The 72,089-nt window shown below is 44.8% G+C and overlaps 2 protein-coding genes and 1 long non-coding RNA gene across 3 annotated transcripts in view; all 3 read left to right on the top strand.

The window, feature by feature from the left end:
• The first annotated feature begins 627 nt into the window (after positions 1–627).
• On the top strand, positions 628–2,274 carry LOC139302459 (uncharacterized). The gene is made up of 3 exons (XR_011598906.1): positions 628–808; positions 1,622–1,724; positions 1,837–2,274. It is a non-coding gene; the product is annotated as an uncharacterized lncRNA (long non-coding RNA).
• A 4,815-nt stretch (positions 2,275–7,089) lies between these two features.
• Positions 7,090–58,341, top strand: kif26aa (kinesin family member 26Aa). Its single transcript, XM_070926122.1, has 16 exons — positions 7,090–7,149; positions 9,114–9,383; positions 16,250–16,696; positions 19,016–19,140; positions 32,316–32,508; positions 38,730–38,909; positions 40,470–40,563; positions 40,657–40,925; positions 42,613–42,796; positions 45,247–45,403; positions 46,484–46,646; positions 47,580–50,784; positions 52,631–52,821; positions 53,868–53,891; positions 54,489–54,639; positions 58,154–58,341. Exons 1-16 carry the CDS (start codon positions 7,090–7,092, stop codon positions 58,339–58,341), a joined length of 5,901 nt encoding a protein of 1,966 aa, XP_070782223.1.
• Positions 58,342–71,281: 12,940 nt separating this feature from the next.
• Positions 71,282–72,089, top strand: part of LOC139302576 (kelch repeat and BTB domain-containing protein 11-like) — a 1,479-nt gene continuing 671 nt past the window's right edge. The window contains exon 1 of the mRNA XM_070926281.1: positions 71,282–72,089. This exon is cut by the window's right edge and continues 671 nt beyond it. Coding sequence (XP_070782382.1) covers positions 71,282–72,089 — 808 coding nt within the window.

The following is a 72,089-nucleotide window of genomic DNA, read 5'->3' on the forward strand; positions in this document are numbered from 1 at the left end:
CTTTGTCAAAATAAACCGGACATTTTAGTTTTCATTTATTCGGTTACTCAAGTACATTTCTTTGAGTTTGATTGTCCTCACAAACACTGTCCGCACACGGTGTCCTCACAAACACTGTCCACACAGAACACACACAAGCTAAACTACAACCGGACCCTGACCTCTGACCTCTCAGCTGTTGTTATTTTACTTGTATTACCAGAAGCAGTATTTGTAGTAGTATCACTATTAGAAGTGATAATAATGAACTTTATCTGTATAACACATTTTAAAACAAAGGTACAAAGTCTTTACAGGGACAAATGAGTAAAAAGGCTTTTAAAGAAAAGTGTTTTGGAAGCTAAAGTCTATTTGAAGAAGAGGTTTAAAAGCAGACACCATCTGTGGCAGCCTGAGGTTCTGGAGGTTCTGGTCCCCTCTGTTAGGAACTGAGGACTGAGGAACAGACTGAAGGGCCCCGCCCGGGATCTCAGGCTGCATTCTGCCTCATAAGAAACCAACATGTCCAAAACATAGTCGTGTACCACTGTGATCAACACTGCAGCTTCATCACATCTCTCAGTGCTGAGCTGGTCATCAGTTCATTAGATGGTCAGTAAGCACCATCTGGTGGACAGACAGTAGAACTACACCATCTTATCACTGACTGGGTTTCTGACAGCTGTTGGACTGGTTCTGACGTCACTCTGATGTTTTTATAGACTTGGTCTCTGAAGTTATGAGGGTGTAACTGCATCCTCAGATCAACAGACTCCAGGACTGAAGAGGAAGAAACCAGCAGCGCCTTCTGTTTCCTGGACACATGAAGGTGAACAGTGTCTGTAAATTGACCTGAAGTCAGTTCAGCAAGTGAGAATCCCACCAGAGGAATCTGTAAATGTCTGATAATCAGGATCACTTTGATCACATTGTGTTGTCTCACTGTTTGACTGTACAGTAGAAATGTTTCTTGATGCTGATCGGCTGTTTCATAATATCTGTTTGAAATATGCTGTAAAACTTGATGTACAATGATTTTAGAAAGATTTACATGTAATATTGTTGACGTTTCTCAAGTAGAATCAACAGCAGTTTGATTGTAATCTGAGCTCACGTCATCGGTGACAAAAATGTGTCTGAACTGGTCTGACAGCTTGGATCAACTCGGCTTTAACTGTTAATAATCTGAAGATTAGTGTTAACTGTTAAAATACAGCCTCCTTCCAACACTGAGACTGACTTGGTCATCACAGTCCAGGTCTCAACTGTCCCAGAGGCTTCAAAATCCTTTCTAGATGGACCAGAGCCGTCAGGGGCCCCCACAAGAAAACAAAATGTGAACTATCCAGTGTCTCTCTAATTTAAATACTTTAAAGATAAATATTAAGACTTTTTGGGTGCACTGTATCAAATTTTTACAATCTAACAAAAAAATAATTTAGTGGACAACATACTGTATTTATGGGTGAATCTGGGGGCTGGGTAACACATTTTGGGGTTGTCAGATCCTGTTCAGGGCTCCAGCAAGGTTTCTGTCAGCCCTCAGTATTTGTGTCGTGTTAGTGACAGTAATGAGAAGAAATGTGTCCTGTGATGTAAAGCTTGTTGTAATGAATGAGCGTGTCGCTGTGTTTGTGTGAAGGTGGGGGCTCTGCTATGAATCAGTGTGAGGAGACGGAGGAGGGAGTCCCTCCCTCTAAAACCGCTCTGTATGGAGACCAGGACAGCCAGACCAGAGCTCAGAGGTGACGTGAGGATCTCTAACTGTCCATGACTCTTCTCCATGTCAGAGCTCAGCTCTCAAATCACTCTAACATCATTATTCCCACTCAAAGCTCTGTGTGTGTTGTGTTGAAGGCCAGAGCAGCAGAGACCAGACTCTGCTGGACTTGGAGCTGGAGCTGGACCTGGACCCAGCTGTATGTCCATCAAGAGTGACCGCTCTATGAAGAAACTTATTCACTTCAAAGTTGGACACCACTCAGCTGATCAATGGTCAGACTGTGAGACGTTAGTGTCTGTTACTGTCCATCTCTCCTGATGAGGTTTGATGTCTTTATATAAATCACTTCCTACAGTTTTCAAAATCATGTCACACATTAATCAGTCTCAGTACAGAAAATAAAATCTGAGCAGTAAAAGCTGCTGCTGCCTTCAAGGAGCTTTAATTCCCAGGAATGACACAACTTCATTCATTCACTGTCGTCTTACACATTGTACACCTCGTTGGACTGTAACTATTAGTTACTTTTAGGGTTAAACCTGTTGATGACGTTCCCATAACAAAACTGTTGATAAAGTGTTTTCCTGACTTCACCATTACTGTCAGTCAAAGCTCTGTGTGTGTCGTGTAGAAGCAAGAAGCAGCAGCAGAGACCAGCAGAAGCGTGTTTAAGAGTACATCACTGAAGACCTGATTAAATACATGTATACTAAATGTATTTGTGGGTAGTCGTTGGCGACAAAAATAATACTTTAAAAACAACAGACAGGAAGCTCAAGTTTCCTACCAGAAATATAATGACATCTCTGAGGCCTGTTGTGGTCCTACTTTCAGAAGATCAGGTGATCATGTTTAAGCTGACTGTGCCGTGGGAAGATTGGATCAGAGGTCCACGAGAGGAAGAAGGCCAAATATCAGGTGCTGGTAGAGCAGAGTCAGGGGCAGGGATGGAGAACTTGTGTACCGATAGAAGGGGGATGTACAGGCTTCGCTTGCTGCTCACTCGCCAGAACATTCACTCTGCTGGGCGTCATGGGGGTGACAAGGAAGAGAGCATTCAGGACCATATCTGAGGCTGCAGATGGCTCTCGATCAGAAGGAGCGATCCATAGAGCTACTGGGATGTTTGGCTTAGCCAGTGATGCCCCAGTAACAGACTGGACAGACTGGACAGGTGGGAGGGATACTTCCTGGTTGTCACTCAACTATCATCAATTGAATCGATGTCTTCTGAGCCAGCTGAGCCATGGTAACAATGCCAGTTTGTTTTAGCCGTGTGCCAGGAGAACGTTACCTGCCTGACTGCATTATGCCAACTGTAAAGTTTGGGGGAGGAGGGATAATGCTATGGGGTTGTTTTTCTGCGGTTGGCCTAGGCCCCTTACTTCCAGTGAAGGGAAATCTTAATGCTTCATCTTACCAAGTCATTTTGGACAATTCTATGCTTCCAACTTTGTGGAAACAGTTTGGGGAAGGCCCTTATCTGTTCCAGCATGACTGTGCCCCAGTGCACAAAGCAAGGTCCATAAAGACATGGTTGGATGAGTTTGGTGTGGAAGAACTTGACTGGCCCGCACAGAGCCCTGACCTCAACCCCATTGAACACCTTTAGGATGAACTAGAACGGAGATTGCGAGCCAGGCCCTCTCGTCCAACATCAGTGTCTGACCTCACAAATGCTCTTCTGGATGATTGGGCAAAACTTCCCACAGACACGCTCCAAAATCTTGTAGAAAGCCTTCCCAGAAGAGTGGAAGCTGTTATAGCTGCAAAGGGGGGACCGACTTCATATTAATGCCTATGAATTTGGAATGGGATGTCGTAAAAGCTCCTGAAGGTGTAATGTGTAGGTGGCCCAATACTTTTGTCCATATAGTCTATGTGTATGAATGGAGGACCCAGGTCCAACACAATGTCCAGCAGGATCACATGTAGTCGCAACAACAACAGGATGGCTTTTCCCTGGCAGATGGAAGTTTAGGGAGAGCCACAAAATGGACAGTTTTAGAGAAACAGTCAACAATGGTGAGAATGATTGTGTTACTTTTGGAGGGCTGGGGACCCGTCACAAAGTCCAGAGCAACGTGGGACCAGGGACAACCCGGGACAGGTAGGGGTTGGAGCAGCCCAGATGGAGGATGGTGAAAGGATTTTCCTCGGGCACATACCGTGCAGGCGGAGACAAAGGTGTGAGTGTCAGCTTCCATAGACTGGAGGACCTGGGAGTAGAATGAATCAGGTACGTATAAATGGTTCTGTGGGGTTAGGGTTAGGGTTGTGTGGGGGTCTGGAGAGAAACTGAGTGCAGGGAAGAAGTGGAGCCTGGAGACGACCAGCCTTCTCTCTGCGCCGCTCACGCAGCCAATTATCTACCTTGATGACCAGGGCAACAGGACTCAAAACTGTTCATTGCAAGAAGTCAGTTCATCCTTTAACTGATCATTTAAACCACTCCAGAAAACCCAACATAACGCCTTGTCCTTCCACCTGCTGTCTGCTGCTAGCGGGCGAAACTCCACGGAAAAGTCTGCCACACTCCTACAGCCCTGATGGAGCTTTAGCAGACGTTTAGCAGCGTTACCGTGATGGCCAGGGTGGTCAAAAACACTTCACTTTATTTACAAATTCCACAAAGGGCAGTGCAGTTACTGTGTGATTGCTGTTTTCAGCCTCTGCCCAAGCCAACACTCTCCCTCTTAACAATCCCACCACATAATGTACTTTGGACTGGTCCAAGGGAAAAGTCAACGACTGCTGACTGAAAACCAAGGAGCACTGCAGAAAAAAACCTCAACGCTTGTCCAGGTCTCCAGTGAAGGGTTCCGTGTCCAAAGCGTGGGATTCCCGTTGTGGAGGGTATACGGAGGATGGCTGAGCTTGAGGCAGCGGGGCGACAGGAGCTGGCGGAGCGAGTTGAGGTTAGTTAAGTCACTTGATTAGCCAAATGATTGAGCTCGTTTACCAGTGTTTGGTTGCTGTCAGCAAGGCCCCGGAGAATCTGGTCGTGCTGTCCCAGTAGTGCTCCCTGACTGGAGATTGCCTGTTGAAAGGGAGTGACTTCCAGGTTGGCGTCCGCTGGGTCCATGCTTGGCCAGATCATTCTGTTATGTTCTAGCTTAGAGAGGGACCCAAAAGCAGAGTTGAGAGAAGGCTGGTTGAATGTTCTAAAAAGGTTTGAATTGTAAGATGAGGTGATAGATGAAGCAGTGGACCTGAGGCACAGGCAGACAAAAGTTAGTCAGGAACTCCAAACAAAAACTCACGACACACACGATCAACTTCAGAGGAACAAAGTTTGGCCTTAACGCTGTTACCACGTGAGAAACTGAAAGATCTGGTGAAGACTAGAGTGAAGAGCCAGGGTTTAAGTATTGCAGGTCTGGATTAGTGGATGGTGAACAGGTGTGAAGGATGAAAGACAGCCGGAGATGATCGAAGCCACGCCCAGACACACAGAGAGAGACTGACAGGGAACTGATGAGACACTCCTGGGGAAAAACAGTGGAGCACAAGGGGATCAGGAGGAGAGCCCAGTTGACTACTTTACATTTGATAAAATGAAATAAATACATTTAACATATTAGAGTATTTGATACTGTTTATTGTTTACTTTAAGTTAAATATTTATCTGTAAATCAGAGCACCTGTTGGCTTTTACTCCGACTGATTGAAAACAAGCCTATATCATTTAACTCCATGTTGATATAATGTAATATAATATACACCTAAAATTATTAAAACTGATAACCATTGGTGTACATATCTGTATGTTATATCGGGGGCTGGGAGGCTTGGAGTGCTGTGTTCTAAAAAGTCTGTCACTTTTAGCCTAATAAAATGACAAAAATCACCCAAAAAACAAGCAAAGATGGACTCGCCAGTCGTCGATATGTTCGTCCAATCGGCCTACATTTACATAATTCATTGTTGGATAAAATCAACGTTTGTCATAATATGATGGATCACATTAGCTGGTGAAGTCATTTGGCAAGCTAGTCAACTAACAGATCCACTCAGGTAGGATTTTGCTAGCAATAACGTTAGCGAGCAAACAAGCTAAGGTAAGCCAGCTAGCTGTAAGCTACACTGCATGGATCAGGTGTTGGTTGGTTCGTATCGTTAGCTGATAAGGTGATTTGCAAACAGCAAGCTAGCCAATGTACCAGCCAGATCAGCCCCGGGAGTTTGGATGACATTATCCACTCAAGACAGTATTTTGCTACCTTAGCTGGTTAGCAATTCGGCTGCATTAGCAAGCAAGCTACGTGGAGTACTCTGTGTTTTGGTGGGTTAGCTAGTGTTGCACTCTTGGGACTGTAGGGGAGCTGAACATGAAGCTGTTGGAGAGGCTAAGCACGCGAGAGCGCATAACCTCACGTCTCACGTCGGTTTGATAAATAATAATACATCATAATTTAGTAGTTGATTATATTTTGTATTATTAATCTGAATTACTAAAGTTATCAGATGAATACAAAATGCTAATTCAATAAATACAAACTCAAACTAGTACAGTATTTGAGTAAATGTAGTTACTTACTTTCCACCACTGCTCCTCAGCTCCTCCCTCTGAGTGTCAGACACTCAGAAGAAACAGACTGATTCTGGACCTGCTTCACCTGCCATATACTACCTCACTATTTATTCTTTAAATACATACATACATAGACATTGCTATTGTATATATTTTTTACTTTTATTTTTCCCTTAAATATTGTAAATGTGTATATTTTTTATTCTCTATTTCTTATTTTTTATATTTTGTGCATACTTTTATTTCTAAATTTATGCTACTCTTGAATGGGAGCACCGGTAATGTATAATTTCCCCCCAGGATCAATAAAGTATTTCAGATTCTGATTCTGATTCTGCTCTTTATCTCGTTCCACTTGTCTCACTAATATTCACTATTTGGTCATTTTTAATCATGTGATCTAACATCTACACACAGCAGTTATGTAACTCAGTGTCACAGCTGAGGATCTCATCTCAGCTCCACTTCCAGTCCTGCAGTCTGCAGTTCATGCTTCAGCGACATCATTCTCCTCCCACATACACACACACACACGCACACGCACGCACATGCACGCACACACACACGCACGCACACACACACACACACACACACACACACACACACACACGCACGCACATACACACACACACACGCACACACACGCACACGCACGCACATACACACACACACACGCGCACACACACACACACACACACACACACACACACACACCTCTCTTCATTTTCACTGTATTGAAAGCAGGGATTTCATCACCAGCTGACAGAGACTGAAGCTGCTCCTCTGAAACCTGAAAGTCACTGAAGAGTCATAGTTGAATAATAATAGTGTTTATTAGAGTTTATTTACAGAGATGTACTCACAGTACTGGAACACAGCTCGGGGACTCAGACCGGACTACAGGAGATACACAGTGAGTATCAGACACTTTATTATCTTCATGTGAAATCTTCCCTGCAGTCGAGACAAACAAGACTTTCAAATTAAAACCCTCGTTATGAAAGTAAGTTATGAAAAGATTTAACTCTGGATTGTGGCATTTCAGTGGTTTTTGGTTGAATTTGGCTTCATTTTACCAAGTATATAGTAAATACATTATTTTTCCAACATGCATTTCTAAGCTGTTGCTTTGAATGTCAAGCCTGGTGACCTCAGGTGATTTCCTGTCTGGCTTGACGCAGGTGAAGCTGACTCACCTGAATGTACTTTTACATCAAATGCTCAGAATCAGAATCAGAATCAGAATTACTTTATTGATCCCCGGGGGTGAAATTGTACAGTACTGGTGCTCCCATTCAAGAGTAGAAATTAGCAAAAATTTAGAACTAAAAGTATGTGCAAAATATAAAAATAAGAAATAGAAAATAAAAAATATACACATTTACAATATTTAAGTGAAAAATAAAAGTACAAAAATATATACAATAACAATGTATATGTATGTATATATATATATACGTATTGCACTGGTGAACTCGATGTGAGTTAACAGTTAGGGAGATATATTTAGACATTTATCACAGAAAGAGTTATTCCCAGAAGGTGATCACATGAACTGTAAAACATATTGACCCTTTTGTTTCTTTGTTCCACTTCCTGTTTTGTCTCTTGGCTTCTGGTTTCTGTTGCTGGCTGCAGTAAACTCAAGTCCAAAGTCTTGGACCTGATTGGTTCACACAGCCTGCTTTGTGAGGAGGTCACGTGACCTGACATCACCACAGATATCAGATTAAAAAGATCATCTTCGGCACAAAGTTACGTTAGCTAACAGCTAGCTGAACTACATGTAGTTTGCTTTGTGTTGCTGCAGCTGTTTCTGTGGTGAAACATGTGACTCCTCAGTAGCCGCAAACAGGATGAAGAGCTCAGTTTGGTTATAAATGTTGCCTGCTGGTCTGGAGCCTTCATACACTCTGAAATGGTTCTCAAATGAACCCTTCTATGTGCTACAAGCCTGAAGAACTATTTATTTAGTCTTACATAGACTATTGTTGTTATTAAACTCAACACTTGTAAACACAATAAGCGAAAAAAAGATCTGTTTATTGTGATTATGAGGAAGCGGAAGGCGTGAGGAGTCACAGGTGGATTTTCAAAAAGACGCTTTTATTCACCCAGAAACAATTCTCGAATAGGCACAACAAAAGACCTGGGCTCATAAAAGAGGTCTAAACAGAACTGGACTCTGGCCTAAACTGAACCTAAACTGAACAGAAACTGAACAGAAACTGAACTTAAACTGAACTTAAACTGAACATAAACTGAACTTAAACTGAACCTAAACTGAACTTAAACTGAACTTTAACTGAACAGTGATCTACGGTGGCCCTGACAGCTCAACACCACAACATGTTTGTTTTCTCACGTTTCTTCTAAAAGCTGCTCATGTGCTGTTGAACTGGTGAAGATGTTTTGTTCATTTGCTTGTGTTTTCTTAAATTGCAGTGTGTTGAGCTCTCAGGGCCACCGTACAGGTCAGACCACTGTAGAAACCAGAGGGGTAACACAAAGACAAACTAACTGAACTACAGATAAAACAACACAGGACAATTTGCCCATCAGTTTAAATATTTTAAGAATCAACCAAAGTATCAAATAACTAATGCACTCAGTCAAACCAAATCTGTAAAGTAGAAGTCCCACTCACCCCCTATGATGTGGCAGCACTTGGTACAGTCTGATTGGCCACTTCCTGTATTTAACAGCTGGGCTTTAAGAGGCTCTTCATGCCCCCAGCAGCAGCAGCAGCAGGTAACTGAAAGAACGACTCAAGACAAAGTGACGTTAGGCTAAAAGTGTGAAGCTACAGCTGCGTCATCATTCACCTGTAAATGTGCAGAAGGTGAACAAACTACAGGAAGTGTTTATAACCTGCAGGTGGTGGAGGGCGAGACTCTTCTTCCTCTGGCCTCAGCGTGTCGCAGGAAACGTCTTCGCTCTGCAGGAGAGGATGGCGAGGAGGCGAGAAGCTGCGCGTCGCGGCCGAACCCCGAAGGCTCGCTGTCGGCCACCCAATTGAGCCACTACGGCGAGCCGGAGGAGGGGGGGGAGGAGGAGAAGCTGCAGAGGCTGTGTCAGCGCTGCCACATCATGGCGTCTCAGCTGAACAGACAAGCAGCCGCTCTGGCCGACACCGCGGCTCTGAAGGTCAGAACAACGACACACCGTACTCCTGTTTACAGGCAGGAAGACGCAGCACATTCAAACATGTCCACCAATGGGATAGAAGTTAGGCACAGTTTGATTGGATGTGAGGAGCAGAGGGGTGGGACAACGAGGAAAGAATCAACACGAGCGTGATTCAGTGATTTGAGTTTAAATTTCATGCAGGTGGAACATGAGGTCATCTTCATCTCTCCTTCAGAAGAGGAACACGAGGAAATATTAGAGTCACTGTTAACGTTCAGCTTGCAGACAGCTGGTAGAGATGTGATGGTCTGGTTTTAGATTCTCTTCCACAACTATGTAATAGAATATAAAATATAAACTTGTTCAACCAATAATCATCTGTATATATCCATGTTGTATTGGGGGGCGGGGCGTTGTGGTCTAAAACAGTTTGGGGACCGCTGGTCTGGTAGCTTTTAGCCTCTTTCAGCTCCTAGTTTTGGTTTTACTGTGTGTGTGTGTGTGTGTGTGTGTGTGTGTAGGACGAAGGTCAGCAAGTTAACACGAACATGATTCCAGCTTGTTTGTATTGATTTATAGATCGCTGACGTGTATTTCTGGATGAATGTTCGGACTCCTCAGAGTCAGTGAAGTGTGGAGGCCTCGTCCTCTGACGCTGAGCTCCTCTGTCAGGTTTTCAAATCACAGCTCTGTTGGGGCGAGAGAGCTTCACTCTCTATGGTGTTGACTCTCTCTCTCTCTCTCTCTCTCTGGAACACAGCGCTCTCTGATTCGATGATCAGACTTCACTGCCTCTCTCTCTTTATCTGACTCTTTCTCTTGCTCGCTCGCCCACTCAGTCTCTAACCCAGTAGTTTTTCTCTCTGCTGCACACACACACACACATACACACACACACATACACACACACACACACACACACACACACACACACACACACGGTCAGGCTCTCTGCTGTAGTTTGCAGGTCTGAACTGTGTGTGTTTCCATCCTCCTGGTTTCATGAGATATGTGTAAACAGTGTTTCCTGTCTGAGTGTAAAAGTTCTTTAAACAGACTCGATGAATAAATGAAGCTGAGACTGAAAGTGAAGATCTGGAAACAGCGATGACGAGGCTGTGACCTTCCTCACATCACAGATGGCATGTTTCCATCATGTTCTCCACATGGTTCTCCATCATGTTCTCCACATGGTTCTCCATCATGTTCTCCACATGGTTCTCTGTTGTCTGAGCTTCCACTGGAGCTCTTTAATGACGTCATCTCGTCGCATCCTCTTCTTCTTCTTCTGTGGTGGTTTAACAGCAGCGACTGGAGGATTAGCTCCACCAGCTGTTTATTAGCTCCGCCAGCTGTTTATCTCCTTCAACCAGTGAACTCATGTTCACACAGCAGCAGTGCATGATGGTTACAGGTTGTGGAGTTTCTTTTGGGGGTTTTGGGATTAAAGTCATAATATTTGGAGGACAAATGTCATGTGATGTGAAAGTAAAGTGGAGATAAACGTCATTTTCTGATATTGTTTATTGTATAACTTTATTCTCTTCTCTACAGTTATTACCTCATCTTCATCATTATAATCATCATCATCACCATCATCACATCTTTTGTCTCAAAATATTAAGATTTTATTGTTGTTATTATGTTTTGATCCTGATTCTCTGTCACAGTTTTCTCATTCACTTCAATCCAGTCAGTTTGATCCCAGCAGCATCTGGTGGACGTTGGAGGAACTGCAGCGACACGCTGATCTGAGACGATCGGAGCAGGAAGTGAATGTCCCGCTGCAGTAAAAGCCCAGAGGACCTGCACAGTCAGTCAGCAGGATCTTTATGAGCTCGTCATCATGACGTATGACTGGACCTCCGTCAGCCAGACAGGAAGTGTGTCAGATCTGGAGTCAGTCGGGCCACTTACTATTCTGGTTATTATCACGGCTCATATGATGTTGATGGAGCTCTGTCCGCTGGAGTTCAGCTTTGTCCAAACTTTCCCTTTTCAGCATGCAGGCTGCTAGCTCGGAGGCTGGGGAAAACTTGTCCCAGCAGCCTGCATCCGGTGAGTCAGACTAAAACTCGAGCACACAGAGGTTTAACTGAGCTACATGCAGCAGAACTAGAGACAAGAACTAGAGACTAGAACTAGAGAGAAACCAGGGACGTCCTGCTGAAGATAAATGACTCCTCCTCCCCTGTTTGAGACAACTAATCGAGTCCAAGCGGCGCAGCCAGCGGCTGACTGAGACTAATCCTCTGCTCACTGTGGGACCCGAAGACCAGGACCTAAAGACAAGGACCATCCTTCAACCTGCTGTGGCCACTCTTTAAAGAGTTTATATTCAGGCCGTGACGCACCAATCACATTTCAAAGATGTGGAGCAGCTGATGTGTGGCTTCATCACGATCGATCTGTATCAATCATCAAGTATTGATCCTCCTAGAAGGAGGGCTGGAGTCCTGAACGTTGTGACGTGAACTCAGTCATGTGAGACGTCCTCTGATTAATTAATCTGTCAGCTGGTTTTACTTAACCGTGTGTGTGTGTGTGTGTGTGCGCGCGCAGCTCGAATATCATTTCTGGATGAACTTTACTTCTTAACGTCTCTCTGTAACTGAACATGTGATGATATTTATTTGAGTACTTGTACACTGTGGTATTAGTACTTTTACTGTAGTACTTCTTGCACCAACAGAGAAGACTGTTTTTTTTTTGTTTTACTGTTTGAAACCAGTTCAAGTCAAGACGAGGACACGATCAGACATCAGTCCTCCACTGAGCTCCTTCCTCTCCTCCCTCTGTCACCACACATCACTTCAACATGGCCGCCGAGTCCAGAGTCCAGAGTCAGTCCTCGCTACGCTAACGAGCTTCAGAGGAGTCCGGTTTCTCTCAGAGCCCGGAGGGTTCACACAGAGCTCAACATGGGGGACAGAAAGACACATCATTCAGTCACAATAAGGGGAGGACAGAGTACACCAGATTAGAGAATTAGACTTCTAATCAACTGGATTAAGAGAGCCGGACTGACTCCTTTACGTTCATGGGATCTCACTTTCAATTAGAACATAGAAGAAGCGGCTGCTCTGGGTTCAGTTTCACACGTGGCTTTAATTAGTCTGTAATCTGACTACATGTTGAAGATGACCCCCCCCCCCCCCCAGGCTGTGGCTGAGTGTCAAAGTAAAAGCCTACTGTTTTTGTGTCGTCAGATTTAACAAATCATTCCCTACTTGTTTCAGAGCTGATGTAGCTGGATGAGAGTTAACCAGATTAGATTAGCCTGGATTAACTGAGCAACACACACAGAATGGGAAGTGGATCTTGGTTGAAACTTGTTCACTTTTTGTTTGTAAAATAAGAGCATGTAGTTGAAGCTGAATCAGCTTCTAATTTTTTAAGGCATTTGTAAATGATACAAATTATACATATTTGTTGGCATGATATAATGTTGATGAATGGAGGGCCCATCTGTCTCTGTCCCAGCAATCTGGTTAAACAGATGGCAATCCATCCAATAGTTGCCACTGCAACGGCATTCTTTATGGCAGTGGTTCCCGACCTGGGGTTCCTAACCCCCATCAGGGGTCGTCTCTTGCCCTCTTGATTGTAAGGGTGTAAGAAAAAAAAATATATATAAGATATATATCCCTTGTATTATATTTGTTTCTCCCCCCTTATTTTGGTGTTCCCGGTCAAATTTGACCGGTCTGGTTTAACTGCTCTTACATTAACACAAAAAACATAATGCTGTAAATAATTTCTCCAACTAATGGTGAACATGAATAACTGCAGTGAATATACAAAGAATAGACACTGAAAATTATAATAATAATCAAAGCAGAGACCAAATTCACAGAACATCATAAAATCAACATGAATAGTCATTTTTGTGTGTGTGTGTGTGTGTGTGCGTGTGTGTGTGTGTGTGTGTGTGTGTGTGTGTGTTCACACACAGGAGTGGCATTGTACAATCAGGTTGGAGTGTGCCTTGCAAACGCAGGCATCACATTTGTAGCATTAGGTTGTGGATGTGTGAGTGTGCATGGGGATGTTTTCCATCTAATGGATGAACATAATCTAGTATTACCCATTCATTTCCTATGCCGGTCATTTTTGACCGGGAACACCACAGGTGTTACAAAGTTGATTAGACCACTCAAAATTCAATGAAAGTGGTGATCAGCAATTTTATATGTTCAAATGCCTAGTGTGGAGGATATCATAAGGCCTTGAGGCAATCAGAGGAAAAATAAAAATTTTATGATTTTATGAAGTTGTAAATCGGTCAGATTTGACCCAAACACCACAGAAGGGATATATATACATATATATACATATATATATGTATATATATATATATATTTATAAAATCTGGGATTAAATTTGAATAATATAAGCAGCTGAGGAGTTTGTCTTTGGCTGAAACACTGAGTTTATAATTCTCTAATCATTAGTAATGAATGTAGAGTGACTTGCACTTTGTTAGATTTCTCTGTCTCTGCTGTAACCGAGATGAAAGAACCCATTGAGTCCAACATGTCAGTTCTGCTGCCTGCAGGTTCTCACCGTCTAATAAAGAAAACCAGTAACGAGATGTTTTCCTGCAGCACTCGTGATGAATGAGATAATTAGAGCTGAGGGAGACGACGCAGCCAGTTCAGCTTTTACCTTCAGCAACACCAAACACACTTCCAAACTCTCTCATATCCAGAGACGCAATCCGTGTGTTGATTGATTCATTCATTAATGTGAGTTTGTATGAACAAGTCCCAGAGCAGCCGAAAGACAAATACACTCTCTTCGTTCTGTTAGTCATCAGGACAAACACCAAGTCGACCAATGAGGAACCAAATCTGCTGTTTCTGGAACATTCAGTCAAATTTCCGCCTGTTGAAAACCAGATAAATGATGTTCACATATTTTATTCCAATTTCAGTTGAGTTTCAGTGACTCAATAATTCCAAAAGTGTGCAGATAGTCTGGTCCACATTCTTTAGTATACTGGACCTGCAGCACACATTCGACCGAAGAAAGTCTGAGTTAAATAATAAATAGATGCTGAACATGTTGACTGGAGTCTTCAGGCAGACCAATGAAACAGGAGATAACTAATATTTCTTTCAAGGTGAATGAATGAAAGTGAATGTGAGTGTTAGACTGCCATCAGTGATGAAGGCAATAATAACTAATAATCACTTCATGTGTTCTCAGCTTCAAACGATGACGCTGTAGGTCGTCTGTAATCCTCTTATTGTCCTGATTGTGTTCACGTCTCCTCCTCTAGCTCGCTTCCCATCCTTCCTTCCTTCTTCCCTTCCTTCCTTCCTTCCGTCCTTCTTCCCTTCCTTCCTTCCTTCCTTCCTTCCTTCCTTCCTTCTTCCCTTCCTTCCTTCCTTCCTTCCTTCCCTTTTCCCTTCCTTCCTTCCTTCCTTCCTTCCTTCCTTCTTCCCTTCCTTCCTTCCTTCCTTCCTTCCTTGTATGTAAAGTTCATCTCAGCATTTTTATTGTGATTTACATGAAATCCCAAAGCAGGAAGCGGTCTGGCCTTCAGTTCAGGTCCTAACATAATCTAATCCAGTATCAAGGTTGTGTCTGGTGATGGGGTTGACGCACTGGAGCATGCTGGGTAATAATTATATCCTGGTTGATTCTGTGCTGTCTCCTCCTCCATCAAAGCTGGACGTTGTTGAAGAGTTCATTCAGACCGACGAGCGGACAGACGGTTCGTTACAGTTTCTGTCCGTCGGTGGAGGTCAGACTGTCAGCCGACAGCAGACTCGCTCCTGAACCTGGACCTCCACCTGCGTTCACGCACTCAAGACCGTCACAGTTATATTATGGATCAGGTCTCAGCTGACAGCTCTTATAAGTCTGAGTCATTGTTCGCCAGCAGAGGTCACCGACATGTTAACTTTGAAATGACTGCTTATGTTGAGTGTCTGGTGAAGAGGATCTCTGATCTTCATCCTGTGAAAGAAAGGGGCACAGTTTCAGCTGATTGGATCAGAGTTCAGACTGAAGGAGGAGAAGTTGCTGTTGCCTCCAGCTGCCGTGACGCCCTGCTGTCTCCACCATGAATAGACCGAGATTTACAAACCTGACGTCTGAAGGCAGAAAGAACCAGAATGCTGGTCTGGAGTCAGGTGGTCGAGAGTTGGAGCAGCTTCAGGATTATAAAACTAGAGGATCAACGAGACTCTGAGCCGTTTGGAGCTCACAGGTTAGTTTTTACACGTCTTCATCGATGGATGAAATCTTCATTTTATTACTTTTTATTCCTCAAACGTTTGTGTTCTGCGACTCTGAGGATGTTTCCACTTTCTTTACATTCAGTTTATGAATGTGACCATAAATCCGACACATACAACATCAGAACCAAGAAGAAAAGTGGTGAATGAAGAGTTCATCCTTCAAGGTCCTTCAGGATCCTTCAGGTCAGCAGCAGCCTAAAACCCTTTTGACTGCAGGCATGATCCTGGTCTCTTCTGTGGATCAAAAGGTCGAACAACACATGAAAGTGTTTATATGTGTTTGGAGCTGCTGGACTCCAGAACACACTGGTTTCTAACTGGTCTGTGTATCTGTAGGAAACACTGACGCCAGAGTGGACGTCTCTTTAACAGCGTCAGAAATATTCAGAATGTTTCTGCAGGATGTCTCGGAAACTGACCTCAGTGCAGTTTAACTCTGTTTCCACTGACTAGTGTGTACTGCTGTGTACTGTTCAGCAGATCTCTCCGTCCAACGCAAACATCAAATAATACTAATTGATGCAAGTTTTGGATGTTCTTTCACTTGACTGTTTCTGTTGTTATTGTGTCAGCTTCAACTTCTGACGTTGAAAATGTTTAATGGTCTTTAAACTGTCCTCCCGCCCCCTTCAGGACCCGGCCTACGCCTCCTTCCTCTTGGATAAGCTCCAGCGCCTCCAGTGGCCTCCTCGTGGCCGCCATGCTTTAGGGGACACTCGCTGTGACGTCTGCAGCGCCTCCTTCCACCAGCTGAGACGTCTCGCTCTGCGTCGTGCTCTGGGCATCAGCAGGGACATGACGCCTCGCCCCAGTGTACCACCGCCCACCACTAACTCCCGCCCGGCCTCAAACAGCAGCTGGGGGGGCGACAAGCTGCCGCTGAAGCAGCAGAGATGGTCGTATGAGGAGCAGCAGGGGGGCGGGACTCCGTGGAGATGGGGCGGAGTTCAGAGCACCTACCTGGGTGGGGGCGGGGCCAAAGGGCTGGCCACAGTCACACCCCTCCCCCTGAACGCACAACACTACCTGGAGGGAGTGTGGAGAGTCTCCTGCTGCAGACCTGAACCCCAACACAGAACGGTAAGCAGGGAGGGACAAACTGCATGTAAAGGGTCTCAGGTAGGAGGAGGGAGGGAAGGAAACAAGGAAGGAAGGAAGGAAGGGAGGTCTCTGTCTCTCTCTGTCTGTCTTTCTGTCTCTGTCTGTCTGTCTGTCTGTCTCTGTCTGTCTGTCTCTCTGTCTTTCTGTCTCTGTCTGTCTCTCTCTGTCTCTGTCTGTCTCTGTCTGTCCCTCTGTGTCTCTGTCTGTCTCTGTCTGTCTGTCTTTCTGTCTCTGTCTGTCTGTCTCTGTCTGTCTGTCTGTCTCTCTGTCTGTCTGTCTGTCTCTGTCTGTCTCTCTGTGTCTCTCTCTCTGTCTGTCTCTGTCTGTCCCTCTGTGTCTCTGTCTGTCTCTGTCTGTCTCTCTGTTGTCCCATTCAGTACATTTCTTGGTTGTAATTGTTAAAAAAACAAATGTACCGTCGTGTTTCAGTCGTTTCTTCCTTTAGAGAAGCTTTAAATGAGCTGCAGGTTTTCACTTCAGAGATGAAACTGTGTCTGCAGAGACCAGAACCAGGACCAGGAACAGAACCAGGACCAGGAACAGGTGGCACTAAGCTGATTATTCTGCCTGCAGCCAAGAGGGAGATGACACAATCTGCAGTTTGGCAAAAGCCTAAAGAGCTGATTCACAATCTACCAAACAAGCCAAAATTTATCAAACTAAATTGAAAACAAACCAAGCTAAGCTAAGCGAAACCAGAACAAACACCACACACCACAGAACCAGAACAGACACTTTCTCTTCCTAAAGACCAAACCAGACCAAACGTGTCCATGTTCCATGTCTCTCGGCTCTGGTTTGTGTCTTAGTGGTTTTGCTCTGGTGGTGGACTTGTCCTGCCGGCAGCACTCTGTGTAATCCTGTTAGCTGGCAGAGCGTGTCCCAGTCAAACAGCTGAATAATGGACTCCCCGTTTACCGCTTCCTGTTAACACGGTAATCCACTGTAACCAGGCCGCGGATCTCAGCCCAGAGATGCAGAAAAGAGGAAAAGAAGAGGGAGGGTAGGAAGCAGCTTGTGTCCTGACAGAACAAGGACAGACTCAACAACAAAAATCATATGATTCATAACCTCATGAATACGATTAATAAACTAATACATTGATGTGAATTTGAATTGTAATGCTCTAAAACTGATGTACAGCCTTGTTTTTACAATTAAACTCATCATAAAAACACCAGTCAAATATAATTCAGTAACACACACACACACACACAAATTATAATACTGTGTGATGAAATATTACAAAATATTTGAAACTCACTGTCAGTTAAATTCTGACAGAGCAACGAGCCCTCTGTGTTCTCTGGTCATTAGCGTGGCCCAGCAGGATTAGCCATTAGCCACAGTGAGCCGGAAACCTTCAGTTCTTGACTCAGCAGCCATATTGTGACAGAGCAGAACAGGAAGTTTGGATGCCAGCGATCCGGTTAATGACCAGAGCTAATTACTTAATGACCTCCTCATCCAGAGCTTCCTCCTCCTGCAGCTAATGGAGCGTCAAGCTAACCATGTTTTCCTGCTGCAGCTTCTCCTCTGGGATCTGATCTGGCCTCGTCCCCGTTAGAGGATGTTAATCTACAGTTTTTAACAAAGCAACGAGACTTCAGGAGAGAGAAATCCTGTTCAAAATAAACTATTTATTCAAGGGCATAAATAATGTACCTGACGATGAAGTAAGACATCAACAGAGACGGAAATCCACTGAATAAAAAAGGTGTACAGAAGTGTGAGGAGTTTCTCTAAAGGTGGAATCAGGACAGACTGTAATCATTGAGCTTTAAAGTTGTAAAAGGTGGATTTGTTCTCTTTTGGTGGAGCTAGGCTAGCAGTTTCCCCCTGCTTCCAGTCTTTGTGCTAAGCTAGGCTAAACACACCCTGGAGCTGTCTCTGCCCTGGACACAGAGATCTGGCCTGTTCCTTCAAAACCACATTTCAAAATATTCAGCAGACCGAAATATATTACAATCTGCAGCTTCACTTAATTCAGTTTCTGATCCTGGATCAGTTTTGGATGAATTCAGTAACCATGGTGACGTGTTCAGAATCAAAGTGAAGATAATCTAACTGGAGGTCAGAACATGAACCTGAGTGATCCAGGAGAGACATGAGTGTCTGTGCTGATGATGTCTTTATTTTTATTTTTTCCTACTTCACAACTTTATCTTCCAGCTCGAACCTTTATTAATCCCCGGTATCGATCCTAACGACAGCATTGTCAGCACTGCTCCCGTCGCATGTCTTAATGCACAGCAAAGAGTTTTTAGTTGGGTTTGACCCCTGCGTCTTGTCTGTCAGGGTTTGACTTCAGATGGTGTCTATGTGACCATGAAGAGTTCGACTCAGGACGTCAAACCAGCAGCTCACAGCATCGCCACCCAAACCAGCCAACCACCGTCTGCTGCAGCTGCCTTCTTCATCAGGTCAGTGAACGCAACCCTCCTCAAACCTTTAACCAAGGTCTTCATCCTCAAGCCATTATAATAATAATACTAATAATAATAATACTTGTCTTTATTTTAAATTACAGTTTGTAAAGATCCCAAACCCGTCAGGTAGCATTTTGGGGGAAATGTGTCTCAAATGCTGCAGCAGACTATATTCGATATGTATAATATTTATAATATTTATAATATTTCTGTAGAACAATGACGACATAAACATGAAGTCTTCCATTTGAATATTTCAAGCATCATATTCGTCTCTACTTTAGAGATATTTTAAGGAAACTTCAAAAGGTTAAAGTTTGGATGTGAAGGTACTTTCACTGTGAGGGAACTTGTCTGCTCTCAGAAAGAGACTGAATCTCATGAATTCCCCCTCAGGGATCAATAAAAGGTTTCATGTAAGTTCATCCCATCCGTCCTGCTCCAGATCCAGTTGTGAGAACACGGTTCAAAAGTCAAGTGCAGAATGTAATTGGCAGGTTTCCTATTTGTATCTGGTTTGAGTGGTTGGAGCTGTCAGAGAGCAGCGGAGCAGCAAGGTCTCCGGGGTTCAGGAGGGTTTTCGGCTCCGTTTGTCTGCTGGTTTATTGGTGCTGAATAACTGATAGTGTGTCACGTGTTGTCTGATGATGATCCACTTCACATTTCTGTTCAGCTGTGAGACGCAGGCAGGTCCAGTGAAACAGTATGTCAGACGAGTCCACAGTCTGTCTGACAGTCGGGAAGGGCAGACGGCATCGAGGGAAGTTCAGCCCAAAAACTAAACTGAGAACAGAAACCAGACGCTCTGCTCTGTTTCCGTCACAGTTCGTACAGTTTCAGACCTCCAGGTTGTTTTCCTGCACTGCTCTCTGTATGACGACGCAGCAAAGAAGAAAAAATAACAATAAAAAGTGCAGTGATTCGACTCTGGGGCTTCCCAACATTCTTATGCACCTGTCTGTGTGCAGGTGAGTACATATTCATTTTCATGAGGACTCGGGTCTGGATTAAAATCATTTGCCAGCAAATGGGATATTAAAATGACTCAACATCCCACACAGATATTAATCCTGTCTGAGGAATCATAAAGGGGTAAGTTGTCTCGTCCCAACAGTATGCAGCCCTGATGAGGGTCTGAACAGGTGAGATGAGTGACAGAGCACCTGTGGGAGGCACCTGGTGCTGCAGTAGCTTTAAAAACCTACTGTATAAATTCATCTCTGACATAAAGCAGTAAGTAAAGCATTTCTTCGACTCCTCCAGAAGCTCCAGCCCATTCAAACACCTTCAGACGAGTCTCAGGGTTGGTATTACCCAGCATTCACTTCAATGACTTCCCAGCATGCATCTGTCAGAGGATGGTGAGGGCTGAGGGGAGGCAGCAGAGTCACTCGGCTTTTATCTGAAGATATTTGAAGGCTCGATGAGCCTGCAGCTCCATGCAGAGCACGCACACACAGTAACACACACACAGTAACACACACACACACACACACACACACACAGTAACACTAACACACACACACACACACACACACAGTAACACACACACACACACACACACACACACAGTAACACACACACACACACACACACACACACAGTAACACACACACACACACACACACACAGTAACACACACACACACACACACAGTAACACTAACACACAGTAACACACACACACACAGTCACACAGTAACACACACACAGGTTGCAGTGTGAGGTTGTAGTGTTCAGCAGTGAGGTTGCAGTGTGACGCTGCAGTGTGTAACAGTGGTTGCAGTATTGAGCAGTGTGAGGTTGTAGTGTTTAGCAGTGTGACACTACAGTGTGGGTTTGCAGTGTTTAGCGAGGTGAGGTTACAGTGTGTAACAGTGGTTGCAGTATTTTGCAGTTTGATGCTGCAGTGTGAGGTTGCAGTGTGAGGTTGCAGTGTTCAGCAGTGAGGTTGCAATGTGACGCTGCAGTGTGTAACAGTGGTTGCAGTATTGAGCAGTGTGAGGTTGCAGTGTGAGGTTGTAATGTTTAGTAGTGTGACACTACAGTGTGGGTTTGCAGTGTTTAGCGAGGTGAGGTTACAGTGTGTAACAGTGGTTGCAGTGTTTTGCAGTTTGATGTTGCAGTGTGTAACAGTGTGAGGTTGAAGTGTGAGGTTGCAGTGTTCAGCAGTGAGGTTGCAGTGTGACGCTGCAGTGTGTAACAGTGGTTGCAGTATTGAGCAGTGTGAGGTTGCAGTGTGCAGTCAGAATGTGAAGATCCGAGTTTTATTTCATTTCCTCTTGAAGTCAGAAATGATTGCACTGCATCCTGCAGTTTGTTCTCTTTGTTCAAAGAGCCAAACAACTTTAAAAGCCACTTCACACATAAACCTTTCAATGAAATTCATGATACTGACGTCACATGGAAACGTGTACTTTCCACCACTGATTATGAATGTTTGCACGCACAGACTCTTTCAACATACAAAGATACTGTACATTTGTAATGTACAGTCTGTTGTTGGCGGAAGTTTGGTTTTAGTTTGTAATAATCTTCAGCCAGCAGTCAGCAGGACTGTGAGCTCAGCCAGCAGTCAGCAGCTTCAGGATGTTTTACTGCAGCTGTCATCTCTGTTTTAGAAGAGGTCAAATTAAAAAAGTTGGATGTGGAGACAAACTTCTGTGGAGGTTTTACTCTGAACTTTAAGTGTTTTGCTGATTCACTGGTGGTTCAGTTCTGAGACTGAAGTAGAACTAAATCCTCAACAAATTGAATGAAACAGATCCACAGTAACTGCTACGCTTTCTGTTTATTTAAGTCTACTTACCTCTTTATAAACTGTAACTATGTGGTAGCGACTGTAGCTGTGTTCACTGTGTGTACTTTGACTGAAGTCTGTCACTGAGTCACTGAGATGCTTCTGTGGATTTGAACAGTATTTGCATAAACATGAGGTGTTAATGTAAAGATGGAGGTGGATACAGTAGAGATACTTTATCTTCCTTTTGCTCCATCATCTGCTGGTGGGGCCCTTCCAGGCTCCTGTAGCTGAAATTAGAACAATCACACCGCTGTTTAAACTTAGTCAAACGTGATTTGTCTCTTGTCTCTGCGAGTCTGAACTCCAACAGGCTGCAGGAGGACAGTCAGTCTGACAAAATGAAGGTTAAGATAATGAAAAGCTTTTCCTACAGAAGACCAACAACTACAAAGTGAGCTTTGATTCTATAATGTTCCAGATTATACCATCCCGTCAGTTTTCAGATCAGTCTCTGTTCAAACCTGCATGTTTACGTGATGCTAACATCAAAATAACCTCAGGAATAAGAAGCAAACTGGAAAACCAGCAGGACGCTTCTTTAAAACAAGATGTAAACATCATAATCCAGTGAGTTAATGATGGAAAATAAGTGAAAAGATAAATGTCAGTCTTTATGCAGCAGCAGAAGAAACTGAGTCAAAAAAAGGAAACGCTGAATATGGAAAGATGCCAGAGACTGAAACAGTTCAGGCTTCCTGCCAACAAACAGTAAGAAGGCGACAGTTGGAGATTCAACAGGGGACGACCGCATTAACAGAAATATGAAAACGCTACCAGGCGACTGGGGGTTATTACAATATGACAGCCAGCGATGATTTCACTCCATCTGTTAGTCAGTTTGCAGAGAAATCCCACAATCCCCTCTGAGAACTGAAACAGAAACAGTTTAGTGGAGCTGCAGACGATGAGACGATCAGAAAAAAGCTTTTTATTGACCCTTTTCTGCCCCATAACTTCACTTTGAACACGAAGTATGTTCTGAAGATGTTTGGATGATTCTTTTGGGTTCATTAGTTGTAGAAATATCACAACACAAACAAATGAACAGATTCTACTTGTGCGACTCTGAATATGGCCCCCCGCCTGTACGATACGTCTGCTGCTGTCACATTCTGTTTTTTAAACTGTCCATCGTGAGTCTGATAATGTTAAGGAAGTGAAGTACTCTTTTAAAATGTATGGCCCCCCTCACAGCCAACCCAGGCATGGAGCCTCACTGGGGGGCAGCTCCTGATGGATCCATGCGTCGCTGCAACAAAACATCCGCTCGCCATCCGGCTGCTGCAGCTAACATTCATTTGCAGTGAAACAACATGAAAACAGCTGTCACAGCTCGTCAGTATGGGGGGGGTCAGGGGTTACTGGGGGTGTTGGGAGGTGTCAGCTGACATCTCACCACGTCTCTGTGTGGAAGCTGCTGGGCTTCGGTTGTAATTATAAGTGACAAACCCCCACAGAGGCAAAGTCACCCCCCCCCCCATCTGATAGGGTATGCATTAGCTGCTGCATGCTGTTCATGGTACAGAGAGCACAGGGGACGAAGAGGAGGGTGGAGTGCCTTTGAACAAAAGGAAAACCCTCACAGGCCTTCATCTGGTCTTAACTCAGGAGAGGAAGAGCTCTCTCTGTCTGAGACCTTCAACATATTAAAGTGTCTTCTCACATGAAACAGAGACCCCCCCCACCAAGCTCATCTCACATTCAGCTTCAAGGAGGGAAGAGAAGAAGAAGTTGTCCATAATTCAGAGGATGGAGTGAGCTCCGTCAGGATGGTTGTGACAGAGGTCTGGAGGTCTGAAGGTCTGGGGGTCTGGAGGTGTCAGTCAGGTCAGAGTTCAGAGACATTATATGTAGTCTGACAGGTGTTACAGGAGCCTGGCAGATAATACTGAGGGCTCAGCTTTTACTTTGAAGTTCACTTTGTCCGTCTGTGTGTTTTGGTGTAAACTGAGTCTTTAGCCCCCTTCAGACGGGGGTTCTGTCTGTGTGTGTGTGTGTGGGGGGGGGGGTTACAGCCCTTTTGAGCTTGTTGTTGGTTAAAATGAGAATGAATAGTTCTGGTTTCAAACTTCCACCAGTAAAAAACCCCAAAATGAACTGAACATTGAATCCATCTCCCCACTGAGGAGGGTCGAGTTCCCCAAAGTGGATTCCTGGCTTCCGGCCGAGCTTTTCTATCGACTTCCTGGACTGAAGAGCGTCTCTCCTGAATCTGTGAGACCAAACAGATTCTCTGCATCAGTCTGTGGTTTCCTCCCTGAATGTACTGCAGCAATGCACCAAAATATGACCTGGAAATGGCTCCTAACAGCAACACGGAGGCTTGTTAACCATGCAGGGTCTGATGTCAGTGAAACACAAGTCAGAGCTGCTGCTGACTTTGAGAAGTTACAAGAATGTAAATCAGACTGAACTCAGAGCAGCAGAGAGGTAGAGACACATGAAGTGTAAATCATTCTGGTTTCACCCGCTTTGTTCTAAAAGAAGTCGTCTGTGTCTTTAATCACTGAATCAGTCCCAGTCAACAGAGTTCAGATCATCGTTGGATTGAATCCACTTGGACACGTGGATATACTTCATGCTTCTCCACAAGGCAGACAGGAGTTTGACTGTTGTCAAAATATTGGATGGACAGATGGACACACTGCAGGACTGAAAATCAAACCTGTTCATGTTGGAAGATTTTAAAAAAACACAGATTATGTTCTTCACCAGCATGTTTTTTTACGTAGAATTCTAACATTTTTTAAATTCTCTCTTTCTAAAACATCTCCACCTGACAAGGTTTCAGGTTAGGGGACAATTGTGGTCATAAAAGTCAGATGTTTCTGGTCTGTTGCATTAAGAGTCCAACGTGGACCAAAACCGTCCAATATGAACCTGATTCAAAGGACACCGGCCTGTGAAAATTAATCTGTCTTTACACTGAAACACAGGTCCACGTCTTCAGGTGGACATCTTCAGGTGGACGTCTTCAGGCGGACATCTTCAGGCGGTAGTCTTCAGTTGGACGTCTTCAGTTGGTAGTCCTCAGGCGGACATCTTCAGTTGGTAGTCTTCAGGAGGACATCTTCAGGCGGACATCTTCAGGTGGATGTCTTCCAGTCAGCAGTGAATTAGAGAAGCAGCAGCTTCAGTTTCCTGCTTTCTGTCTGGAAATAAAACGTCCAGGTTTCCGTCTCAGCAGGACGCTGGACTCTCGGAGTCTGTTTCTAGACGTGGGTCACGTTGTTGCTCAGCTGTCCCTGGGCAGCCTGCTGCCCTCCTCTCACTGCTGTGGGGATGTATTAGGATAAGATAAGATAATCCTTTATTAATCCCTCAGCGAGGACATTTGCATTGTTCCAGCAGCGTACAGGACAGTGCAATAGACACATAAGAAGGTAAAGGGACTGTACTGCACATAGAGTCTGCTCTATCCAGTCCAGTTTATTGTTCAGGTGAACACCCAGGTACTCGTAAGATTTCACCATCTTGATGTCCATTCCCGGGATGTTCACTGGTGTGGGAGGGGTGCGTTTGCACCGGCGGAAGTCCACCACCATCTATTTGGTTTTCCCCACATTGATGTGGAGGCGGTTCCGCAAAGTCCTGGGTCAGTTCTCTGTATGCAGAGTCATCAGAGAAGTTCTGCAGGTAGCAGCTAGCAGAGTTGTGTGTGAAGTCTGCAGTGTAGAGGGTGAAGAGGAAGGGAGCCAGGACCATGCAGACAACCATGCCAGACTCACAGTCCCATATCCTCACGTACTGTGGTCGGTTGGTGAGGTGGTCCAGAGTCCATGCTGTGAGGTGCTGGTCCACCCCTTTGCGCTCCAACCTGTCCCTCAGAAGCGTGGGCTGTATGGTGTTGATTCTCATAGTACTTCCAGCCTTTTCCAGGTGAGTTAGTGATGGTCGAGGGTTCGATTCCCAACAGAGGTCTTCAGGCTGAAAGAGGAACGCCGCAGTGGTCTGTCTGTCGGTCTGTTATGTGGCAGATCAACTTTCCAACAAGAAATGTTAACGGTCACTTCATAGAGAGGTTCTGGGGGCCAATCAGATTTCAGGGGGGACTCCTGGCCCCGCCCCTGAACTACAAATCAAAAAAAGATAAGATACCTTGAACAAAAATGATCTGTTCTCATGTTCTCAATAATAAATTGTGATTTTTCACATTAATCAATATTCTTCTTATTATATTATTAATATTAAGACTTAATTCTCGTGACATTTTATATATATCATGTTGTTGGCTTTATTCTTGAAATCTCCAACAGTGGCCTTGAGTCTGAGATGGTGACTCAAACTGCAGCTTGTTATTTTAAAGATTCTCAGTTCAGAATCTGAAAAATGACTTTAATAAGTAAAAGATAAACTGATCTGGAATCAGTTTCCTTTCATCCAAACTGCAGGCTAACTCTGACAGATCCCCGCAGGCTGCTCACCTCGTATTGATCGGTGTCTGGTTCAGGGTATTGATCAGGACTGGACTGGATATGGATCTGTGGGTCCTCACTGATTGGCTCTCTGCAGATATGATACAGTATTGATGTGCTCCTCTGATCACTCATAATCTGTCCAATCACACTGATTTATTGATTTTCTTTTTTAACCCCCAACCTGCCTCATGTGGACAAGAAGTTTCCACAGTCTGAATCTGGTGATGTGGCGTCTCTGTGACGGGAACATACGGTACCAGATGGATATCGGTGTCCTCTGTGTGTCTTAGTACAGGGATGAAGAGTCCCAGAGTGTTTAGCCTAGCTTAGCACATATCCTGGTTAGTGATGGGGGGGTCTGCTAACACACGCTAACACACACACTAACACACACGCTAACACACACGCTAACACACGCACTAACATACACACTAACACACACACTAACATACACACTAACACACACGCTAACACACATGCTAACACACACTAACACACATGCTAACACACACACTAACACACACACTAACACACATTAACACACACACTAACATACACACTAACACACACACTAACATACACACTAACATACACACTAACACACACGCTAACACACACGCTAACATACACACTAACACACACGCTAACACACATGCTAACACACACTAACACACACACTAACACACACTAACACACATGCTAACACACACACTAACACACACACTAACACACATTAACACACACACTAACATACACACTAACACACACACTAACATACACACTAACACACACGCTAACACACATGCTAACACACACTAACACACATGCTAACACACACACTAACACACACACTAACACACATTAACACACACACTAACATACACACTAACACACACACTAACATACACACTAACACACACGCTAACACACACGCTAACACACACACTAACACACACGCTAACACACACACTAACACACACACTAACATACACACTAACACACACGCTAACACACATGCTAACACACACTAACACACACACTAACACACATGCTAACACACACACTAACACACACACTAACACACATTAACACACACACTAACATACACACTAACACACACACACTAACATACACATTAACACACACACTAACACACACACTAACACACATTAACACACGTTAGTGCGTGTGAGTGTGTGTTAGCATGTGTGTTAGTGTGTGTTAGCATGTGTGGGGAGCAGTGGGGGTGTCTGTCATCTCATGAAGTATTCATGTAGCATGTCAAGTGTGTGTGTGTGTGGTTTTTCACGGCTGCTGTGTGTCGACACGACAAGGAGGCGGGGCTGTGAAGGGGGGGGGGGGGGTGAGGCAGACGGACGGAGGGACGGAGGTACGGGGGGGGGGGTTGGAGCATCGCCAGTGTTTCCCGGCAACAACATCAGCGAGAGGCAGGAATCCACCCGCTCTTCATTCACTCGTTTATTTCTGCTTCTTGTTTCTAATCCTTTATTCCTCCTCTGCTGCTGCTTCCCTTCATCCCGCTCTCTCTCCCCCAGAGTTGGAGGAGGAGGAAGAGGAGGAGGAGGAGGCAGGAGGGAGGGAGGGGTGGGGAGGAAAGGCATTGCGATACTGCAGGGACAGACTGAGGAGCTACAGGAGAGCAGGGAGGGAGGGAGAGGTGGAAGAGGAGGAGAAAATCTGAAAGAAAAACAGGTGGAAGAAAAGAAATGGACAAAAGGAGGTACATTTAAAGGAAATAATAGAGGACAGAGGACACGGAGAGGACAGAGGGACAGATAAAGATAAAGAAAAGAGACAGAAAGAGCAAGTGGAAAAGACAGAAGAAAGAGGAGACGTAGGTGGAAGAGGAAAAGGGATCAAATGGCAGGAAAACAGCAGAGGGAGAAAGAACAAGTGGGAAAAAGGAGGTTCAGTTATGAGAAAATGTAGCAGAGAGAAAACGAGGAAAGTGAAGGATAACGACGGAAAGAGGAGGCGAAGAGGAGGCGAACGGGAGCTACAGGAGCTACAGGAGCGTCTGGCTCCAGGATGCAGTCGCATGGATGGATATTGTGTTTTTCTAGGTTGACAAACTAAACTAAATCTCTGCCGGACTCTCCCACTCTCTTATCTTATTTTGTGGGTCATGTTTCAACACCAACTTATTTTTCCCTGAAAACTTGCAGCCTCTCGGACCGACTGATCCACCAGACTTCATGTCAGAGATGAAACACAAGGACGCAGACGGACAGACGGAGGGAGAGTGTCCTGATGTGTGAAGGATGAAGTGATACGGTCATCGTTTTGATTGACGAATGGACTGAAACCTGTTGGAATAGCATGAACAAATTCCCTGTGGAGTTTGGTGGGAAGGACTCTCACTAATCACACAGAGGATTAAAGGAGTTCATGATGGGCGGACGACCAGTTTACTGATATTTTAAGGATGTATTTGGACTGTTGGATGATTTGTGATTAACGGATGAAGTGAAATCCTGGAAAAACTCTCATAGTACTTAAGGTATTTGGCAAGAATTACTCTGAAAAGAGGACAGCTGGACAAAAACCGTTAACTGATATGTAAAAGTTTAAGTGATAGCAGTAGTTTTGATTGATAGACTAAGACGGTCTTGAAAAACCCTCAAATGTCCCAAGACATCACTGCTAAGGTTTACAGAGGTTACCTGTGGATGGATGCAGAGTTGACTTATCTCTTGAGGATGAATTGATACCGCTGTGCGTACAAATAGATTTGATTGACGAGCCGAGCTAAATGTTGGAAAACTCCCATACGTCCTCAGGGCTTTGGTAGAGAATTACTTTCGTCTCCCAGACATCATTTTACAGATGATAACAGAAGGTAGTACAGAAAGATGAGACGTCAGTTTACAGATATTTTAAGAATATATTTATTAATTATACTTATTCTTCATTGAGTAACCAGATCCTCTCAGGCATATAGTGAGAATGAAGCTGGAAAGAGGACACAGCCGGACAAACAGATCATTTGCTGACACGGAAAAAGTGATACGAGTAGTTTTGATTGACGGACCAAAAAAGTCTTGGAGTATGACTCGAATCACCCAGATGTCCCTTTACAGATGATAACCGAAGTTATTGATAGATTGTTCAGTTTACTGGTATTTTAGGAGTTAATTGATTTTGTTGGACGTTCCCTGAGGAGTTTGGTGAGAACTGTCACTTAGACTTTATCACTGGATGGACGGACCGTTGGACGTTTGTTGGCAGAAGTAGAAGTAGATTTGATTGACGAACCAAGAAAAAAAAACTCCCACATTTCCTGAGGAGTCTGGTGAGAATGCCTCTAATGATTGACGATGGTGAAAAGAAGTTATTTGGACAAAAAGAAATGGATCACTATCTCTCCTGGAACAACTAATTCTATATCTGATATTGATGGATTCTGACTGGATACCTTTGGATACTTGTCGCTAGAACACATTTGTTTTGGACTTTTGATGGGACAGGTGGTCTAAACCTCTATGTAAACTCTTCTTGAACCTCTGTCAGGCTGTCTGAGGGTCTGTTTACTGTTTACTTCAACTGTGACTCACGTTGTCCTGAAAACATTTTCGGAATCACTTCTGGCTCCGCGTGCTGATTTTCTCGCTGCCATGTTTCACAACTTTCACTGCTGTCACCGCTCAGCCTCAGTGATATTATTCAGATTTCCCTCCTTTAGAGTTGTGATTCCCTTCTTGTTGGATTAAATCTGGTCCTTTACGATGGTGAATGAGGATGAGAACAAGTTTGGATTTGGTTCCTCTTCAAGGCAAAGACCTCTGAGCAGATAATGGATTGGAAGGAACTGTGAGTATCACTGTTTCCTCCACAAAATCCTCATTTTAATTATTTTCATGTCTTTTTTGACTGATACAAAATACAGTTATATGATTCCTTTCATTTAGTTTATCAGGGTCTCAAACAAGCTTCAGATTTAAGGGTTAACGTGTGCAGAGGAACAGAAAAGACGACTAAATGATGAAAGAAATAAAGCAGAGAAAGATTTAACTATAAAGTGAGTTCATTCATGGAGCAAAGGGAACGTTAACTTTAACGTTGGGTTATAAAGTAAGTAATTCTAAATCTTAAACTTGAATTGTAGCTTCATACACTTGTGAAGGAAGTCGCTGCCCTTTTCATTAGTCTCTGCGGTCTCTTTCTATTCGAGGACGTTAAATATATTACAGTCACATTATTAACCATCTGAGTCTCGCTGCCTCACATGAAACAGGAGTTTAACAAGAGCTTGACAAAAGCTTTCTGTCTTTCTCTTTGAGTCTGCATCTTTCCCCCTGAAGACTCTTCATCAGCTCATTGATCACAAAATATCATCTGCTTATTGTGAACTGTCAGTCAGAGAGGGAAAGTCCAGCTTGCACTTCATGAACAGTGTAGAAGACGAAGTGATGAACAGTCATCACACTATGAATTCACAGCAGGGTGTGCCGGTTTATTAGGTACGGCTCAGACCAGGTCAGTCTAGTCCAACAGTCCTGTGATGACAGTTATTCATCCTTCACTCAGCTGTTAGATCATTGTGGAGGATGTAGTTTGTGCTGCTGTGAGTTGCGTGACACTGACAGCGTTTCTGTTTTCTGATATTAACGGGTGGGACAGTATATTACAGACACCTCCCAGTATGATGCGAGTCTCACGACATGCAGCCTGTTGGACAGGAAGCCATCAGCTTTGGCTCGCAGACCTGAAGGTCTCTAGATGTGAGGGCTGCAGTTGGACCCTCTGCTTTAGGAGCCTCAATGATGTTAATGATCCGGTCTGCAGGTCTGACTTGTGCTGGAGGGGGTTGAGGTCTCTGACACTGACATCTGTCTACATTAACAAATGTAAAAACAATGTTTTCTCATCTGTTAATGGTTAAAGTTTTTATATTCATTGGCCTTTTATTTATGTTGCTCGGGATCCTGAGCCACTTCATGTGTTGGACTATTTGTGAGTGTGTTCTTGTCTTGTGGACAGCCCTGTCCACATACTTTTGGCCAGATAGTTCAGTTTAATAATGTGGTAAAAATCATTGTGATGATCAAGAAGAGAAGAGATGAAGTATAAAGAGGAGGCAGGAGCTAAAATCAACACACTCCCAGCTGCCATGAATGAAGTGTAAATGTCAGCATTTTACCAACACACACACACACACACACACACACACACACACACACCTACACATTCACCTTGCAGCGCTGCAGTTTTTGTTTCTAGAGTTTGTTGGTGATGAATGTTACACACACACACTCGCTCACTCGGTGTATTCCCAGGCTGCGCTCTCCTGTCCTTCATGGAAGCTGTAATTACACGCTCTGTCCTCTGATTGGACTCAGTGAGGAGGATGGGGGGATGAAGAGGAGGAGGAGTGCAGGGAGACTTCCTCATCTTCTCTAATGATGTCAGATCTGAGTTTGAGCCTCCTCGACCCCCCATTGATCCAACACTCTTTCTGCTGTCCCTGGTTCCGGAAGTGAAAGTCAGTTTATGATGTTAGACTCCATGTTGGAGCTCTTCTACAGTCCGGATCAGCAGGAAACTCTCCTAGTTGAATCCTCAGTACTACAGATTAAGGACTGCATTAGAAATGTCTGGTTCTGTGATAAAAGTCAAAAGCACAAGAAGCCTGCAGACATAAAACCAAAAGACGATCTCAGAAACAAAGAGCGAATAATTCAAGCTGGAGGTGAGAACAGGAACCTGTAGGATCGCTGCATTGTCCAGGACAGTTTCAAGAACAAATAAAACTGTGAACGTAGAATTAGGAAGGAACACTTCCCGACTCGACCCTCTGTTTGGAGTAACTGACCCTTCGTCGCCACAGTTTCCTGTGGTGACGGCGACAGATTTAGTCACTGATTTCAGACAGAAGAGAACTACATAAACTGACTGAGTCTTTGTGTCTCTGGTGGTTTTTATCTTCAGGGCGGCTCAGAAGCTCAGTCTGTCCCGCAGGAAGAAGTCCCAGCCCGGCCCCGCCTCCTCGCCCGGTGAGGCCCCGGGGCCCCTGCTGTACACCGGGGGCTTCAGCGGGGCCCTGCAGCTCTCCCCACCCGCCGTCCCGCCATGCCTCCTGCGGGCCGGGTCAAAGGTCAAGGACACGCCGGGGATGGGGAAGGTAAGATGTCGCGTTGTTACCCAGAATGCTCTGCAGTAGATCAGAGTCCAGATCAGCTGGTTCTCAGGCTGCTGGAATCTCATGAATCCAGTTTGGTATGTCAGCGGGGCGGCAGGTTGTGGGAAACATGTGTGGTGGGGGGGTCGGTGGGCGGGGAGAGGTCAGTGGGTCGTCTGGATGAAGGAGCTTCCTGTTTCAGGATGAAGGAGCTGATTGACGAGACGAGTCTTTGTGTTCAAGACTGTGTTTTACATTCAGGCCTTCATCAGTGGCTCAAACTTCCAAATAATATTTACAACCAGAACTAGACTTCAAATTATTCTTAACCTCCAATCAGACTGTTTCTGTTTGTGGGGGGGGGGGGGCTGACTTTAACCTCACCTGCTCTGGTCAGTGATTATAGTCTGTATGTGGGTCGTTTGTCCCCCCCAGTAATAATTACAGCCACAGTGACCTCCTGTCTCTCTGTGAACTGGCTGCTCCTCCTGTAGTTTAATGACCTCCTTGTATTTTAAATTGGATCTCTGAGTTTCCTTCTGCTGCATTTTATCAGCACATTTAGCAGCTTGACTTGAAAATAGAAGAAGTCAAAAATGTTTCTTCCATCGTCACGTGGTCTCCATCACAGCAGCTGAATCAGCTGTTAGCAGCTCCTGTCTGCAGCGTCCTCATGGACGGACAGACAACCATCACTGATCACTGAGACACTGAAGGAAACTTTAAAACAGGAAGATTCTCAGGCAGGTTCTGCAGCATCTGATTACTCTGATGGACATCAGAGATGATGATCTCCTCTGGACGTGGAAGTCACACTGAACGATTCAACATGTGTCTCATGAAGATTTTTGACTCTAATCCAAAGCCCCCAGAGGATGAACCGGAAACATTTGAATAACCTCTGACTTGACACTGACCTGTGCCACTAATGGGCCACTTTTTAAATTATGAAATCTTCAGTTCCTGACCTCCAGAGGATGAACTTTAGATTTGAATGACTACAGGAGGTGTCCTCTAGCGCCCCCCAGCAGTACACACTTTACATTTTTAGCTCCACCACTAAGAACAGATCAATCGTCAGTTTGCTCAGATTGTGTCTGTAATGACCTCTGCAGCCTGTGGGGGGCGCTAGCAGCAGACTGGCAGTGTGTGTCTGACATCATGTGATGTGTTGACAGACGTGTTTCTGTGTTTGGACTCTCACTCTGCTGCTGGCTGCTAATCAGACACTCGGCTGTCAGAGCTGATCGTGTTGCCAGATCTGCTGCTGCCGCTCAGTGGATTTTACATCCCACCCAACACACTGGACTCAGCAGGTCTCGACCACAAGACCTTAATCACACAGTTCACCTCCTGACAGCACCGGACTCCCCTCAAGTTTCCCCTTAATCAACTTCAAAGATCTGCATGTTTTCTTTATGGCTGCTTGTTCCATCAGACGGACGCTACAGTCTGCTGAGGCTGGAGCTCGCTGGCTCTGTAGGACCATGATGGTGATCCAGAGGTCTGGGATCAGGTTTCTCGGGTGCAGAACCAGCAGCTTTTTCTCTCAAACCGCCTCTTTACTTTCTGTTATTGGAAAAATATTCAGATTATCACAAACGAAACGACAATCTGGATGAAACTGTGTTTGAACCGATGAAGTGACCTCAGTGAGTCTCAGTCAGGTTCTCTGGACTTTGTTCAGACCTTGTTTTCTGTGAAGCCGACAAACAAACAAACCACAGCATCAGTGTCTCACTGAGAGCTTCTCTCGCCCCTCTGATCTCTTTAGATTAAAGCTTTTGGTACCTGAAGTCACCTCTCAGGTCTTTAAGACGAAACATTTTCCATCTGCAGCTGCTGATTAACTGCAGGTCTGTAGTTCAGCTTTAAAGTCTTCATGAAACCATCTCGACTCTTCGGGATCTGATCAGAGTTCAGCCTGATTCTCCTTCATCTCTGATCCAACCAGTCAACCTTCAGATTATTTCTCCTCCTAATCGGACGTCTGAGCCGCCGCAGCAGAAACGCTTAATGAGGAAAAAGAAATAAAACGGCATTTTAATGAGACTGGCTGAGTTCTGCTGCAGCTCAGACCTCCTGAATGCTGATCACAGAGGTTTCTGCAGTTCTGCGTCCTGAGCTGCTCTGAGATCAGATTGCCTGCAGGAGTCAAAGCAGAGTTATCTGAGCTTCATCACACCGGAGCTGTGACTGAACGCAGACCTGAAGACAGCTGCCACCCGAACAAACAGCTTCCTGTCTGCTCCAGTCCTGATGTACTTCCACCAACACCATAACCCACCCCCACTGCCTCCATGCCCCCCCACTCCTCCCGGAGCTTTGAGAAGTCTCTGAGGACGTTTTGACACTTTTTCCCACCATGAAAACGTTCCTGTTGGACTCGTTCCTGCCGACCGTCACACTGCAAGTTTAAAGGATAGAATAACCAAACAATCTTTCCATAAATGTAAATGATGACAATGATAACTGCAGTCATTGTTGGTCCTAATTAAGCTGCAATGAAACTGTCGATCAAATGCAGTAAAATAGAAATGATTTAAATATTCAACATCAGAAATGAGTTCTGAAACAACAGAAGGTGTGAACATGTGAATCTCTCCTGGTTTTATTGGTGCTTGTTGGTCATAAAGCGTTCGCAGGTCACAGACTGGTGCACTGATCTGAGAGCAGCACAGCACAGTCAATCTTTATATCTTTATTTTTTAGATGCTTCATTTCATTATATTGTTCTTTATTTCCTGCCTTCATGTCCCTTCTCTCATCCTCTCATTCGTTCTCCTCATTGGGTCGAGGCTCTGAGGATGAGGAGGGTGTCGTCTGCTGTACAGACTGAAGGCTCTGGTTGTTTAAATACAATTTACAATAATTCAGCACTCAGATTTCATTCCAACCAAGTGTTCGTTTGTTTAATCTGATGATTGTTGAACTGTTGAAGAACAAAATTAATCTTTAGTTTCAGCTGAACACTGAAGTGTTGGTGATTCTACTGAATTGATTTTCATTAAAGACGAGTGGAAACTCATTTGGGCTGAAACTGGATTAAATCATCAGAACAAGAAGAACGTGTTCAGCAGCTCGTGATGAACTCTAATCTTCCTCATTAACATTCAGAGCTGCTCTTCGTCACTCTGAACAGACAGAAGTTAACGAGGAGAAACTGCTGAGATTGATGAATTAAAATCGGTCTTTTCTCTGTGGACTCTGGCTGCTGTCTGTGTGGGTGATCAGCTGAGACGAAGCGCTCGCTCTGATTGGATGCTGCAGTTTGACTGAATGTAAGAAGTTTAAAACAAGACGAGGACGAGTTTCTGAACATGAAGACAGAAAAGCTTCTGACCGAAGGTGAAGTCAAGTTAGTAATGCAGTCTGATAGCACTCTGCTCACATTTCTAGTGTTGAACTATTATTAATGTGTAATTCACTGTTTCTTTCCTGACGTTAACTTTGATTCTTTCTTATTCAGTCAAATACTGTTTATACCAACAGGACTGAAAATAAAACCAAAACCTTTTCAAATATTAAAGTGAAACGAAGCTCAGGTCACTGAAACTAAATCAACGTGATCTTTTGTTCCTGACGTTAGTTCAGTTTAATTAATCTAAATAATAAAGTCTTAATAAACTAATGAATCAAAATAATAAACAGCTTGTGTTCTAACAAACCTCAGACTGATTCATAACTTTCAGCTTCAAGTCAAAAACTTTGTTTGTCTCAAATGTCTCTTGAGATGAAATAATATGACTAACACCAGGGATGTCTGGAGAGGACTTAAGAAGATCTCTGGACATGGAAAAGGTGAGGGGAGACACCAGGACAGTGGAGACAGGGACTGGGCTAACCAACTGAACCTGTTTTTCAACAGATTTGATTGTGCCTCCCCCACCTATCCTGCCCCCTCTTCACACCTCCCCAAGCTGCCCTCCACTCCACCCCCCTACTCGTCCCCTTCCTTATTAACACCAGACTGTCACCAGTCCACAACTCCTCCCACCCCACCCCCCCTGTCACCCCCCACCCCCCTCTCCTTAACAGCGGACCAGGTGAGAAGGCTGCTGAGATCCATCAAGGTGAGAAAGGCCTCGGGGCCGGACGGAATCAGCCCCAGACTGCTCAAGGATTGTGCAGACCAGCTCTGTGGGGTGGTCATGCACATGTTCAACATGAGCCTCGGTCTGGAGAAAGTCCCGGCCCTGTGGAAGACTTCCTGCGTGGTCCCGGTACCAAAAACAGCGCCCCCCAGGGAACTCAACCACTACAGGCCTGTCGCCCTGACCTCTCACCTTATGAAGACCATGGAAAGGATCATCCTCAAACACCTGCAACCCCTGGTGAGCACAACGCTGGACCCCCTCCAGTCACGCTGTCATCTACCGACTACACAGATCCCTTTCCCACCTGGAAAACACTGGAAGCACTGTGAGGATCATGTTCTTTGACTTCTCCAGTGCCTTCAACACCATCCAGCCAGCACTGCTGAGGGTGAAGTCGGAAGGAGCGGGAGTGGACCGTCACCTGGCTTCATGGACAATCGACTACCTCACCAACAGACCACAGTATGTGAGGCTCCGGGACTGTGTGTCTGATGTGGTGGTCTGCAGCACGGGGGCCCCCCAGGGTACGGTTCTCTCTCCATTCGTCTTCACCCTCTACACCTCAGACTGACAACACTGTCAGCTGTCACATCCAGAAGTTCTCTGACGACACTGCCATCGTTGGATGTGTGTCTGAGGGGAACCACCTGGAATACAGGGAGGCCATCAGCAACTTTGTCAGCTGGTGTGAGCTCAACCAGCTTCACATCAACGCCAGCAAGACGAAGGAGATGATGATCGATTTCAGGAGGAAGTCATCCAGCATCACACCGGTGAACATCCAGGGTTTGGACATTGAGGTGGTGGAGAACTACAAATTCCTGGGTGTTCTCCTGAACAATAAACTGGACTGGTCTGACCACACAGAAGGGCCAAAGCCGCCTCCACCTGCTGAGGAGGCCGAGGTCCTTCGCTGTGTGCAGGAAACTGCTCCGGACTTTTTATGACACTGTGGTAGCTTCGGCTGTCTTTTATGCTGTGGTCTGCTGGGGGGGGGGCAGCACGGACAGGGACAGGGACAGGAGGAGGCTCAATAGACTGATTAGGCGAGCCGGCTCTGTTCTGGACTGCCCGCTGGACTCCATTGAGGAGGTGGGGGAGAGGAGGATGTTAGCCACGCTGACATCCATCATGGACAACACCTCCCACCCCCTGCACGAGACTGTGGGGGCCCTGAGCAGCTCCTTCAGCAGCAGACTGCTACACCCACGGTGTAAGAAGGAGCGCTACCGCAGGTCGTTCATTCCTACGGCTATAAGACTGTTTAACTGCACATAAATCTGCACAATTTGTACATACTTTATATTTTCCGTGTATATATTTATTTTTGTCCCCCATATTTTTTATATCTGTATTTATTATTTGTATATTGTTTTTTCTTTTTAAAGAAATACTTCTAATTCTTATTGACACAGTGCTGTCTGCTGTGTGTTTCTGCACCTTTCTGTCTTTGCTGCTGTGACTTGTAAATTTCCCCGCTGTGGGATTAATCTAAGACTAAGTCTAAGACTTGTGGTCATTTATTGATAAATCATCTGGATCAAACACTGCAGCTGTCTGCAGCTCAGCAGTACCATGTATATTGTACAGAGCCTTGCTGCCGTCACAGACTGGAGATCAGCTGCTGATTCGCTCGACCGGCTTGCAGCGACACATCATTTAAAAACTGCTGCGTCTCAGATTGTTATTGGCTTTAAACTTGACCTGCACGCTGCCACAAAGAGCCGACTCAGCAGCTCTGTGACGACCAATGAAAACAGAGAGTCCGAGCTGACACACAACCCCGTTGATCCCCTCGTGATCTGTAACAAATAACTTTTTATTGATGTTATTTCATAGATTTATTAGAATATTTAAAGTTATTGTTTTAGTTTATTCCACTGATTAAACAATGTAACTTAATAATATTCAGTTTATTATTTAGAACCAGGCCCTAATGTGTCCCGCTTCTTTAATACTGAGTAAGTTGAAATTACCTTTGAGGCAGGTGTCTGACCATCGTTGCGTCTGATTGGATGAGATTCATCATGTGATCTCAAAGGTCGTCTCTACACTTCAGTCTCTCTAAATGTGATAAACATCAGAGTCCTCCCTCCTCTCTTATGTGGACTTCCTGTCTGTCTCCAGGTCAGAGTGATGGTCCGGATCTGTTCGGTCCACAGCAGCGAGTCCTCAGAGTCCATGTCTCTCCTCAAAGTGGACGGCAGGAAGAAGCAGCTGACTCTCTGCGAGGCGTCGGCCGGCGGTCGATCCTCCGCTCCAAAGACCTTCATGTTCGACGCCGTCTTCTCCCAGGATGCTTCACAGGTGACAACTTCTTAAACACAGACACGTTTAAGAGCCAGAGGGACAAACTGCAGCTCTCCTCCTTAAATCAGTCACATCAATACATATAACACACACTTAGTGTCACGCCAAAGTGCACGTCCTCAGGTCTTCACTCACAATCAGCAAGAAAAAGAGAATCCTGGTGAACATCAGCTGCCGACTGAATGATAGAAATAATAAATCATCAGAGACGTCACCTCCGCAGCAAGTAGTTCCAGTGTGTGTGGCGCCTTGTATTACTCATGTTGTGGGGACATAAATCTGGTGTACACATTCACAGTCATTGTGGGGACTCGTCTTCCTTATAGAGACAAAAGTCCCCATAACGTACATAATTACATGTTAGTGTGATCTCCAGGAAATGACTGAAAGTCAATGTGATGTCCTCTGAAGTGATGGAAACACGACTGTGTGCGTGATACAGACAGTTATCTGAGAGCTGAGGCAGACGATGAAGATGGAAGAGTTTATAAAAACACACAGCGACTCCTGCTGTGATCAACTGACAGTCAGTCTGTGTTTAAGAGCAGCCGCACTTCAAGTTCTGCTGTTAGATCTGTTAGATCCTCTTATCAGAGTGGACCGTAAAGCGACGTAACACAACATAACGAGACATAACACAACGGAACACAACGTAACGAGACATAACACAAAGGAACGAGACGTAACACAACGTAACGAGACATAACACAACGGAACGAGACGTAACACAACGTAACGAGACATAACACAACGGAACACAACGTAACGAGACATAACACAACGGAACGAGACGTAACACAACGGAACGAGACATAACAAGACATAACACAACGGAACACAACGTAACGAGACATAACACAACGGAACGAGACGTAACACAACGGAACGAGACGTAACAAGACAGCACAACGGAATGAGACGCAACGAGACATAACACAACAGAACGAGACGTAACACAACGGAATGAGACGTAACACAACAGAACGACACATAACGAGACGTAACACAACGTAAGCTGTAACACAACGTAATGAGACATAACACACAACAGTGTAACGAGACACGACGAAACGCGACGTGACGTAACACGCCGTAACGACACGTAACACAACGTCACGAGACGTAACACAACGTAAGCTGTAACACAACGTTACGAAACGTAACGAGACATAACACAACGTAAGCTGTAACACAACGTAAGCTGTAACACAACGTAACGAAACGTAACGAGACATAACACAACGTAACGAAACATAACGAGACACAACACAACGTAACACAACGGAACGAGACGTAACAAGACATAACACAACGGAACACAACGTAACGAGACATAACACAACGGAACACGGCGTAACAAGACACAGCACAACGTAAGGCGGCGTAACGTGGCATAACACAACGGAACGCAGCCTAAAGAGATATATAATGCACATTTCATTGTACCCCACCATTTTTATTGTATCTTTTAATAAACAATACAGAAAGTATGTAAGCTGTATGGTGACTGTGCTCTGACGTGATTGGTCGATACTGACGGGATCTCTGTCCTGATAGGCTGAGGTGTGTTCGGGGACGGTGGCGGAGGTCATCCAGTCGGTGGTGAACGGAGCAGACGGCTGCATCTTTTGCTTCGGACACGCTGACTTGGGTAACGCACAATTCACTACTCACGCACACACACATTCACACACACACTTTTGTGACTTTCACTTCCTTGTTGCGTTGACTCTGCCCTCCCCAGGTAAGACGTACACCATGATTGGTCGGGACTGCTCCACCCAGAGTCTGGGCGTGGCTCCGACAGCCATCTCCTGGCTCTTTAAGGTGATCGAGGAGCGGAGGGAGAAGTCTGGAGCTCGTTTCTCTGTCAGAGTGTCGGCTGTGGAAATCTCCGGTCGGGAGGAGACGCTCTCAGACCTCCTGGCTGAACTCTCCTCCTCGGCCGGGGGCCACCAGGAGGCCCCGGGCCCTGCCGTGTCACTGCGAGAAGACCCCCTCTGTGGATCCCAGGTAGAGAAAAGACTCCACTTCCTCTTACATCATCTCTCTTCCACCTCTTCCCTTTATTTCCTCCCCAGCAGAGAAGGAAGTAACAAGACCAGAGTTTCAAAATAAAAGCCAGATCAAAGGTTGTCATTCAGGATGGTGTCTGTGTCTGGAAACAGACCCAGTTTCCCAGTTTGATAAAACTGTGTTTGAGGGATGATTGACAGCTCGCTCCCTTCACTCAGAGATCAATATTAGATATTCTTGTCCCTGATTGGATGAACGAACGAACGATTCAGTGACCTGTCATTGCTCTCATTTTCAACCTGGATAAAAAGAAGTCACGTTACTATAAACACAACACAGAAGATAAAGTGTATTTGTGCAGTTTGAGCTTTATATAACAATAACTGAGAGGTCTATTAACAACAACAAATGTGATATTAGTGTATTTATAATACTGCAATAATCGTCTTTCTTCACGTATTACTCTTCCGTGAGTTTAGAACAGCAGTTTGATGATACTCATGCAGGAAACCAATCGACGGCTTTGTTTTTCAGATGTTTTTCAGACGACACCATCAGGTCTCTCAAACCTCTTCATCTCCTCTCCTCCTCTCCTCCTCTCCTCCTCTCCGACCTCCTCTTCTCTTCACCCCGGAGACTTCCTGTCTGTCCACAGCTGTCCAATTAATCGTGACCTTCTTGCTTTTATTCTTCTTCAGTCTGTGTTATCTCCCCTGGGCTCCTTCTGTCTGACACTTTTTTTATCTCCTCTTGCTTTAATTTTCTTCTTTTTTCTTTATCAAACCTCATTCTGTCTTATTTCAGCTGTTATCATTCTCTCAGTTTTATCTCGAGAAACTCGTCACTGATGTCGTTTGTCTTTCTCGATGAGACGTCTTCATGAACTCAAAATGACATCTTTCTTCTTGTGCGTTTTAGCAGACTTCATGACAAAATTTTACTTCCTGTTTACAGCCTCCAGATTCAGAATCAGATCAGAATCAGAAATACTTTATTGATCCCCGGGGGGAAATTGTACAGTACCGGTGCTCCCATTCCAGAGTAGAAAAATAGCATAATTTAGAACTAAAGGTATGTACAAAACATAAAAATAAGAAATAGAAAATAAAAAATATACACATTTACAGTATTTAAGTGAAGTGAGGTAAAAAAATATATATACAATAACAATGTATATATATGTATGAATGTGTTGCACTGTAGTGTATGACTATATATGTTTTGCACTATACATGTATTGCACTTAAACATTCAGAATAAATAGTGAGGTAGTGTATGACAGGTGAAGTAGATACAGATACAGATTTCCAGTTTCTTCCTGAGTGTCTGACCCTCAGAGGGAGGAGTTGAACAGTCTGATGGCCACAGGCAGGAATGATTTCCTGTGGCGCTCTGTTGTACATTTGGGAGCAATGAGTCTCCCACTGAAGCTGCTAATGGGGTTGTTTTTTGAAAACCCCTGCAAACCACAATATGGCCGACTGTAAGAGTAACAGTGTGATCTGGCTTGCTAGCGCTAGTGCTAGCACAGCCACCTCCGTCAATCATCATAGAAGTCCCTCAAGTCTCTCCCTCACCCACAGTATTCACAGGACCACCATTTTTATTATGATATCATCTATTAACTCCCTTTTCCTCTGGGTTCTTTCTGCCTTTCTCTTGTCTCATTAACTCTCTTAATCAGCTGCAGAACCAGACAGAGCTGCGGGCAACCAATGCAGAGCGAGCAGCATTTTTCCTGGACGCCGCCCTGGCAGCGAGGAGGAGCAGCCAGGCGCAGAGCGACCTGGAGGCTCGGAGGAACTCGCACTTCCTGTTTACCCTGCACCTCTACCAGGAGAGGCTGGACAAGAGCAACAAGGCAGCAAGTCAGTGTGTTTGTCTGTAAATGAGTTGTAAAGTGAGAGGAAATATTTCGTTCATTTTCCTCATGTTCAGTGTTGGTGACAGATTGTTGGACTGAAGGAGAGAAGTCAACTACGACTCCCAAGATGCATTTCACTAACAAACACCCAGACACAGGGCTGCAAATGTTCCTTCATCACCACGAACACAAACACTGTAGTTTGTTTTGACTCAGTCCCACACACACCGTCCTGCTGCCCCAAATACTCACTGGAGCACCACATGTCCCCAACAGAGGCACTATTTCTTGATGTTAGTTTGATAAGAACTACAGTGAGCAGCTGTTTGAGGGAATGACTGAGCCTGTCTTTACATTTTCTTACACCTTCAGTAGGAACCGAGGGGCTCAGAGCCGAGAGCCACAGACAGTCAAAGTATTCAGAGAATGAATAACACATTGTTGGTTTGGCTCTGATCATTGGGTTTATTGACAATGGGGGAAAATGTAGAACAACATCAGACTTTTGGTTTCATTCGAAATGAGTGGTGTGGATACAGTGGGATTTAGTTTAAAACTAGTTCTCCTTGAAGATGAATTAGTAAATCAGACCCTCTAATGTTGTAAAATGATCTTCTAAAAGAGAAATGTGACAAAACAAGTGATCTTCCAACTAAGCAGCAGCAACATACCTGTACAGGTTACAACCACAGACATCAGTTCAACAGCAACTTAATGCAGAAACAGCAGGTTATAGACACCGACCCCTCAGGCAAAAACAAAATCTACCATTAGTGGTCGTGCAGCTCTCTCTTTTTCCCTCTGCTGTTCATTTCCAAACATGTAGCTGCTAATTAGCTTCATTTGGAGCTGCCGACATGCTCAACAAGAGCATTAACAAGCAGAGAGGCTACGCTAACGCCACCTCTGCCCACGTCTACCTGTCACAGCAGACACATTTCCACAGTTATTAGTGTTTCACTGCTTCTCTGTCCACGGCTGGAATAAATCTGCATGGCTAACAAGGCCTGAAGCTTCTGTGTCCTGCAGTGTTTATAGACCGGCTGATAGAAAAAGATACACTCAGCCGCCTCAGCAGTTTATAAATCCTGCTGATGCAGGTGATTGATCGTTCATGCCATCATTTCTCTGACTTAATGAAAAAGAGATATCAGACTGATACTGATCTGAAGATCTGTCCTGGCATCATGACAAAAACAAATGTATTTAAAAGAATATCAAACCTAAATTTATTCAAATGTAATATTTATACACATTCATGGTCCATCTATATATATTTATATGTGTATTTATTTGGTTATTAATATTATGAGTCTGAATATGAGTCTATGAATCTGATAACTTAACACTCGACTTGACAAAATCCAAAACATCATAACGTCAAACAACTTTGAATCAATTTCACACAACTCCTGACTCTGGACTTGGGACTTCTTGATTCAGTGCTGTCTGTCTTGACTTGGAAATTGACTTGTTTTGGGACTTCTGTGTCTTGACATGGGACTTGTTTTGGGACTTCTGTGTCTTGACATGGGAATTGTTTTTGGACTTGCTGGTCTTGACTTGAACTTGTTTTGGGACTTGCTGGTCTTGACATGGGACTTGCTGGTCTTGACATAGGACTTGTTTTGGGACTTGCTGGTCTTGACATGGGACTTGTTTTGGGACTTGCTGGTCTTGACTTGGGACTTGTTTTGGGACTTGCGGGTCTTGACTTGAACTTGTTTTGGGACTTGCTGGTCTTGACATAGGACTTGTTTTGGGACTTGCTGGTCTTGACTTGAACTTGTTTTGGGACTTGCTGGTCTAGACATGGGACTTGTTTTGGGACTTGCTGGTCTTGACATGGGACTTGTTTTGGGATTTGCTGGCCTTGACTTGGGACTTGTTTTGGGACTTCTGTGTCTTGACATGGGACTTGTTTTGGGACTTGCTGGTCTTGACTTGGGACTTGTTTTAGGACCCCTGTTGTCCTGTGGAGGCTGTGGACATAATCTCCTCTGGTACCAGAGCCGTTTGTTGTATCTGTTGTATTTTTAGCTCTGTGTTCCTGCAGTGACCCTGTTTGCTGTTAATCCACAGAGCAGAGTCACTGGATCAGATTTTTAGCGTGAAGTCTGCCCGTACAGCCCAGGGTCCATAGATATGTTTTCATATTTAAACAAGGCATGAATTTCTAACAACTGCAAAGATTCCTCTCCAGTTTGTACAAGATGAGACTTTATTGATGTCATAGAGAGCAAAAGATGCATAGACGTTTTTATCTCTTGTGGCAGCTTACTTGACAAATTACTTTAAACAGCCCATCAATTATTAAAGTAGCCATTGATTATGTTTCTCTCTATAAACAAATCAATTAAATGAGCAGTCATTTAACCAACAGCACTAATGAGCAGTTAAACAGGCTGAATTGTATGTGGTCTTTTAATAACATCCCCCCTCTCTGTCTCTCAGTGTCTGGTCGGAGTCGCCTCCACCTCCTGGATTTGGGAAGCTGTGAGACGGACATCAGCAGGACCAGAGAGGGAGGTGGAGGTCAGTGTCTGTCTCTGTCTGCGCTGGGAAACGTCATCCTCGCCCTCGCCAACGGGGCCAAGCACGTTCCCTACAGGTACGAGCTCCCACTCTGGGCATTTTAATGAACCCAACAGGGGTCAAAGGTCACAGATCCCCAAACAACAGATGGGCCAAAGATTTCTGCGAGGACAGAGGAGGAGTGAGGGGGAGGACGTATGAACCAGGAAGACAGAAGAGTTTTCAGTCTGCCTTAAATGGTTGATTAGACTGATGAATAAATCACTTTGTCCTGTATATTCCGTCCTTTGGGTGTTTGCTATACAGTGTGATTGTTTGGTGGAGCTCTGTCTTTATTTTCAAGCTTGTGTTTTGGCATTCTGTCTGTTTCAAGGCCTTACCTTTGTTCTTTTGTGTTTTAAGCTGTCTCATTTTTTCCATCAGATTTTATGCTCATTTATTTATTTGTAAAAGTAAAAACGCCAGAAAAGTTGGCATTTTGAATAGACACAATTGGGTTTTGCTTCGTCTTCTTCTTCTTCAAATCAGAAACTCCAGTTCTTTCTGTTGTTTCCCTCCAGTCTTTCACAATGTTCCTCTCGTCTCTGTACGTTTGTTACCCAAAGGAGCCAACAGGCCACAAACATAGGGGCCCCAAGGATCAGCGGGCCCCTAAGCCGGAATCTTTCTGAATGATGCATCAATGAAATGAGTTTCTGGTGTGCAATAATTATCTAGTCACACCCTCTAAAATATCTTCACATGAAGGTAGCTGATGTAAGCATACACTGATTCAAATTTTATTTTTATTTGAACATACCTATTGTGAGAAAGGCTTTGCTAAAAGAAAAAGGATGGCTCTCAGCTTTGGTGTTGTGGTTAACAGAAGAAGCTTAGATTGCAGTATGTAGATTCAGTATGTGATCCTTCCAGCTTTACTCGAGGTTGTTTCAAAGGCAGGATTTCGTGGATGTTTCACTCAAATTCTGACTGTAGATCACATGTGACGTGTAGTTCAAAGTGGGCTTCATTAATGTGAAATGAGAGATCATTCCTATTTCTTTTTGTGCCCAACTATTGCGTGGGGTAATGAATGGTTTCTTGGGTCCTGTGGGGTTTCTCAGGCCTGTGGTGCTTTTCTTTTGGCTAACGAGGACTTTCTTGATGTATTATTCAGGGACAGCCAGCTCACCATGCTGCTTAGTGAATCCTTGGGAAACATCAACTGTCGAACCACCATGATCGCCCACATCTCTGACTCCCCGGCGAACTACATGGAGACGCTGACCACAGTGCAGCTGGCCTCCCGCATCCACCGCATGAAGAAAAAGAAGTCCAAGGTACTTCAGGTTTTATTTCTCCAGCTCATCACTGTCAAAGATCTGTGCTGCAGGTTGGAAAATACGATCATTGGCTGATATTCATTCAAATCAGTTTGGTGATTTATTTGTCAATTAATTCCAATATGAACACAGTAGATCACTTTTAATGTCTGCAGATTTTAAAAGTCCCAATGTAGTTTGTGATAATAAAGTCCCAACAGTTCATTTGTGCCATTCCAAGAATGGCCTTACTGTCTGCATATTTTCGTCTTCATGATGCAGAAATATATAGGTCATCAGAAATGTAAATTCTGAATAATCAATACGGTTTTCAGAAATCGCATATAAGCCTGTCCTGATTCAGTTCAATTCAAAATACTATATATTCGTCCCTCAAGGGCCAATTTGAGGCAAGCAAGTTAGCAAAGTACACATAAACAATTCTTTTACAAGCATAAGAAAAACAATCTAAATTTTAAATACCCAAGAGTTAATGCTGGCCAATTATATAAATCTGAGGTTTTGGTCTCTGAGTGAGTGTAAGCTGATTTCCTGAGGCTGGTGACAGTAAAAACCTTCCAATCTATAATGTAAATCTGTATGATCAGGTCAGAGAGTCATGCAGCCATAATTCAGTGAGGTTTTTCATGATATGACAGATAATCAATATCACTGTTCCTACAGGGACAGCAGCCTCAGTGGTGAGATGAGAAAGGCTTTCACTCTCATTAGACGCTGTATTTGTATTATATACATTGAGAAAAGCATATGGAAACAGGAGCTACAATCTTATACATCTCATTGGCATTGATTTAATCCCGCCCACAGGGTGCACTTTTAACCTCACACTGTATCGACAAACAACGATCCACATTTGCCTTCAGGTTGATCGCTGTGTAGTTCAGGTCTCTTTAACATGTTAATACTCTGTTGTTTCTCTTCAATGTGCAGTATGCCTCCAGCTCGTCTGGTGGGGAGAGTTCCTGCGAGGAAGGCTCGTCCCATCGACCTCCTCATCTTCGACCCTTCCACCCTCGGACCGTGGCCCTCGATCCGGACACGCCTCTGCTGCTCTCCAGCGATCCTGACTACTCCTCCAGCAGTGAACACTCCTGCGACACAGTCATCTACGTCGGGCCTGGAGGGACGGCCATCTCGGACCGAGAACTGAGCGATAATGAGGGACCACCTTCCTTTGTTCCTATCATCCCCTCCCTGAACAAAAAGCGAGTCAAAGATGCACCAAGGTCAGATGGGGATCACTTTAAGTGTAATACGTTTGCAGAGCTGCAGGAGAGACTCGACTGCATCGACGGCAGCGAGGGCCCAGCTACATTCAGCACAGAGGGCAAAGCAGCACAAGCAGCAGCACTCAGGACTCAGACTGGAGCTACTAAACCCGCAGAGGCAACGTCTCCACCCAAATCTGATAAGAACTCGATGTTCTTAGAAAGCACACCAACCACTTGCACAAATAAACCCGATGAGGAACAGTCCAAATTCCTTTCAGCCAGCGGCTTCATGGACACTTTCAAACGGACAAGTGCAGATGGGGAGAAACTTTCAGCCACCCCCTTTCAGCCATGTATGGTAAAGCCCAGTGGGACTTTTTCGCAGGACTCAGAACGTGTTGTGCGAGAAAAGGTCTACCTCAAAGGAGGTGTACCCAAGCCGTCTGCCTCACCATCCTTACCTAGGACATCCAGGGCAGAATCTCAGCCTTGGGATGTTGCCAGTAGGACTCCACCAGTGGGTATGAGTCAACAAGCACTGAGGCAAGGCCAACCACTGGGGTCCCCCAACACAGAAATGTCCCTGCATGCAAATAGATGCCCCATGGAGGTCAACAATTTTCGGGCAGCTCTGTTAGGAAGATGCCTTGACAGGGATTTTCTGAGGAGTACCGTTACACTGCAGCATCCTGTGGAGCTGAATGGGGAGGATGAGCTTGTGTTCACTGTCGTAGAGGAGCTTCCTCATGGCCTTGTCCCAGACAATGGCCGTCCCTCTAACCTTCTCAGCTTCAACACTGACTGCCCTATGCAGGCCTTAGCGTCTGGCTCTCGCCCTGTAAGCATTATCAGCAGCATTAACGATGAGTATGATGCTTACACCTCTCAAGAAGGAGCTGTGGGACCTGAGGCTGATGTTGGCACTGACTGCCAGGAAATGTTGTTTTCCCAACATGGCAACAAGCAGCCAACTATTGGCTTATGGCCAAGTGAAGTGAGTGCTGAGTCGGCTGAAAGTGAAGACTCTCATTCAACAAACAGGCTTTACTTGAGGGACATGAAAATGGCAACAGAGAATGCATCCATGCTAACCTCGCCAAGTATATTTCATAAACAGCCATTTTTGCAGCATGGTATCAAGAGCTCCCTGAATGACAGCGGTGTCTGCTTCTCAGAGCTTGACAGTGACCATGCTTCTCCAAACAAAGCTTCTTTTGCCAAGTGCCCTCCCTCCCTTGACTCAACCGAAGCCTCTCTCAAAGGCTCTCTCAAGGTGAGAGCCAATACTCTGAACACTTCGGTGTCAGTTCAGATTCCCCATCATGCTACCCATTCCTGTCTACCCAGGAAAACCAAGCCTACCTCATCTGCAACTGTGGGCTGCCGCAGACAGGAAGGCAGACATGATGACTTTATGCTTCAGGGAAGCAGTGCCTTTGATCCCAGAGAGGTTGAGTATCCCTCTGCAAGTAAGCCACCAAGAAGTGGCATGAGTAGCGTTTCCTCTAAGAGGCCTGGAGGGAACAGTAACAGTGTACCTCGGCCACCAAAGGCACAAATGTCATCTTCAGCTCAGAGGGTTGTGGACGGTTGTGAGAAGTCCAGCAGCAGGAGAGGTGATACTCTCATTAAGCTGCCACAACTCACCCGAGGTGCAACGACTCTAGGAACTATTTCTATTCCCCAGAGTTCTGAATTGAAATGGGGTCATGAGGGCACTTCAGTGACAGGTACCCTGAGGTTTTCATCCTTGGGAAAAAAGTCAAATGGCCAGAAAAGCAGCGTAATCTCCAAATCTGGAAACATCTCTCCTCCTGCTCCACCTGTCAGACAGTCAAGCCAAGAACAAAATACAAGGACTGCGCTATCTCCAAGTGCCTTAAAAACAAGCAGTGACATTGGAAAGTCCTCATTCCCTAAAACATCGACCTCAGAGGAAGAATCCAACATCAGGCTCCGGGCAGATTCATTCAGCCACAGGACATCTAGTTTAAAAATTGAACATTGCTCTGCCAGGACATCTTCAAGCCTGAAGACGCGAGGGGCCAAAGCAGAGTCTTCCAGGTACTACGGGAGTCTGATGTCTCTGGAGAGATGTGACAGTCAAACCTTAGCTGGGTCCAAGCCTGAACTGTTCAGGGAGAACAGCGGTGCTACTTTAGGAGGCAACACCAGATCCAACAGATCAGTGCCAAGACTTGGGGTTCCAGCCTCCACCTCCACATCTGATTCTTCTTCCCAAGTTCCTCTTGGTGTTTTTGCAACTTCAAGCAAACTGGGGCAGGTCAAAGGCAATAACAGCTCACGAACAGCAGTTTCTGGTGGGTCAAAGGCACGAAATCTGTCTACCAGCAGTTCCAAGAGCCTGAGCTCCCCCCCTAAACCTCTTTATAATGTAGCTGGACGCAACATCAGCCTACCTCCAACAGGTAAGTCCCCAGTTCGGTCGGGGACAGGAACCAAGACAGGAAGAGGAACCATAATGGGCACAAAGCAGGCCATCAGCAGAGCAGCTAACAGCCGGGTTAGCGAGCTAGCCACTGGGAGCCAAAGGAAGCAGGTCAGCAGGGGGTCCGGAGTATCAGGAAATGATGGCACTGACAGCGGGGCTAGTGTCAGTGGGTCGCCAGTCAACACGCCGCTACCATCACCTTACAGCAAGATCACAGCACCTCGGAGACCACAGCGCTACAGCAGTGGGCATGGCAGTGACAACAGCAGCATCCTCAGCGGGGAGTTGCCCCCCGCCATGGGCCGCACCGCCCTGTTTTACCACAGCGGGGGGAGCAGCGGCTATGAGAGTATGATCCGAGATAGCGAGACCACTGGCAGCACCTCTTCAGCACACGACTCCATGAGTGAAAGTGGAGTGTCCTCGTCCAATAGAGGCAGAGCTTCTAAATCACCCAAGAAAAGAGGAAATGGTGAGTCCACTCTGCAAAGATAGACAAAGATGCCGATTCTGAATTATTTGGTCCATAAGAATTAGTGATGTTGAAATTCATGTGGGAACATTAACAACTGTTGTGACACACAGCTGATTTGTCAACCATCTTTTAAGTTTTAATGTTACTTCACAGTCTAAAACCCTGCTGCAGGGGCCTCCTCTGAAGGTGGCAGGTTTATTACAAACTGCAGCCTGGTTTCTGTATTCTTAGTTTTACCAGCAATGGAGCTAAAAGTGTAAAGTTTGTCCTGATGGTGGCGGTAGAGCCAAAGTTCATCGGATCATTGAAATCTAACAGGGTTCATAACAAGGATGTTATCAGGACATTCATCCACCAGCACAATATATTTTAATATTCTTTATGTTCATATGCAGATTTTAGCTTGATGGTGTTAAGGTTCATTAGGATTCATCCTTCGAGAACCTTAAATATCCACAAATCCACAAATCAAATTTCTTAGCAATGGGGACACTTCATGGTTGTTATATCTGCTCTTACACAGAATGATCAACTGACCTCAATATACACTACTGCTACTATTGAGTCTTAACAAATATGGTTATACTGTGGATAATTGTAGACATAGTACACTGGAGTCCCCAGTGTTCTCATAGTAGAGACATATGTATGGACTGCGTTTGTTGCTAGAGCACATTAGCATCATTTGTATAGTTTTTTCTTCAGAAAGATTATTAAAAGTCACAAATTGTGAGTGAACAAAAAGCAGCGGCTGTATTACTCTTCCTTCTTTTTCAGTTATGACTGAAATGAGGTTTTACATCATCAAAGTTAATGGCAGAAGTTGAACGCTCCAATGTGACATTCAACAACTCTTTTTCAATATGTTGATTCAGAAAGTGAAAGAGTCACAAAACTCGTCTCTTCTGGAAGCTATATCGAGAAATTAACATATTTATGGCTTTTTCCAAAATGTGCTCTCATCCATCAGAATGTGTGATGATGGGATGAAAGCGGCTGTTCAATACAATTTGTTCATGAATGCTGAGCACACTGAGGACTTCAGGCATTACTGCTGTGGGAGCATCTATCAAAGGCGGCTCTCCTCCCTGATATCTCACCGCATGAATTTATCTCTCTGCCCGGCATTATCGTGAAATCTACATCCATGCACATTATCTGGGACGCTGTTGTAGTGTATTCTGCCTCCGAGCTGTTAGCTCGCTGCAGCTGATTGTGATTCATGCGGCTTGTTGGCAGCAGCGACACACAGGTCAGGCAGCCTGATGCATATGGAATCAGCTCTCGTGTGATCTGCCTGCCATCAGTCTGTGGGTCTTGGCTCGTTTCTGCCTCATGAATATTTCATGAAGCCACGGCAATTCCCGGTGTACATATCCAACTCCAATTATCACCCACACACCCTCCCTCCCCATCCACTACACACCACTCCAAAGCATACACACCCACACACACTCCTCCTCAATCTGTCACTGTTTTAGAGTCCTCACTCAGAGACCCAGAATGTTATTAATAATCAATAATGGCATTTTTTTGTGGTGCACACATTTGGTTTTACTCTGCAGTTGTGATGCTAACTGACAGCTGTGTGTACAAAGTCATTAAAAGAAGACTGAGGTCTTCAGGACGACGGCAGCACAAATGGTTGTCGACACATAACGGAGGTACTGGAGGCACTAAACTGGCTCAGAAGATGAGGCTAATTAAAGATAATGAGCTGTGTGGGCGGTCTGCAGACCTGCCTGGCACCTACTCGCATCATGAACTAAACGTAACGTTCGGACAAAACAAATCATTCATATATTCATATATATTCATTATTCATTTGCTTTCCTTCCATCAGGTTTCCAGCGGCGCCGCCTGATCCCGGCTCCCCTCCCGGACACCTCCTCTCTAGGCAGGAAGGTCGGGGGTCAGTGGGTGGACCTGCCACCGCTGGGCGGCACCCTGAAGGAGCCCTTTGAGATAAAGGTGTATGAGATCGACGACGTGGAGCGCCTGCAGAGGAGGAGGGAGGTGGTGACGGGGTCAGAGGTGAGGCAGACTCCATCTGCTCAGCTCCCCGCTGTTAATAATGTCTGTTGGATCAGTTCAAACACTGGACCTCATGCAAGATCCACTCACACCAACAGACTAGTTCTTAAGTGACGTGTGAGTGATCCCGACCTGTCAGGTCTTCATCTGGATGAATTTCAGTTGACCTATGACCTGCTTGAGTCGGTCTAGACCTGCTCTGTTTGTAAAGTGTCATGAGATGACCTTTGTTGTGATTTGACGCTATATAAATTACATTATAAATACACTGAATTGACACTTTCTGTAGATCAACCAAATAAAATAGAATATATTATATTACATACAATATGAAATGAATCTGTTCACAGGATCATCGTCGTCATGGCTGCCAATTTACTGAGAGTTTTTTTTGATTTTATTGGAACATTTTGGCAGTTGTTGTAAACGTCTCTCCCTCTGACGGCAGGTCTCTGTTCTAACACCTGACAGTGTAACATCACCTGTGTGGGCTGTAATATCTCTGTCACATGACCTCCTCTCTGATTATGATCCATGTCTGTAGAGCACAGCTCTGCTCTGATGACACGTCGTAGGAATTTTTACACCAAAAAAACTCTTAAACAGGGAAAAATGGAAGAAAGCTCAGGAAGAGCAACAGAGGAGGGAAACGGACGTCGTGTCTGCAGAGACCATCACGGTGACGCACAGTTTCATGAAGACATCGTATATAGATCATAAACATGAAGAATGTAGTCATGTTTTCAGCCTCAGGTCAGACTTACCACTAACTGAGTTTATCGCTGAGTCAATTACAGTTTAGTCTTAATTGGTTTAGATGTGAGTAATGGCTGGAGGAGGAGGAGGAGGCAGTGATGAATGAAGGCTCGGCCTCGGCTGGTTGCTCTTTACGGCCGTCTCCTCTCTGTGTTAACGGGTCATTAACCCTCAGTGAAGAGAGTGTCGAGGGATGGAACTGGATTTATTTTCAATTAGTGGGAGATGATCTGCATCTCATCCTCCAGCCACAGTTACAGATCTTCTCTTTGTGTTTCTGTCTCTCTCAGCAGCCGTTCCATGATGTCGAAAAGGTGAGTTATACTTTAAAGTTGAGATGTTACCGTCAGCACACACTGTCAGAACAGAGTGCAGCTAAATAAAACAGGAGATTCAAAATGACTTTGGACCAACAGGCTGTCGGCATATTTGAGATAAATAATTAGTTGAGGCCTAACAAGCCTTCGAACTCCATCCCTAAATAAGTATCTTTAAATCTTCATAAAAAACAATAACATAATAATAATAACACCTGCAGCACCGAATAGAGAAGTGGCATTAGTCCGTGTCCACTGCAGCGTGACATGCTGCGTCTTTTTCCTGTAATTAAGTGAAGCTGAGAGGCGGCAGTGATCCTCCTCTCCGTCACCTGTTCGTCCTCAGCTGTCCTTAATCCTCCTCAGCCAGCAGATTAGCGCCCATGCTAATTTTATCTCCGGCTGGCTCCTAATTAAATCCAGCAGTGGACACAGATTGAAGTCTCAGAGCAGGTTAGCAGCCCCTCGCTCCACTTGTGGTAATCCCCCCCCACCCTCCACCTCGTATAAACCGCCCGTCTCTCTGTGGAGTTGGGGACACGTCAGAGGCGGCAGGTTGTGTTTGGACTGACTCGGGCTCTGTTTGGTCCTCAGGGTCTGCTCTACTTCAACGCCCGGCTGAGGATGCTGGAGAAGCGGCAGCAGCAGATCAGAGAGCTGAAGAGCAAACACGAGAGGCTGAAGGTGGAGCTGGAGGAGGCCAAGAGCCGGCTGATGCTCCACCCCAACAAATGGAGCGGAGAGTGTGAGTACAGTCCTGTGCTGAGGCCAGCAGTGTTACATACACATCACCAAGAGTTTGGTTATCAAAGACTTCCCAAAACACAGCAGGGACAGGACCACGTCACTATTTCCATATAGAAAGCTACAGATCGCTGTCTGATCTGAACGAGACGCATGATGTTGGTGAGTTGTTTTTACTTCTACAAAGACCATGAAGTGATGTCTGTGCTCAGAGACGATCCGCTTCTCTCTGCAGTGTTATAGACTCTTGACCACATTTAGCAGCTGCCTCCTCCCTCTTTCATCACACAGCACAAAAGGCAAACGAGTGCATTGAGCAGCTCCTGACCCCAAACACACAAAGTGGACAAACAGAGTGTTTCCAGCTGAGTGCTGCCGGCAGCCTGAAGCCAGTTTAAACCTCATCCTCTGCAGCTCAACTTGCTCCATTACGCTTCTATTTCTGGATCCTCTGAACAAAAGAAAACAGCTTGCGGTGCTCCGGACACGAGAGCCAGGGTGTTCGGAGAGCAGATTGTTGGAGCAAACTGCAAAGACAAACATCCCAGAGGGAGAGGATTATATTTACATCTTTTTGTTATTTCTCTGTCAGCGGGACAAACTCTCAGGTCACCTCAAAGAAAAGCCTCCGATTCTTTTCTCAAGAAACCCTCAACTCTGCAAAAAGCAGACGGGCTCGAAGGCCAGAATGTGTCCTGAGATCAATAAGACATTATTTTCTTATTGGCTGCAGGAGGAGAGGCTCATAAATCACCGTCTACTTCCCCTCAAAGATACACAGAGTCCTGGTCAGCCTTCATCAGTATGTCCCAGCATGCCCTGCACCATCAGAGACTGTTAGTTCACCATAAGTCATAATATACTGTCAACAGACACACACGTCTCCATCACTTAAGAAGATTTTACATTAACTGACGTTGATTCCCTGGAGACTGACTCAAACTCAAAGTCTTTGCACCTGATTGCCACAGTTACATCAGAACTTGCACTCCTTAATAACCCTCCATGTTTAAGTTTCCTTCAGTGTCTCAGTGATCAGTGATGGTTGTCCGTCCGTCCATGAGGACACTGCAGACAGGAGCTGCTAACAGCTGACTCAGCTGCTGTGATGGAGACCATGTGACTACATGGAAACAAATATAGACTAAGAAATGAGTTGTCGCTCACAGCTGACTCACTGAATCCTCATTATACTTCATATAGTAGGTCTAATAATCACAACACGCTCCTCTATACATTCATATACACATATTTACTGTGTCAACATACAAAAACTCAAACTATTTTAAATTGCATAAAATGTTTTTTCATAAAATATTTACAGTAGAAATTCACATGCGGACTGATAAAACAGCAGCAAAGACAGAAAGGTGCAGAAACACACAGCAGACAGCACTGTGTCGATAAGAATTAGAAGTATTTTTAAAAAAAGAAAAAACAATATACAAATAAGAAATACAGATATAAAAAATATGGGGGACAAAAATAAATATATACACGGAAAATATAAAGTATGTACAAATTGTGCAGATTTATGTGCAGTTAAACAGTCTTATAGCCGTAGGAATGAACGACCTGCGGTAGCGCTCCTTCTTACACCGTGGGTGTAGCAGTCTGCTGCTGAAGGAGCTGCTCAGGGCCCCCACAGTCTCGTGCAGGGGGTGGGAGGTGTTGTCCATGATGGATGTCAGCGTGGCTAACATCCTCCTCTCCCCCACCTCCTCAATGGAGTCCAGCGGGCAGTCCAGAACAGAGCCGGCTCGCCTAATCAGTCTACTGAGCCTCCTCCTGTCCCTGTCCATGCTGCCCCCCCCCCCCAGCAGACCACAGAATAGAAGATAGGCAAGCTACCACAGTGTCATAAAAAGTCCGGAGCAGTTTCCTGCACACAGCGAAGGACCTCGGCCTCCTCAGCAGGTGGAGGCGGCTTTGGCCCTTCTTGTACAGGACCTGAGTGTGGTCAGACCAGTCCAGAATCGAATCTGTTGAAAAACAGGTTCAGTTGGTCAGCCCAGTCCCTGTCTCCACTGTCCTGATGTCTCCCTCACCTTTTCCATGTCCAGAGATCTTCTTAAGTCCTTTCCAGACATCCCTGGTGTTATTTTGCCCCAGATGTTCCTCCAGTTTCCTCCTGTAGCTCTCCTCGCCCTTCCTTATTTGTTGCCGGAGCTGCTTCTGGATGCTCTGCAGCTGCTCTTTGTCCCCCGACCTAAAGACCCTCTTCTTTTCATTCAGCAGGGCCTTAATGTTGGGGGTCACCCAGGGTTTATTGTTGGGAAAACACTGTACCTTCTTGGAAGGCACCGTATTCTCCACACAGAAGTTGATATAGTCCGTAATGCAGCGGGTCAAACTGTCAATGTCCTCCCCATGAGGGCTGCAGAGTGCTTCCCAGTCTGTTGTTTCAAAGCAGTCCCTGAGCCTTGCACTGGCCTCCTCAGACCACACCATCACTGACTCTCCACAGGTGGGTGTTTATTCACTAGGGGGGTGTAGTCCGGAAGGAGGTGAACAAGGTTGTGATCAGATCGGCCAAGCGGGGGGAGGGGGAGTGAGGTGTATGCATCCTTGGTGTTTGCATACAGTAGGTCCAGAGTTTTATTGTCCCTGATGTGGCATTTCACATATTGGGTGAAGGTGGGGAGAGTAGCAGACAGGGAAGCGTGATTGAAGTCACCGGAGATGAGGAGGAGGGCTTGGGGGTGCCGAGTCTGTAGCTGAGAGACGACAGTGTGAATGAGCTTGCAGGCTGCATCGGCCGATGGAGGGATGTACACAGTTACAGCAATAACATGTGAGAACTCCCTCGGGAGGTAGTATGGCCGAATACCAACAGCTAGCAGCTCAATGTCTCTGGTGCAGCGCTGCTCCTTGACACTGATGTGTCCCGGGTTGCACCATCTCTCGTTCACAAACATGGCAATACCCCCGCCCTTCTTCTTACTGCTCTCCGCAGCTTTCCTGTCGGTCCGAATAAGATGAAAGCCATCCAGGGTTGCGTTTGAGTCCGGGGAAAGTTCATTCATGTCCGGTCTCTCCGCGCTGAGAAGCGGTGTGCGGCTCAGGGCTAACAGCTGATCCCGAGTGTAAACAATGGATCCGTGAATGAATGAGTCCAAAAGTCCGAAAAACAGCAAGAGGCAAACTACTAATGTCACCAGATGAACATCCATAGTTCCGTACTTGCTGAGGGGTCCGTGTATTTAAAAATAATTTTAAAAAGTACACAAAAAACACACTTAAGAGACTAAAACAGATCGAAAGTTACGGAGCTGCTGTAACAGGCTGCCACCAGCGCGGCGCCATTTTGACTTGTAATGAAGTAATGAGACCTTTATGTAAGTTCTGGATCTAAACACTGTTTCCACCACTGGTCATTGGTAGATTTAGTTTGTTTGTTTGGAACAATCAAATTTCTGCAGACAGGACTTCTGGTTTTGAGCTGGATCCACTTTGTAGACAGGTCCTTATCACCAATTTAAATGTTTCTCTTCTTGTCTGTATCCACCCTCCAGTTGACGTGGACCAGGACCTGGACCGGGAGTCCCAGGAGTACCTGGAGGCTCTGGCTCGGGCCACTGCGGAGCTGGAGTACTGCGTCAACCTCTGCAAGTCCCGCGTCATGATGGAGACCTGCTTCGACATCGCCGTGACGATGGTCGCCGCCACCACGCAGGGAGGACAGCAGGAGGTGGAAGTGTGAGAGGAGAGACCGGCATGGCTGTATTAAAAGAGCTGGAAACTGCACCCCCACTGTCAATCTGGCCACTTGTGGTCCTGCAACAAAAATATACCCTGGGACCCAGAAAGCATTTTCCCCATAGACCTCTATCAAAGAAGAGACATCTGTAAAACTGTTGACAGGTTAATCATTCCATGTGTTATCAGATTGTAGCTCTGCTGAGGGAAAGACAATAACAGTATGTGGGCCCACTGTGGTCCACACTGAATCAGAATCAGAAATACTTTATTGATCCAGGGGGGAAATTATACATGAATAAAAGTAATTCCAGAGTGAAAAAAGTACCAGAACTCTCTCCACCAGCATGTTTGGAGAGGGCACAACTTCAAAAGTCAGTACTGAGTTAAATAAGGAATAAAGGAGAAAAAGAAGAAAAAAGAAGAAAACAAACAAGAGCGACTGTAACAGGCTGCATGCACACTTTCTGAAATATCTCAACAACTGCTGGATGGATTGTCAGGAAGTTTGCCAAAAGAGAACGTCTAAAGCCTCCTCAGGGGGGCGCCGGAGAGCTGAAGGGGAGGCAAAGATTCTGCCGGAGGTGAATTTGAGTCAAACATCTCCCTCCTTCTCAGAGTCATAACTCAGTCAGATCTGAACTCACAGACATGAGACACATGTTTAATCATTCAGGGTGACGTCCACGTCCAGAGGACATCATTGTCTCTGTCGTCCATCAGAATAAACCTCCAGAAATCAGCTCAGACATCAGAGAGAAGACGCTGCAGAACCTGCCTGAGAATCCTCCTGTTTTTAAGTTTCCTTCAGTGTCTCAGTGATCAGTGACAGTTGTCTGTCCGTCCATGAGGACACTGCAGACAGGAGCCGCTAACAGATGACTGAGCTGCTGTGATGGAGACCATGTGACTACATGGAAACAAATCCAGACAAAACAGAACGAGGCTGAAAAGAGAACAGTAGTTCTTACCTGTAGCTTCTTCGGGGTCTTGCTCTCCTGATGGTTTTGTCTTTTTCACTGACCAGTGCAGGTAATGTTAAAATCCCCCCACCTCCCCTAGAGACGTTTTTGGTTTATGCACTCAATGAGCAATTTTCAATGAAACTAATGGGCGCCATCTTGAGGTGCAGTATCCAGTTCTTATAATACATTCAACCAATGGGAGGCAGAGAAGGAGGAGAGAGTTTCGCATTTCAAGGCGTCACAGAAAACACTGACATCATTCATATCAGTGGACAAAACATCCAACAACTTCACTCATTCATACAAAGTAAAACCTCCGAAAACTCCAACAGGACAGAAAACAGAAGAAGCAGGAAAATACTGAAAGTAACGCACAAAGCTTGAATGGCTTCTAAGTGGAGTCATGTTGGTGATGACTGTTGGATGAGTTTCTGAAGGAAAATCTAACTTTTCTGGATTTATTTTCCACACAGATGGATGTTTGTTCTCTCTGGAGACGTCCTGTCACAGCAGAGGAACAAACTGCTGGTCCCGGATCAGATTTGTGAAGATTAACAGCTCTCAATAAGGATGAAAGCTCTGGAAGTGCCTTTGTATTTATTATTTAATTTAATACTTTAATAATAATGTATTTACAAGTATTCTTCTCCTTATTTATTATGTTTTTATGTTTATCATGTCTGTTTTTTATGGTGCTGAGCTTTTAATATATTCGTTATGCAAAAAGAGGTTTCTGGAGTCGACTGTGTTTAAATGATAAAAAGAGGTTTTAGGTTTTGGCCAAAAAAGGAAAACCTTCATTCAAATTCAAATTTCAGTTATTATTGCAAACCTCAGTCTTTGCCTTCATCCTACTGGATTATTTTGCTGCCTTTGACACCAACGCTGACTCAGACTTGACTACAGATGTGTGTTTGTGTCTCGCTGGTCGTCAGGTTTGACATCAGTCTCCAGGAAGGCTAAAAGTCAGGAGCTCCGTAGAAGAAGTAAAATCGCACTCCTTCTCGGAGGAATAACTCAAGTCAAATCTGAACACACAGACATGAAGCACGTAGTTTTCGATTCAGTGTGACTTCCACTTCCAGAGGAGATCGTTGTCTCTGATGTCCAGAACTGAAAAACATCTGTGATTCTGTTTAGAAACCGTGGGGGAAAGTCGCTCCTTCTAACTGCAGAACCTGCCTGAAAATCCTCCTGTTTTTAAGTTTCCTCCAGTGTCTCAGTGACCAGTGACAGCTGTCTGTCCGTCCATGAGGACGCTGCAGACAGGAGCTGCTAACAGCTGACTCAGCTGCTGTGATGGAGACCATGTGACTACATGGAGAGAACACAGATTATGTTGGTTGTGGTTTAAGAACGCAGGAACATGACTGGATATGAAGTCAACTGACGGGAACAGACAGCTCAAAGGAAGACGTCAGTGTTCGACTTCATGCTAAAACAGAAACATCAGATACAACAACCTGTTTGTTGAAAATAAACTGCGATGTAGAAGAACAAACTGGAGTCAAACTGTTTGTCAAGCGTGATTCATTATGTCTTTATTCTTTACCTTTCAGTCTCTCCTCAACTCACCTGTTGACATTCAAACATCTCAGGCTCTTTTTAAAGTTGCTGCATGAAAACGTTTCTTCTCCTTTTTTTAAATCTGTGACATTGTGCATTTAGTCTTTAGTCTGATGTGAGACCTTTAATAATATATTCAGACCTTTTTTATTTGTTTTGGTACTGTACAGTTTTCTAATTATTTGTAAAGAAAGAGAAGAGTGGGGGAGAGAGTGTACAGGATGAGTGGATCACCTCGTGTCATACATGTTAATAAACATAAGAGTCTTTCTGGTTGAATTACACACCGAGTGCTTTTTATTATCTCTTGCACTTTTGAATGACGGACATGTTTCAGGACTCGTGTCAGAGGATGTTTAAAGGTTTTTTTTATAACTGAACTTCCATTTTTTGACCCAACATAACTGTAAATGTAAACTTGTTTAAAGTAGATTTATCTGTTGGACCAGCTGCTGTCAATAAGAAGCAGCTTACAGGTAACGACAGCTTTATGGACTCAATTCATCTTCAATCATCAACATCTCAGACAAATATGGCTTTAATTAGTGCACGAATGGTTTCCCTGGAGACCATTAAATCTTTATATAAAATAAATCTTTCTATGCAGTCTGAGGCTGTGACGAGGCTCCCTGCGAGCACTCGGAGGCGGTGCTGCAGGCGCTATATCTATATCTATCTGTCTACATATCTATATCTATATATCTACATCTATCTGTCTATATATCTGTATCTATCTATACTCTCTTAAAGTGAAGCTCAGTGGTGACGCTGAAGTCATGTGACCGTGCTGTAGCTCCTTTATAGCCTAACATTAGCTTTTTACTTCTGCTGATTCCATTCATTTCAGAAATCCTAAAGTGGTGTTGATTAGTGAAGATGATCTTGCTGAACTAAACGTGCGAGTTTATTTTCTGCAACAATCCAGAATCTAGTGGAAGAATCACATTGGCTTTTAGTCGAGGGAACCCGGACGACGCTAACTTCCGGGTTAGCCTACAGAAATACGTCCTCCCTGCAGGACTCTATAGACAGCGGCTGACGTCTCCCCTCCTTTGATTGGTCACTTTGAAGACTGACGGTGCCTTTTGATTGGCTGTTTGCTTGGATTACTGCCACAGTGACACGGGCAGCTCAGTTATAACACAGCCTGACAAGTGAGAAACTAGTGAGAACGCAAAGCGTGACGCTACGTTTCATCTGCAGGCTCACGATGAACGGATGAACGTCACCGAGGGCGGGGAGTCGCTCACTGCTGACCACGTCGCCGTGGTAATGAGGCAGCAAGCCCTCCAACGAATGAGTGACAACTAGCGTGTTTCTGTTTGTCTGTGTTGTTCCTGCCGTCCGTCCGTCTCTTCACGACGTGACATTTCAGCTCCCTCTCATCTGACGTCTCTCAGACGTCGACCCTTCAGTCATCCACGAGATAAACTGGTATCTCGGTGTGGAAATGTCAGCCGAGTGGACGCGGACCGACGAGTCCGTCTGCTGCTTTAATCCACTCAGGAAACACAAACGAGTGCTGAAGATAAAAAATTTCACCCCAAAACCAACAGAGAAATGCAGCAGGGGAGGAAAATAAGATCTGGTATCAGAGTGAAAGGACAGGAAGTGTGGATCTGGATCAGTGACTAACAGCAGCCCATCAGCCAGACCAGGTTTATGATCCACCATCAGGTTTACCACCTGTGTGCTGCACTGTACCATCGCTCCAACACTGAAAAACACAGTTCGTTTTCATCATTTTCGTCATTTATATTTATGTTGTCGAGTTTTCTGAATCGCGCTGACGCAGTCGGCTGTTAATGGAAGTTTATTTCACAAAGTGAGAGTGTGTGTAGAAGGTGAGGAGAGGAAGCCGCAGCAGGACGGGTGGTGGAGACAGAGTCACCATAGCAACTGTTGCCATGGAGGCTGAACGAACGAGGTGCGGATGCTCAGGATCAACATGGCAACCTGCCGGCTAGAGGTGTGTGTGTGTTCTTGTACATCTATCTCTGTGAGGACAAATGGGGGGACGGTTCGGAGTTGTCTGTCCAATAAAAACTCAAAGCTTCACTTCACCTTTGGACTAAATATAAGATTTACACTCTGAGACCAAAGTTCATCTTCCCAAAGGAATTACATCACTTATCTGAACGCTACAGAGACACCAGATCCAGGACCTGCAGACTCCGGGGGACGGTTACTGCTGTTGATATGTGCACTGGGGACACTGGCACCACACCAGTATAGGACCATCACTGCCTCAAACACTCCCAAAGGGACTCCTGGATAATATGCAACATAAACGTTGTGTTAAACTTCAGACTAAACTGAATGATTTCCCCTTAAAGAGAGAGATGACTGAGCCGACCCCCTTTAAAGACGGAGAGTGAACTATGAAGACCTGCAGACTGTAAAAGAAGAAGAGAGATTTTAGAATCTGGCATCATCATGGAATCCCTGGTCTGCTTCACTGTCAATCATTTCAGATGAAAGTTTGTTTTCAGGACTTGTTGCTCTGATGGATCCGCTGAACTCCGGCTGAACTGAACCGAGAATGTGATCAAACAGGAAGTGAGCTGCTCTCTAACGACACACAGACCGAGTTTTAATGTGACGCCGAGAAACACTGAAGACGTTGCAGTGAAAATAACCTGGGGGGGCGACTCTCATCTGAACCCTCTGAGCTTTGACTTTCGACTTTCCTGCCAGACGTGAAGTTTATTAGGAATAACTTATTTAAAGATGAGGTTTAAACATTTTACAGCTGCTGTCATCCGCCCCCCCCCCCCCCCCCCAAACTGATGACCTTGACCCCACAACTGCTCCGATAAACCAGAGAGGAGGAACCAGCCAGATGTCGTCACACCTCTCTCTGCAGGAGACTGAGTGCAGTCGCCTCTTCTTCTTCTTCTCTCTGTGTTTCCCTGCAGACTTCCTGTTTCCTCTCACTGATGATAAAATCATCAAGACGTCTTCAACACATAGAAGAGAGAATAGAGTTTAAAATCCTTCTCCTGACCTACAAAGCTCTTACTGGTCAGGCACCATCATATCTTAAAGAGCTCATAGTGCCCTATTACCCCACTAGAGCACTGCGCTCCCAGAATGCAGGGCTGCTTGTGGATCCTAGAGTCTCCAAAAGCCATACATCTCTGCCTGCCTGTCTGTCTGTCTGTCTGTGTCTCTGCGTCTATCTCTCTCTGTCTATCTCTCTGTCTCTCTCTCTCTCTCTCTCTCTCTCTCTCTCTCTGTCTCTCTCTGTCTCTCTCTGTCTCTCTCTCTCTCTCTCTCTCTCTCTCTCTGTCTCTGTCTCTGTCTCTCTCTCTGTCTCTCTCTCTGTCTCTCTCTCTCTCTCTCTCTGTCTCTCTCTCTCTGGGTCTCTCTCTCCCCCTCTCTCTCTCTCTGTCTCTGTCTCTCTCTCTGTCTCTCTCTCTCTCTCTCTCTGTCTCTCTCTCCCCCTCTCTCTCTCTCTGTCTCTCTCTCTGTCTCTCTCTCTGTCTCTCTCTCTCCCCCTCTCTCTCTCTCTGTCTCTCTCTCTCCCCCTCTCTCTCTCTCTGTCTCTGTCTCTGTCTCTCTCTCTGTCTCTCAATGCATCTCCCTTTATTTCTTTTAATTTTGATGATTATGGCTTACAGCTAATGAAAACCCAAAATTCAGTATCTCAGAAAATTAGAATATTGTGAAAAAGTTAGATATTGTAGACTCACGGTGTCACACTCGAATCAACTAATTAACTCAAAACACCTGCAAAGGTTTCCTGAGCCTTTAAATGGTCTCAGTCTGGTTCAGTAGGCTACACAATCATGGGGAAGACTGCAGACTTGACAGTTGTCCAGAAGACAGTCATTGACACCCTCCACAAGGACGGTAAGCCACAAAAGGTCATTGCTAAAGAAGCTGGCTGTTCACAGAGTGCTGTATCCAAGCATATTCATAGAAAGTGGAGTGGAAGGAAAAAGTGTGGTAGAAAAAGGTGCACAAGCAACAGGGATAACCGCAGCCTTGAGAGGATTGTGAAGCAAAGGCCATTCAAGAATTTGGGGGAGATTCACAAGGAGTGGACTGAGGCTGGAGTCAGTGCATCAAGAGCCACCACGTATCCAGGACATGGGCTACAACTGTCGCATTCCTCAAGCCACTCCTGAACCAGAGACAACGTCAGAAGCGTCTTACCTGGGCTAAGGAGAAAAAGAACTGGACTGTTGCTCAGTGGTCCAAAGTCCTCTTTTCAGATGAAGGTAAATTTTGCATTTAATTTGGAAATAAAGGTCCCAGAATCTGCTGGTGTTGGTCCACTGTGTTTTATCAAGTCCAAAGACAACGCAGTCATCTACCAGGACATTTCAGAGCACTTCATGCTTCCTTCTGCTGACAAGCTTTATGGAGATGCTGATTTCATTTTCCAGCAGGACTTGGCACCTGCCCACACTGCCAAAAGTACCAATACCTGGTTTAATGACCATGGTATTACTGTGCTTGATTGGCCAGCAAACTGGCCTGACCTGAACCCCATAGAGAATCTATTGTCAAGAGGAAGATGAGAGACACCAGACCCAACAATGCAGACGAGCTGAAGGCCGCTATCAAAGCAGCCTGGGCTTCCATAACACCTCAGCAGTGCCACAGGCTGATCGCCTCCATGCCACGCCGCATTGATGCAGTAATTCATGCAAAAGGAGCCCCGACCAAGTATTGCGTGCATATACATATACATACTTTATACATTCATACAGTAGGCTGACATTTCTGTCTTCAAAATCCGTTTTTTTTATTGGTCTTATGTAATATTCTAATTTTCTGAGATACTGAATTTTGGGTTTTCATTAGCTGTAAGCCATCATCATTAGAATTAAAAGAAATAAAGGCTTGAAATATTTCGCTCTGTATGTAATGAATCTATATAATATATGAGTTTCACTTTTTGAATTGAATTACTGAAATAAATTAACTTTTCCTCAATATTCTAATTCATTGAGATGCGCCTGTATATGTATGTGTATATATATACACATATGTGTGTGTGTGTATATATATATGTATTTATAACTGCTCTTTATATACATGTGTCATATTATACAGTATAAATACTTGATAATGGCTAATTAATAGGGTGATATTAAATTCTGGCACAACCTGCTGGGAGTTTAGAGATACGAGCTTTTCTCCAGACAGCAGCTGGTTAGAAGATAAATGACTGAAATTAAAGTTTAAAACCACAGAAGAAGAAAAGAAGCAGTTCATAAAATAAACAACAAATAAATCTCATTAGTGAGTTGTTCAATCAGCAGCTGTTTGTCTCAGTTAGACACACACACACACACACACACACACACACACACACACACACACACACACACACACACACACACTGTGTGTTAATGAGCTGGCGGGTTGCCAGGTCTGTTTTAATGTTCAGTTTGTTTCTCAGCGGTTTCATTTACAGACAATTAACAACAGGAATCTAACTCATTAATATTCATGAGCTGGGGGCTTTAACCCCACCCCCTCACAGTACACGCCCTGTCAATCAAAAATGACAAGAATTCACGTGAAGAAACCAGATCAGAAGAAACCCACAATGGATTTGCAGATTAATAATAATTAATATGAATGAAAGATGTGGGACGTAAACAAAGACATGAAAAACAAACACAAGAGATTCTTGACTATAAATAAAATCTATTTTTATATTTCATCAATTTTTAAATTCAACAAATGTACAATAGAAAACGCAATGTTTCTGATTGGTTTAGCCAGTAATCACAAACACAGAGTAATGGAACATGTTATGGATGTGCATATTTAATGAGAAAGTGGTGCTGAATCTAAAAGCACTCCGGTTACTGTGAAGCTGTTTAGATTGAACTTTATATCCACAACACATAAAAAGGTTTGCAGCAGAAGACAGGAAGTGTAAAAGAGAGAGTAGATGTGATTAAACAAACATTTAGAGGCTGATGAAAAGACACTATTACTTCTGGTCGATACATCAATCAGTCGATCAACACAAAACGAATCACTAACAACTAACTAAAGATTTTTTGAATTTATTGTAAAACTGCTTTAGTGTGTTTTTCTTTGTCCTTCCGCTTCATTTGAACGACAGTGAAAATGAGTCGAGGTGAATTTATTTCTCTAAAAGTTTCTCTCCCTCGACTGGTTTCATCTGGCTGATGTTTCAGTCTGAAGAGGAAGCGTTCAACATCACAGCACTGTTTGTCTTTGTGTTAGAATACATTAAATGAAGCGATCGTTGAGCTCTAATGATGAAAATGACTCGAACACGTTACCATCGCCTCACTAATGGACTTCGATGGAGTCCTCATCATCCATTTCATGCTGCACTCCGACACATTAACGTTAATATCAACCCTCCTCTGGGTCCTAACGAGGCCTTCTGTACCGTTAACGTTGTCATTCTACATGTCGGTGCTGAAACAGACCAACTGCTCTCTGTACATGGTGTTAGTACAAATGACCTTTGACCTCTGAGAGCCACATGAATATTCCTACCACAAATCATTCAATCTAAGATCATTTCTTGAAACGTTCAGTCGCAGAGGACCTCATCAACAAACAACATGCGGAAGTCAAAAGACTGGATACAGAAACTTCCTCTGTGTTACTGTGTGAGACTAAAATTATTCATTAAAAATGCACATAGATTCTTATCTTTGCTCTCATGACCATCCTTCTCAAGAACCCACTGATTCTTCAAAAAGGATGTGAAACATTCAGAGTTTCGTCATCTGTTCGTAGCTTTGAATATATTTGCTTCAACTGATGACTAAATAAATCCTGCAGAAATCCTGGTTTGTGGTGGAGCAGAGTTTCAGCGTCTGAAGCCGACCTGCAGGTCACCTCCTCCTCACAGCCGCCATGTTGCATTAACTAAACGAGACCTGATTTGATTCTATAATTGAATTTCTCTCCTCGCAGTTATTAAACTGCTCAGCAGCAGCAGCTTCGCTGCAGGAGTCAAAGATCATTTCACATTTTTATTTTTCTCTGTGCTGACTGTTAATATCTCCCACATTTACAAACACAGAACTCTGATCAATACAATCAGGTTTTAGCTCAGAGGATCCATGTTGTAATAACAGTTTGAGATCATAAAACTGTCAGATCAATGGAGAAATGAATAAATGAAAGATACTTTATTGAAAATAAAAACATGATTTAATTCCTCTGAGTTCCTCTGAGTCATAATTAGAAATTAGGGGTATTTTTAATATTCTGGGGTATTCTGATCATTTTTACACTGAACTTTAAAGGTTTTCAGGCAATAAAAACGAAATAAATACAACTACAATGCAAGAAATGTAATAATCACCACCAGAATTACATATGTGGCATAACATTTACAGGAAATATAATTGAACATATGACTGAACCAATAAAATGTAAAATCTTTGGGTTATTTTTTGAAATACTTGTACACATACTACTTGTCTGCTCGTCAGGTGTCATTTTCTAACAGCAGAATTCATCATTTGGGGTGGACTCACTTGGACCTGCAGGGTGACGATTCAGCTAAAACAGAGAAACAGTCCAACATGCAGACTGAACAAGAGACTGCCTGCTCTGACGTTTAATTATTAGTATTATTAATATGTCTTTATTGTGTCACGTTTCCTCCCACAGCCTCGAATCCTACAATTACCATAGAGGGACACCCAGTCCAGGACCCAGTCCAGGACCTCTGTGTGAAGTGAACATTTCTGTCTGGAAAGTTAACCAAAGACCACAAAGACCACAAAGACCACAAAGACCTCAAAGACCTCCTCACAGCGCCCTCTGCAGCGTTGGAGAGCATCAACAACAGGAGACGCTGTGAGAATAAACACACCTCCATACATCAGGCAACATTTCATTTCCACAAGCGTCCTCCACAGCAACATTCACGACTTTAAAATCAGCAGAATAATAATAATAATAATAATATTAATAATAATAACTTTATTACTTCAGTCCACAACAACGGCTGCTGAGCGGCCTGTAATAAACTCATAAGCTCTAGTTTGTATGAAAAGTAAGTTGTTGTTTCTGCTGAAGTCTGCAGGTCACTGAAGGAGGTCTGGACAGGAAATGAATTCACACACACACACACACACACACAGGTTTACGGCAGACGAAGAAGAGACAGGTTTATACCTGCTTTTTACCTGTCCTTCCACTGAACAATAAAAGTATGAAAATGAATCAAATGAGCTGCTTTAAACCATCAGAGTCAGTCACGGCGCTACAGCGCCCCCTGCTGGTCTCTGACTCTGTTTACAGCAGCTGACACTTTAAAACACCACAGTCATGACTTCATGTTTCACTCGGATAATAAAATATCTATATTGTTGATGTGGAATCATTATTTCTCTTATGTATAAATGGCATCTATTAGTGAGTTATTAAGTTATACATATATGTATATAGCTGAGAGTGTCCTGGTTCGCCCTCGGCTCCTGGTCTACCTGTCCCGGTTCGCCCTCGGCTCCCAGTTTATCTGTTCCGGATCGCCCTGGGCTCCTGGTTTATCTGTCCTGGTTCGCCCTGGGCTCCTGGTCTACCTGTCCTGGTTCGCCCTCGGCTCCTGGTCTACCTGTCCCGGTTCGCCCTCGGCTCCTGGTTTATCTGAGGTTCCAGGTGAAACATGAGGTCTCTCTTGTGATTCCGAGTGTTTGACAGCAGGTGGAGCTGTTTGTTAACAAGTTCATCTGTTTGTCATGTGATCTTTTTGTTTTTGTTTTACCACCAGCTGTTATTCTTCCTCCTCCTCCTCCTCCTCCTTATTTAACTGTGCTGTTAATAAAGTGGACTTTAATTTCTGTCTGAGGTTTCTGTTTTATTAAAGTCAAACTTTAAAAATGTCTTTCTCTGCTGCAGTTTATCTTTTCCTTTTATGTCTTAAAACATTTTGTAAAAACTTTATTATAAATGTTTAATGTTTGGATCATTTTCTTTAGAACTTAAAGGTTCATCGTCTGTTTAGTGTCCAACTGCCCCCCCACTTGACATGTGGACACAAGGAGCCGGGGATCGAACCCACGACCCTGTGTGATCAGTGGAGGAAAGGAACTCAAGTACTTAAGTACAATTTTGAGGTACTTGTACTTGACTTTTTAGTATTTCTATACTTCTACTCTACTACAGCTGACAGCTTTAGTCCTGTTTCACATTCAGATTTTAATAACTAAACATGGTCGATCGATTTCATATAATTACAGATTAATGAGCTGCAACATATTCATGATGTTCAAATAATACCAGATGACATTTCTGCCCGAGTACTTTTACTTTTGATACTTTAAGTACATTTTGCTGATAACACTTTAGTAAAATATACAAGTACTTCTTTCAGCGGCAACTCTGCTGAGACAAAGAGTTCAGCACTCTCAGTATATATAGTATAATCAAAATACAAGTACAAGTAGATCACAATTATACTGCAGTACACTGGAGTACAGTACTACAGTACTGGAGTGACTGTTCTTGAATAAAAACACAAACGAGATTAAAACTGAAAACGTTCAGAAGAGTAACTGAGTACTTCTACTCAAGTAGGCCGACTGTACTGAAGTACTGTACTTGAGGTATGTGCCTACTTTACTATTATAATACTACTTATGAGTATTTCCCATATTGCATCATATAATAATATAATAAATATTATTCTGCATGATGAGTACTTTTACTTTTGTTACTTTAAGTATATTTTGATGCTGATACTTTAATATTTTTACTTAAGTAAAGTTTTGAATGCAGGTCTTTCACTTGCAACAGAGTATTTCTACACCGTGGTATTAGTGCTTTTACTGCAGTAAAACATCAGAGTACTTCTTCACTGCAGTACAAGCTGAAGGACTCTGTGTGTTTCCACACTGCAGCACCACAAAGGGTTCTGCAGTACTTCAGGAACCTTCGGTCTGGTTCTGCACAGACTCATTGTTCCTCAGAGGACGGCGGGGCGCAGAGCTGCCCCCCCTCCCCGTCCGCCTGCCGAGTCAGAGGGGCGTCAGCTCTCAAACACAGAGTCCAGTGTGAAGCTTCAGGCGGAGGAAGAGGAAGAGTCCTCGCGGCCACTGAACGCCTTTGTGTCCGCAGACACCTCCGGGCTCTGCAGCGGGGGGACGCAGCAAACCCCGCCGGACAGCAGGCGGAGAATCCCGGCTTCATCAGCCACCGCGCCCCGGTGGAGGAGCGGAGGATGGAGGATTCGGAAGGGACGTTTATTGAACAAGAGACGGATCTGGTTTGAGTGTGAAGAGGAAGGAAACTTGAAGCAACAGAGAGAATAAAGGAGAAGAAGAGGAGGAGGAGGAGGAGTGAAAGGGCGTCTATAGAGGCGAGCAAAGACAGAAGTCTGGACCCCCAGACTCATAATCGTCTCTGACAGGACCGGGATCGATTTGATCCACAATAAATCTGGAACAAATGGAGGCCAGTGAGGGTAAGGAGTCACACAGATCCGCCGGGGATCTTTGTTCACACCTCGGCTCAGCAGCTGCAGAAATGTCGCAACAGATCAGCGCAGAAAACTGCTACGAGCTCCTGACAAAAGCCAAGAGCGACGGCGCGGAGGGCGAGAAGGACCGGGTCTACCAGTACATGAGCGACCACTACCTGCAGGTGCTGCGGACTCCCGGGGTGTACGGCCGGCTGACAGCGGGGGAGAGGGAGCACATCCTGGCCCGGAGGATGGAGGGGAGGAAGGTGCTGGCGGTGGCCGAGACCAGCGAGGTGTACGACCGCGGGGGGAGCCGGGAGAACAGCCGGCCGCAGAGCCCGCTGATGCCCGCCCCGGAGGACACCAACCACCGGCGGGTGTTGTGCCTCCACCCGCAGCGCCAGCAGTGGGAGGTGCTGACCAGCCTGCCGGAGGAGGTCCCGGCTAAAGGCTCCGGAATGTGCACCATGTACAACTACCTGTTCGTGGCGGGGGGTATCAGGGCGCACGGGGACGGCCGCTCCAAAGCGTCGGACCGGGTTTTCTGCTACAACCCGTTGACCGGCCTCTGGAGCCAGATCCGCCCGCTGACCCAGCCCCGCTGCCAGCTCAGACTGGTGTCCATGGACGGCTACCTGTACGCCATCGGAGGGGAGTGTCTGTTCACGGTGGAGCGCTACGACCCGCGCGCGGACAGGTGGGGTCCGGTGGCTCCGCTGCCCAAAGGCTCCTTCGCGGTTGCGCACGAGGCGACGTCCTGCGGCGGGGAGCTGTTCGTGTCCGGCGGTTCGCTCT

This window comes from Enoplosus armatus, chromosome 19 (genome assembly GCF_043641665.1).
Source record: "Enoplosus armatus isolate fEnoArm2 chromosome 19, fEnoArm2.hap1, whole genome shotgun sequence".
Classification (NCBI taxonomy): domain Eukaryota; kingdom Metazoa; phylum Chordata; class Actinopteri; order Centrarchiformes; family Enoplosidae; genus Enoplosus; species Enoplosus armatus.

Coding starts and splice junctions, on each gene's coding strand:
- kif26aa (XM_070926122.1), top strand. CDS start 7,090: ATGTACTCACAGTACTGGAACACAGCTCGGGGACTCAGACCGGACTAC. Junction 9,384..16,249: donor CCGACACCGCGGCTCTGAAG/GTCAGAACAACG, acceptor CGCCCCCTTCAG/GACCCGGCCTACGCCTCCTT. Junction 52,822..53,867: donor AGGTGGTGACGGGGTCAGAG/GTGAGGCAGACT, acceptor TGTCTCTCTCAG/CAGCCGTTCCATGATGTCGA.